Source organism: Leptosomus discolor, chromosome 7, assembly GCF_034619465.1.
Source record: "Leptosomus discolor isolate bLepDis1 chromosome 7, bLepDis1.hap2, whole genome shotgun sequence".
Classification (NCBI taxonomy): domain Eukaryota; kingdom Metazoa; phylum Chordata; class Aves; order Leptosomiformes; family Leptosomidae; genus Leptosomus; species Leptosomus discolor.
This window is the reverse complement of record NC_141397.1, coordinates 22,033,202-22,104,798: the sequence shown is the minus strand read 5'-3', so window position 1 is coordinate 22,104,798 and position 71,597 is coordinate 22,033,202. Positions and strand designations below refer to the sequence as shown.

The 71,597-nt window shown below is 40.5% G+C and overlaps 3 protein-coding genes across 3 annotated transcripts; all 3 read left to right on the top strand.

Annotated features, from left to right (window-relative positions):
• Positions 1 to 18,248: 18,248 nt before the first annotated feature.
• LOC147415089 (C-C chemokine receptor type 2-like) lies at positions 18,249 to 19,329 on the top strand. Its single transcript, XM_086468029.1, has one exon. It carries the CDS (start codon positions 18,252 to 18,254, stop codon positions 19,320 to 19,322), a length of 1,071 nt encoding a protein of 356 aa, XP_086324155.1. The 5' UTR covers positions 18,249 to 18,251; the 3' UTR covers positions 19,323 to 19,329.
• A 13,532-nt stretch (positions 19,330 to 32,861) lies between these two features.
• On the top strand, positions 32,862 to 34,792 carry LOC104347166 (C-C chemokine receptor type 5). The gene is made up of 2 exons (XM_086467985.1): positions 32,862 to 32,909; positions 33,596 to 34,792. The coding sequence occupies exon 2, from the start codon at positions 33,607 to 33,609 to the stop codon at positions 34,675 to 34,677; it is 1,071 nt and encodes a 356-aa protein (XP_086324111.1). The 5' UTR covers positions 32,862 to 32,909; positions 33,596 to 33,606; the 3' UTR covers positions 34,678 to 34,792.
• A 3,750-nt stretch (positions 34,793 to 38,542) lies between these two features.
• On the top strand, positions 38,543 to 63,320 carry TOPBP1 (DNA topoisomerase II binding protein 1). Its single transcript, XM_086467949.1, has 28 exons — positions 38,543 to 38,572; positions 38,980 to 39,067; positions 39,645 to 39,779; positions 40,380 to 40,523; positions 41,312 to 41,493; positions 41,628 to 41,821; positions 42,619 to 42,798; positions 43,573 to 43,742; positions 44,274 to 44,437; positions 44,937 to 45,184; positions 45,475 to 45,794; positions 46,598 to 46,770; positions 47,809 to 48,020; positions 49,295 to 49,584; positions 51,274 to 51,447; positions 52,477 to 52,586; positions 53,421 to 53,544; positions 53,917 to 54,066; positions 54,574 to 54,682; positions 55,240 to 55,432; positions 56,257 to 56,483; positions 57,528 to 57,691; positions 58,601 to 58,715; positions 59,239 to 59,402; positions 60,285 to 60,425; positions 61,610 to 61,699; positions 62,154 to 62,315; positions 62,708 to 63,320. Exons 2-28 carry the CDS (start codon positions 38,987 to 38,989, stop codon positions 62,849 to 62,851), a joined length of 4,560 nt encoding a protein of 1,519 aa, XP_086324075.1. The 5' UTR covers positions 38,543 to 38,572; positions 38,980 to 38,986; the 3' UTR covers positions 62,852 to 63,320.
• The last annotated feature ends 8,277 nt before the right edge of the window (positions 63,321 to 71,597 follow it).

The following is a 71,597-nucleotide window of genomic DNA, read 5'->3' as shown; positions in this document are numbered from 1 at the left end:
AAAAAAGTTTTCTTAGTTCTGCCTTTCCTTCTGAAAATATATTTGCTTTTTTTCTCTTTCTTAAAAATTTCAAATACATTTCTAACTTCAGTGCCAAAACTTTCTTGCCATTAGCTACATAGCATAGAAAAGACTTTTAATTTATGATAGTGTAATTAACATTTCTAGTTTTTTTTCCTCAACAGATAAGAAATGCCTTGCGGCTCAATTATCGTATTGTTTTACTTCTCAGAAGACTTCCAGGTATTTAGAAACAAAGCCCTCTCTTTGTGTTTTTCTGTGGGTTTTTTTTTTGTACTGTGAAGGCACTTTAATGATTGAATGAAATGAAAAGAAACATGGGCCACCATCTCAGGTCATCTATCTCCCCTCTGTGGCCAGAATTTTGGCATTTGGATAAAACTATTTCTGTTTAAAATGTTCAATGACATTTACCATCATCTTACCTGTTGATGTTTCAGATTAAAATGGAAGGGAGAAGAAACAGAAGTTATACGTATATGTTCTTTTTTAATTGATACTTTGAGAAGAAGGGAAGATGGAAATATTTTCTGGCCAGCTGTCACACACTGGCACTTCTTCAATAAGCTGCAGTGATGCAGCTTAGACAGCACAAAACTTGGCAGTCAGGAAACAAGTTTCCTGGCTACAGGGAAGAGACACAACTGACTGATCAAAGAGGGGGCCACAGTCCAGTCCAGACTGCATGGGACTTACAACAACAACAAGCTGCCTTCAAGGTTAGAAAGTATCTGTGGAGAGTCCCCTGCATTTATTTAGGCCTTTAGATTTCAGGGAATGGTCATTTCATACCTGGCAGCATTTCTGATAGCTTTTTTTTTGCCGATTGAAGTTGGGCACATGTGAAGCAGCAAGTAATTTGCCCTGATCACTTTGTCTTGCCAACAGTTGTTTAAAAAAAGACCTGAACTAAGGAAGGACTGCTTTTAGGTAAAGACAGTATTCAAGGACTCTCTGGTTTTAAAACCCAGATATGGATCATATCCACAATCTTGTTAGTCAGAAGAAATAAGGAATAACAAATAAGGTCCCTAAATTCTTATTATTCGATAATTGTTTAATTGCTGAATTGCTAATTTCAAAGAGACAAGTCGGTCAAAAGCGTTGCAATTTTTCAAAGATCATGTCCCTTTTCAGGTTGCTATGTCATTCAAAGTGATACACACCAGGTATGCCCCAGACATGTACAATTCTTTCCAACACTATAATGAAATTCTGCAAGTGTGAACCTAAAGTGTCCCAAAGAGACACTTGCATCATTAACGCAGCAATGTTTTCAGCAGTAGACTAGGATTCACTCTGGGTTACAAGACAAGGGCCAAACTCTTTGGTTTCTCTTATTTTTTTTGTCCAGCTCCCACCAAAATCTTACTCTGTGTGTGTGTGTAATAGCAGAATTGAGCCCAAATGGTATGTGAAGCCTTAACCAAAGAAGTAAAAAAGTAGGTTTTGCTGGACTTGCTGCAAAGTTTCTTCCTCCTCCTCCTTGTCTTCCACTGCTGCATTTGAAAGACCGGTATTTAAGAAGCCAGAAGGGTAGATCCAAACCCCCCATCCTCTGCTCAAGCAGAGTCGATCACTCACAGATCAAGACTGCAGATTCTTAGGACACTTAGTCCTTCAGAAGGCTCTTTCTCTGTCTAATATGGCTGCAAAAAGGAATAATACAAGTAGCTATTTTGCCTCTTTTACTGTACAAGCTACCAGAATAGACACACAAACATACCCAGCATCACCCCAAGTACTCATACACAGCAGAGCTCTCAGAAGTATTGTACCTCTTATCCACATATGAAAATTTATTTTTAATACTGTAAATCCACAGGATTTTATGCTACTCTTACATGCAATGGAAAGAATATACAGAGACACTAAGGAGTGTTCAAAAAATTTTGCACTTCTACACACTGAAACAGTTCTGGATAACAGCCCTACACTAGTAGGATACTATTAAGGAGCCAGTAATGACATATTTTCTCAGCAAACCTTCCCCCTCTGTAATGACCATGACGTTACAGTGTGGGCTACACCTGTAGTTAACTCAGGTCAGCTGCCCTGGCTGACTTGAAACTGCTAATGGCATGCCCAGCATGGCTGGGCTGTGATTCTATCCCAGCCAAACCAGGACAGCCTCAAACTGTCCCCAGGACTGATATTTGGAGAGTCCCTCAGATTCTTCAGCAGTTCAGGGACACAGATGTCAGTAGTCTGTGATAGTAGGGGCATGGGAGATTCTGTGGCTTGGGTAGGAGATTTGTGACAAAACCAAATAATGTCACCAACTGCTGGGAACTCAACACAGGGTGTCTAAAAAGAATGTGGAAAAAACTATGTCAACAACAGTTGCTGTATAGTAGCAGATAAAATTGTAAAGTGAAAGATCATCTCATCTCTCAGCAGGAGGGGGAAACCTGAAGTTATGACTTGGCACTGCTCTTGGTTCCAGGAGCTGTTTTAGTCACTCTCCTACTCGGAAATTTCAATCCACTGTAATATACTCTTGAGCTTTCAGTTTCCTTACCCCTTTTTCTTTCTTCTGGGGCACTTCTCTCCCCAGTCCTTTCTTCACAGCACACTTCTTTGCTTCTCCTTATCAACCTGCCAGGTTGCTGGTTCTCAAAAGCTGAGGCTGAGCAAAGCTGCCCCATGCAGAAGGTTGGTGAGTGAGAGAGACATTGTTGAATGTGCAATGGGTGCAAGCTGAGCAAAGGAGATTCCACATTAACATAAGGAAAAACTTTTTCACTGTGAGGGTGACAGAGCACTGGAACAGGCTGCCCAGAGAGGTTGTGGAGTCTCCTTCTCTGGAGACATTCAAAACCTGCCTGGATGTGTTCCTGTGTGATGTACTTTAGGTGGTCCTGCTTTGGCAGGGGGGCTGGACTAGATGATCTTTCAAGGTCTCTTCCAACACTTAACATTCTGTGATTCTGTGAATTCCTCTAGCCTCACTATCTCCAGCTCAAAAATACAAAAATTTCCTGAAATATATTACTACATCTTCTTAGTATTGTCTTGTGAAATATTCACTGAATATTACCTCTTGTTACTGGGCAATATAACAAGGGAGAAACTTCTGTAACCCTGTAAACAGAGACTGTGCTTTCCGAGTGTCTTCTGTAGCCCTGTTGTCCACAAACACAGTTACTGGTATTGTTATTGCCAGGCCATAGGCTTTGTACTGAGTATGCAAGGCCTCAGGACTGAGGCTTACCAGCCTGGCTTTGTCTGAACTCGACTTGCCTGAAGATTTATTTTTGCTTGGTTTAACTGCAACAGCAATTCTTTTGAGCAGGTGTCTATATTTAATTTGTCCTAGTTTTGCCTATCTTTGTTTTTATATAGGTAGTAGTAGTAAAGACTAGTTATTATTTCTAACATGACTCTAACATGATGTTGCAACATAGAGAAATTCAGTCGTAGTACGATAGCAGAGGCCTTGAGAAGTAGGGACAGAGCATGATGTGTAGAGGGACGCTTTCATGAGGGATAGACAGGCTGAAGCCCTTGACCACAGGACTCAGAGGAGCAGTGGAAGAGTAAAAGCAGTACACTTAGAAAAAGGGCTATAAACTAGGAATTGTGTCTACAACAAATTTAACTATTTTTTTTTGGTTGTTGTTAATATTATTATCAGCAGGAGTAGTAGTAGTAGTAGTATGCCTAAAAGTATTCATATCTTTTTTATTTTTTTCTCTTTTCTTTCTTTTTCTGAGATGATTAGATCTGGACTAATAATGATGGTTGGATTAGAGATGCTAAAAATTCAATTACACCAACAATAAATTCTTGAGTTTCTTTTTTTTTGCCCAGAACAGAATTGTGAGCATCACTTTTGCCCCACAGACAAGGCAAACTGGGCAGGATCAAGCACCTTGGTAGACAAGCTGGGTTATGACACTACACATCCATGAGTTGTGGCACCACTTTGGGGAAACCCAAAACAGGCATGAGAGAGTGCATGTGCCTCACCCTGAAAGACTGTGACTTCACAGGTCTGTATACAATAATCAATTTAAAGCCAGGTTCTGTCACATGGTGGAGATCCACCACTGCATTCAGTGATGCAGGTCACAATAGTCATCAGGGTTTGTATAATCTCTTCCAGGGCTTGATATCAGTGTTAAAAAGATCCAGATAAGAACTACTTATTACCTTCTTCTTTTGTTTAAGATAAAGTGATAAAGAAGAATTGGATCAGCCAAAATCAATTATATTGCTCATTTGTGGCTATACACTGTAACTACCTGTAGTACTTACACTAGAATCTTGGCTACAGAAACACACCTCACACGGCCTTCTTTCTGATATCTTGTGTGGATTTTGTTCTTCTTAATTAGAAAAACGTTATAACCCAAATACATTATCCAATGTAAACCCTAAATGCATTAATAAATTAACCCAGAAGTGAGATACAAAACTTTCTGTTGTTTACAATTTTCTGCTGTAGTGACCTCATAACTCCAATAAGCTTGCCTGACTTCAACTAAGAACCTGAAAATCTCAGAGGTCTGCTGAAACTCTGGTGGCCCTTAGATGACTTCCATGCCCAACTTCTCTCTCCCTGTCAGCAGTTCCTTTCCTTCTCTTGAGCTGGAGAAGGTAGTCAGGTGTCCTCTCTCATCCATCCCAGTACACTCCAGTGTCAGCTGGTTAGTCTGTCTCCCCTCCTAATGGGTCATCCTGTTCTTCTCCACATTGATTCTCAAGCGAGCTGATAAATTGTGTTTTCACTTGTCACAGTTCTCTGATACACTTTTTCCAGGTTGTGGCTGATGTCCAGAGCCTTTGGCCCTAATTTTTCTAGGCTTTTTACACAGGCAGAGAAAATGTTAGGCTATATCCCAGGAGAGACTCCCTGATTTCAGGGAAAAAACCACAGGCTTGTGGGGCTTAGATTTACCCGACGGTCTTTTCAATGAAATGAGTGAAGGGAGGGAAGTTGGAAGTGTCAGTGGTGAGCACTGTGTAAGTATTTAATGCTTAATGCATTTAACATATGAACAACTAGAAGATAAGAAATGGTCCCTCGTTAGAGTTATTAACAGTAACAGACAGTAAACTTCTCCACTATCCAAGGACAGGTCCTAATAATACTGAAAATAAATCGTGATTTCAAGAAGGCTTGTAAAATGGAGCATCAGAGTACAATGTTAATTCCCCAAAGAAACACACCAGCAATAGTTTGGTTTTGAGATTTCAGGTGAATCCAAGTGCACTTCAGGCAATGCAAATACATTTTTTCTGCTGATTCACTTAAAGCTTTATGTAGGACTTTATCCCACCATACTTTAGTAAAACTTAGGCAGAAATACCAGCTTTCCTTTGAATTCTCTTGCTCAGATGGCTTTTCAGTTGAAGTTATTTTTATCACTTTCTTGTGGCTTGTTCTCATCTTCACACTTACACAATCTCTTCCAAGAAGAATGGCAAACTAGTTTGCATGTGCTAAATATACTGCCACAAAACAACTATTGCAATGTGGTCTGAGAGCTTCACAAATGCAGATGGACTTGGCTTCATATCACGCTTGCTAACACTGATACTATTTTGCACAGCAGTAGAAACAGACTATCCCCAACTGTTCAACTAACACAGCAGGTGTAAAAATATATCACTTCTGGACAAAGCTGTAAGCTAGCTCTTTCATTCCCATTGTGTGACAGCAATCAGTACTGTCTTTTAAAAAGAGAGAGAGAGAGAATGAAGTAAAATTTACCACACCATAGTACAGAAGATACCACAGTGACCCTCATTTGCTGAGGATGGAGAACAGCATGCACAGCCTGTGGTATCACAGACTCTGTGGTGTGGGTAGTTGGCCGTGGACTGTGAAAAAGGAGGTTTTGCTGACTCACCTGAAGCCCAGTGGTTTTGTATATTTTCCCTACAGAAGTCACTAAGGAAATGCTGTCTCCACCCTGTAAATAAAACCTGTCAGAAGATGATTAGGGTCAGATTGAGTATCTGATACTGGTGTAGCATAGCTACCAAGCTGGCTTAAGGCTGCTGGACTCTCCAATTGGGAGTTTTCTCAGAAATAAAGCAGGCTCCATCAGACAGATGCACAGGAGTGTGAGGCCAGTCTCTGAGAAGGCTGAAGACTATCTGGAGCCAGTTGTGTTTCTGATTCAATTTTATTGAGCAGTCCCACAGAGACCTGGGAACATCAGGGAAGACTTGTATTTCAGAGATGCCAAATCCTGTGCCACAAATACTACTGGAATCTGCAAGCTTGTCACAGGGCAGGCACAAGTTCCACCAAGGGATTTAGGCCTGAATTTAAGTGTCTACTTCTAGCACATAAATTAAGCACCTTCCCTTTCCACTTAAACTTAGGATTTTCATAGATGGCCTCTGAGGTTGTGTTCCTCATGTTCCAGGGCCCAATGTGAAGACCAAGAACCAGCAGCTACAACAGATGGGAAACATGCCCCAGCATAATACCTTGCTTTGTAGAAAAACAGTTGACAAACCAGGTTCCCCAAATTAATAAACACTTGACAGTGTTATTCATAATCTTGGCACTTCAGCTTCCTCATTGCAAAATGGAGATAATTGTATTGATTCATCTCATAAATGTGGTAAGACAAATACCGCAATACCTGTGAAGCAATCAGATATTACCCTAACAGAACTAGAGACAAGATCATGAGGGAAAAGCAAAATTCTGCAGTCCAAGAAGGATCTGGGTAGTGTACATTAAATAGGGCCTGGTCCTGCACGCTACTGAGATGCAATAAAAAGAACCCCGAATAACGAGTCCCTCAGCTGGGAGGATGGCTCCTGCAAACTGAATGAAGCATCATGATGTGTGTACTCAAGAAGTTAACATGAAGAGCAGATTGCATTGATATTTCCTTGTGCAGTTTCTTCTGTGAGCAACTCAGAATATTTTAAGAATATGTTCAACTCCAAATTTATTTACATCTCAGTTGTCAAGTTTTACTTCTCCAAGGCTCTGTGAAATGCTCCAAAGCTGTGAGGAAGTACTATGACACCTGAGTAGCTGATGATGCAACTTTCATATGCCATCAATAGAAACTGTGTTTTGCTTTTATTTATCTTCCTACCTCTTCTAAAACACAGTGCCCTTTTAGAACACCTGCATGGATATGTGGACATAGAGGAGGAGGAGGATGGCCTTTGCAGCCTTACTTCTGTGACATGATGGGGAGCACATACAGTTTTCATGGGGATGAGCAGTGCACAGTCTTCACAGTGCCCCAGTAAATGTGTTCCTGCTTATAGGTGGGTCATCAGCAGAACTGGTCTTTAGATCTACAGCATAGGTCTCTTCCTCTTCAGCAAAGGATGTAGACAGCATTATCAGGCTTACTTGCTAAAAAAACCACCTCAGCCCCAAAGAACAGCAAATCAAAAATATTTGGCTTGATCTTTTTCCAAAATAAAGAATGGTTTCTTGTCCCCCAAAGCCCCAAAGATTTCTTTCAGGTTATCTGAAACAGGCTATAACTCAGTTTTATCAATGTATAGATCAGCTGTCTAGTCTGAACTCATTGACTAGGCTCTTTCTATTGCTCAAGAGAGCCCCCTCCATATGGTGATTCATTCTAGCCTAAGGTGGAGCAGCTTAAGACAGTTATCCTCTGCAAATGCCTACCTCTGTCCTTTGACTACAGGGGGAGCCCTTACACTAGCTAGCCTATTACCAGCTAAGGGTGGGAGAAATGATTCCCACAGCCTGTCACATTCAGTTTGAAGGAGTCTGGAATTAATTACCTACTAACAGACCTTGCAAAGTCCTCCTGTGTGCTCCTCCTTGTGCTCAACCGAAGTTGCCACATGACCATCCCCATAAGCTTGAGGACAGTCAGCAAAATGTCTGCTGAGGGCTACTGTGGATGAGGATGCTTGAGTCTACTGCACAGGACTCAGTAATACATTTATTGAACTCCTTTTTCAACAGAAAACATCTACTTCATCCAATTTCACCATAAAAAGGCAGGCTGAAGCACATCAGAGGAATGGGAAAGCAACTCCATCAGCATGCACATTCCCTTCTCATGCTATCCTGCTTTGCTTGAAATTCTTAAACATGCTTTGACACAGGGACTGAAGTCAGCATTTCTCCTACCATGTGGGAGGTCTAGAATATAAGATGAACTGCAGGGCCATTGCTTAATCTTTGCTATGGTCTTCATACATACAGCTGAGGCTCAGTCATTTCTACTTAGGTAATCTGCTTGGTTTTGTTGCAGAAATTTTTTGTTCTTTTTCAATTCTTCTCTTTGGTACAACCAAGCAGTACTTCCTTGCTTATAGAATTTCAGTTGATTAGAATGATTAAGTTTATTTACTCTTTTCTTTTCTTCTTGCTCTTTCTAATTTTATAGATGGAGAACCTAAGCTTAGGTACTAATTTTATAAGGCAAGCAATCTTCACCCGGCAATGTCTCTGATGCTGAGAGGCTTATTTCCCACTCCTTCCTCTGCTTCCATCTCCCAGGCAGTTCTTTGTATTAGTTAATGTTTATAAAGCTCACTAAACCCTTACAGGAAAGATGCTAAGAGTAAAATCACAGAAAGTAAGTCTGAGAAAGCTCTCCAGAGATCACCTAGTACTTTCCCAATCATTTCTCGCAGGCCGTGACTTCTAGACCAAAGAACAGTTCATTCTTTTCCCCTGGATACTAATCTCGATTGAACTTTCTGAAGTAGCTTCCAATTATTTGCATTACCATTTTGGAAAGAAGCAGTCCCTGATTTTCAAAGGTCAGAGCAATTGGAGCTCAGGCAGCCTGGAACCACTGTTTACTTGTCTTCAATCCAAGCACCCAAACTGGAGGCATGAAGAATTAAAACTTAAAACAACATGTGCAAAACCATGTCTACTTTCTCAAATTTGAGAAAGTAGGCGTGGTTTTGCACATGTTGTTTTAAGTTTTAATTGTGACTCGTAAGTCACTCATTCGCTATCACAAGGGTCCATCAAACCCATTATGCCAAGATCAAGACCGCTGCTTACCTCACAGATTATGAAACTAGCATGTAGGTCTTCCAAGGATGACTTCTGTGATCTTTCCTAGGACTAGTCTGCGTAAGACAGAAAATGAAACCAAGAATTTATCCATTCCTGAGAGACTTCAAACTTTAGTGGTTCTATGAATATATGGATGCTTTTTTCTCCCACATTTGTTTTGAAAGTACTGTCTGTATAGGCTGCTTGCTCTACAACGAGATCTTTTTCCTCTCCTGCATGGGAGGGATTCAGTCCTAAAGTGCCACATTTGCTAAGTTTCCAAAACATTTGCCAACACTTAATAGGTTGGCTCTGCTAGTTTCAGTTGTAACTACTTTTTGCTCAGGCAAACTGATAGAGCAAGCAGAAAGAAGGAGCGTGATGACTCCAGAAAGTCCCTGAAAAAGGCAGAAGGAAGCTCCCCAGTGTCACAAGACGGGGAAAGAAGAAGGCAAGGATTACTTCTGGTATCCACAGACAACCCATACAACCCAGACAACATACACCCACTTGTAGCCCCTCGGCAATGGACTCCAAAGTGAAAACTAAGTGCCTTAGGCAGGATTTTTGATCTTGCAAGCCAAGTGCTTCTTTACCAGGCATTTTAGTTCATAAAAGATTAAACTTGCAAACAAAACTGCTGAACTAGCAGCCTGTACATTGAATACAAAGAGATGATCCAAGTCGTAAAAAACATAACTTTTCGAACTCAGACAGCAACTCAGAGGGAGATAGTGTAGAAAGAAAATGTGGGTTGTGTTTCCCTATTATTCCCCCCTGTAGGGAAGGCCCTTTCTTCTTAGGCTTGAAGGTTTTCGGTGGTTTGCAGTTGATATTTACAGCAAAATCTACACAGCCCCTTCCAGATCAACAGGAAACGTTTATGTTCTTTCAGCCATCACAGAGACCCCTCTTCCTAATGCCTTACTTAGGTGCTCCTTCTGAAACAGCTCTGTGAGTTTCTTTTATACTCTCTGGAGCTCATGTGGTCAGGTTATGTACCACTGGGTGTATTGAAACTCCATGTAAATTTTCTAGGAAATTACAAAATCCAGCTGTAATTGTAGCACAGGCCAGTCTTACAGCTTTTCAGGAATACGGCAAGAAATCACCCAGCAGGCTTAGAGAAGATGGTCTACAGCTGCTGCCAAAAAATTGCAAATTTGAAAAATGTAGCCTTGCTATAACTGGCTATAAAATTGTAATAAGATTCCTCAGAGAGCAGATAAGTGGCCATATTATTCATCAGTTCTGGTTTATAATGGTCATTTACATAGGCATCAATTATCACTCCAAGAGCTGGAGGCTGTTGCAGCTGCAGTGCCAATGGCATTGGTGAAGTGAAAGTTTAAAAAAAATAAATGCATGACACCAGCCTGTAAAGTCAACTATACTTCCTGTCTTTGAAGCAAAAATGTATTTTATCCACTTTCTGTTATTTTAATCTCTTTCTTTCTATTGTTTTCAATCCTGCAATGTCACCACATCAAAAAGGCAATGAGCTGCAGGTTTCAGCTTGCCCCATATGACAGCCTCTTAGAAGTGTAAGAACATTACAAATGGCTTTGCAAAAATTACAGCAGATATTCAAGGACGGGGTCTACACCACACGGTGTAGGTGTAGATTGCATGAGCTGGCCACAAATCTGAAAGGAAGGCAGCTCTACCAGCACAGTGCTCTGCATGACCTAATTAGCTCTGAAAGATCTGGACCTTGACTTTTCTCTCTTCACAATGCTCACTTAAGGTAAGTGTGATGCTGTCTAACATGATGCTGCTTTGCATAGTATAAACGTATCCTAATTTTGCTTACAGATTCTTTTTCACTAGTGATGGTGAAGGGGAGAACCATGTAGAAATTATGTAGAAGTCAGTCAGTGACAATGAACATGAAGAATACCTTGGTGGGGTTGTTGCAACAGCCATTTTGGAGACCTGAATTTAAGTTTTAAAGCACACATTCTGTATGCCAGGTATTTCACATCATTTTCTGTTGAGCTGCAGAAGTGTATAGAGCAGCTAGAAATACTCATTGTCCTGAGAACAGGATTTTATTGAATTTAACCACCCAGTCTTAACCCTGTAAAGATGCAGTAGTTCACATACTGACTGCTCCAGTTCTAGCTTAAGCAGAACAAGTAGACGCCCATAAAGTCTTCATCCCTCAGATCTGAACTCAGCCTGGAAACTAAGCATTTTCAGAAAAGAAGAACCATACCCTTCATGTAATAAAGTTTTGCAATAGATCACACAGGAAGTGCTGTTTCCTATTTTCAGATATAGGGTTTAACTATGTGTTTGTTCACAAAGAAGAAGACATGGTCAGTCAAAACAAGCTTGATAAATCAGTGAGTAGCTTTTTTTTTCCCTTTTTTTACATGTAAATGGATATACGTATAGATATAGATTCACTCATTGGGGAAGTATATGTGCCTAATTACAGTGGCAGGAGAGCTGCCATTCAAGCAGAGACACTCTCTTTAAGAATAACTGGATCTTGTAACTAGTTACAGCTCTGGATAAGGCTAGATGTGAGAGTAGAGAATTGAACTGGACAAATGGTGTAGAAAATTATAATCTTTTTGTACTAGAAACTTACTGGGTCTTGGTTTCGAAGCTGTTCCAGGAGGTCAGTAAGCTTGAAAATGTAGTTTGCTAAGGATATAAACTGTTTAGACATTAAATCCTTCACAATCTAACCTCTTCAAATCTAAGCCACATCTTGCTCTATCAGATGCAGATAGCAGATGTTCTTCATCACTATCCTATCACATGGTTTCTTTGTATTATTCAAGTGTTTAATCTGTTAAAGTTGTTGTTTCATTATCATGTTGTGAAGGGATATATTCTTTGGGATTGTTTCCTCTTTTTAATGTGATGTCTCTGAGCCACCACATTAAAAAGCCTGTACTCCATATCCCAACTAGAGATATCAGTTTTATGGCCAGTCATGGACTGGCTTGCAATTTTTGTTAATGAGGTTTTACATGAATAAAATTTGTCAGTACTACACTGTAACTATAGTATTCTCACATGCAAGGAGAGGTGAGCTCCTCTGCTTGGATAAATCATACTTGCCACTCGGGTGTTAGCAAAAAAGCTACAATAGCCTAAGAATTTTTTTTTTTTTTTTTTTCTGTGTGTACCAAATATGCAGCTATAGCAACATTTGCTTTCACGGGAGAATTGCACTGTCATTTGCCAGGAACGGTTGACAGTGCCAGAGCAGTGGGCATGAACTTCCCTGCAAGGAGACCTTATAATAATGACATGACAGGGGCATGATCCTATGACATACGCTGGCAGTGGCCACTCCAGACTATTATCCTTCTTTTTCATACTTGAGTTCATCCCCGGAATGGTTGCAACTACAACTGTTGTTTGAATTACTTGGATTCAATGTTTTTTCTGAAGCAGCTTAAGCAGAGACACTAAAAAAAAACCCCAAAACCTAAAGAGAGATAGTAGCACAGGACTTAGCCTACACAAGAGAAAAGCTCTCTTATACATTTAGTCATGATTTGGAGGAAGACATTTAACAGCAGTCTCAAGTTTCTCTTTTTCAGAGTGCTTATTTTCAGAGTTTATGCTACTCTTTTACTGTACATTCGTTTAGGTAAGAACACCTCCTATCTCTTTTGTCTTGCAACCACATAGACTGACTCTAACTGCAGAGTTTTTCCAAGACTGTCTCTCTGGTTTTGGTGGGGAATGGAAACAATCGGACCCCGAGGGTTCACAGAGAATTAAGCCTGTTTTTTCCAGCCCAGAACATATTTTTCCTTCAAAATTCTGCAGGGATGAAAAAATCTCTCAGTTAGGAGGCAAGCAATTATGAAGAGATGTTTCTAATGCTCAGCTGTTACGAAAGAGGAAGAAGTTTCCAAAGCAAGATTTCATTTTGGCAGGGACTGTCTTTCCCCAGTTGTATCCTGGAAAGAAATCATGTGGTCACTACCACATGAAAAGATGTGTTTGAGGGAAACTTTGAGCTCAGAATCTTAGATACAGCATTTAGTTTACACCTCCACCTTTTACTTCAGCTTTCTTGGTAACTCAAGAAAAGTACGTACTTCTATGCTTGTCCCCCAAGATGTCTTTTGTTTCTGTGCACAGTCTTCTCTGTAGTTTTGCCTGTCCACAGACTCCTGGGAAGTCAAAAGCAAAGTCAAAGAGATCGAGCTGTTACCAGGAAACATTGGGTATCTCTCGCAACACCTGCTATCAGGGTATGGGGTATTATTTTCTTCATTTAAGTTTCAGGTCTACTCTCTGCTACATTGTACTTCTCTCACTTCATAAAGTGCCCTAGATGCTGCTGACACATACTTTTAAGCTGACAAGTTATTAAGCATTTTGTTTTTCTGTATGACAGACATGCCATTTGTGAAAAGGAGGAGAGCAAGGGCAGGGGGAGTAGCACTGTGTTACCCACTCATATATCTAAAAAAAGAAACTTTATCCTAGACCATAAAAAGGGAAAGGAAACTTTAGGGGTCATTTCGTTTTGAGATAAGCAGATCCATTAATGCACAGATGTTATTCTAACTTGTAGTTATCAAATGTTCTGATTTCCATGAGGAAACTTTGTCCAAATCCCCTTTAGGGCACAGCAGACTCATTGAGCTGTGACAGCTGCCATCCCTGAATAAATCAGTGGAGCAACTCAGGAGCCTCTTTGCTCAAATTACTCTAACATGGAAATGCCTGATAGTCATACCAGACACTTCTATAGCTAAAGGTGGCACAGTATAGATAACAGCTAATACTCAAGAGCTAGCAAGTCTTCTCTCAAAGCAGCCAAAATATAGCCATCTGAAAAGACATGATTCAGAGCTACATCCACATTACAAGAATCTCTGATGTGCAGCTTTGTTAAAACGTAAAGAAATTAAATTACATTTACTTTGGCTCACAATATTACATTTACTAAGAAAGTAAAACTTCCTCCCATCCAAGCTGTAACCCCATTTTCTCTGCAACAACTCCTTCCCAGGGTGCAAGTATTTGGCCTAGAGCTTGGTCACACTTCACTGCACCCAGCTTCTTGGAGACTCAGAACATAACCAATCCTCTGAGTGGAAATGACAGTAGCCTCTTATTAGTCTGCCCATACGTTTAGATGCTTTTCCATGATAAGCACACAGGATAAATCAGAATGGGAGGGTACCAAAGAGAAAGTTCTCTCATATTTCTACCTTAGGTTCGACTCAGTTGCCTGCTTTTGCAGAAATCATCCAGAATTTCTGTTAGCAAACAAAACTACCCTATGCATGCAGAAACCATGGGTGTGTGGGCAGGACAGTGGGCACTGATGGCTGCATGCAGTCCATAAAGTAAACAAGAAAGCCTTGCAAATGAAGACTTCTTGAATATTGATTTGTAATTTTCAAAGAAAAATAAGAGGGAAATAAGCCAAATAATCTGAAATTCCCAAATCAGAATCTCTCAGAAGAGCCCATTTATACTTGCAGCACAAGAGCAGAGATAAACCTGAAGATTTCTTTGCTAACACACTCATTTCTGAAGGTTCCTGCCTAGATCATTTGAGAGCCAAAACCAGGCTTCTAGTCTAGGGCTACAACTTCTGCAGAAGATGTTCCTTTCTGCATTGAAATCAAAATTGGAAAAATGGTTAAAGATAAATGAAAAAAAAATCAAATGCAAATAGTCGTTTCCAATATAATTTGTTAGCCAGATGAGTTTTCTAGAGCTTTTTGTGATTAACATTGCTTGTATGCAAAGAATTTTTTAGAAAGCATTTCAGAAAATATTTTTAATATTTTGTGCTTGTTATGAAAAGGAAGATCTAATTTCTATCCCATGCAAATGCTCTGAGATTTCTCATCAGGTCACAGACAGTAAACAAAATAACCAGAGTACAAGCTGTCTTTCTAGGCAGTGTGAATTGTACAGGGCGTGAGCTCAGTTTTGGTAGTGGAAAGGTGTACTGGGTCTGGCTGGGATGGACATTTCTTTACAGCAGCCCCTATAGTGCTGTCTTTTAGATTTATGAGCACAGCTGGGACAGGTGACCCAAACTGACCAAAAGGATATTCTGTGCCATATAACATCATGCTCAGAAATAAAACTGGGGGGGAAGTTTTTCCGATGTGGGTGTTGCTCAGAGACTGAGTGGCCATCCGTCTGCTTGGTGGGAGGTGGCAAGCGTTTTCCCTCGTATCATCTCTTGTGGTTTTTTCTGTTTCCTTTGCTTATTCAACTGTCTTTATCTCAATCCACAAGTTTTTCTTGCTTTTGCCTTTCTGATTTTGTCCCCCATCCTGCTGTGGTGGGAGTGAGTGAGAGACTACATGGGGGCTTAGCTGCTGTCTGGGGTCAACCCATCACAGGAGGTAAAACTTGGATGCCAAAGGAGACAAATATGTAAAGAAACAGTTACGTTTAGTTCTGTTACTCCCACAATTATTTTCTGTGGTTTTAAAATCTCAAACTAAGTTCCAAAATAGATTAAAAAAATTATTACTTTCATTGCATATAAATACAAACATTCAACAAGTCTCAGTGTGCCAGGGGAGCTCTAGATTGGATATTAGGAAAAATTTCTTCAGCAAAATGTTTGTCAAGAATTGGAAGAGGCTGCACAGGGAATAGGTTCAGTCACCAGCCCTAAAAGTATTTAAAAGACGTGTAGACTTGGTGCTTAAGGATACGGGTTAGTGGTGGAATTGGTAGTGTCAGGATTACAGTTGGACTTGATAATCTTTAGGGTTTTCTACCCTAGATGATTCTGTGATTCTACAATTCTATTGTTATATATATATATATATGAGTGCATATACGTGTATATATCTCTACATATACTTGTGCATATACACACACAGAAAATTGTTTTAACACCGTGTAATCAATAAAATTATTTGTAATATATATATATATATACATATATATATATATCCACTGAGAGAAAGACCCAGACTAAAACAAGGTCCTCTGAATCCTGAATGTTCTGTAATTACGTATCAGGAGATAATTGTTTCTTCAAACAACAGACTAGCCCGACACAAGCTTAAGATACTTCAGAAATTTCACATGCTACAGCTCAGAATGTCCCATCATGTAATTAAATTGAGAACTACAAAGAGCAGACTAGGGGCCTGCCTCTGTGTCACTCCAGCCACAGGCTGAGTTTCTTCAGTTACATTTAGTCTTGCAGAATTCAGGCGCAGAGAGAATGAAATCGTGGTTTTGAGAGTGTGGTCTCGGCAAAAGCATCTGCAGTCACACACGGTAGACCTTAGACCTCCCCAATGGAAAAAGTGCACGGCAGGGCTGTAAGCAGGAAAGGAGCAAACATTGCGGTGCTACATGAGTGGTCAGAGATCACAGAGCAAGTTGGGGCAGATGCACTACCTGACGTCTTCTGCGGGGGGACCAGCCTGTTGCCTTTGTCAAGACAACATCAAATTGCCTTTATCAAGGCATCAAATTGCCAGGAAAATGCAGATTTCAAAACCATCAACCTGCTGTGAACAGCCACCAATCTGCCATGAAGTGCCTGAGAAAAGCAGTCACGGTGACACAGGAAGAAAGAGCAGCCCTTTGCCAGACAGCAAGTAGCTCTATTTGAGTGGCTGCCAAACGCATCGATTTCACTTCCCCACTAAGTGACCAGGAAGCACATTTGGTCCCCCTGACACCCATCTTCACAAAATCCTCTTCCCGGCTCCTCACGGGACACACATGAATTCTTCCATTTTCTCCACGGGTCTGTGACAAAGCAGACCTCCCCGACTTTTCAGAGACCAAATCACTCAAAGCTATGCTTCTGCATCTGGCTCACAGTCCTACCAGGGACTTGGGAAAGGGGGAGGGTTTGGCAACAGGCAGGGCTGACATCAAAGGAGCCACGCTTTAGCTGCTCCCACTATAACAGAACTTGCCTGAGGGCTTTCACAGCCCTGCTGCACCACTCACCTCCCAGGCTATGAGTCCTTCTTGCAAGGGAAGCCCACTCCCTCCAACAGCCCCCAAATCAAAACTGAAGGGACAGAGTTGCCTTGCACTTCCTCAGTTACTCTGTCGCCTCACTGGAAGCGCTGACTAACAAAGGATGAAGGACGATACCGAACAACTGCTACACATGAAGAACTGTTAGTGCACGCTCATAGCAATGGACATATCTGCCTTTCGCCTTTGTGCCCCCTCCAAGACACTTAGCCAGCCTGAACTTTGGAGCTCCTGAATCACAGCTGCTAAACAGCTGCTGAAACAAGGAATCAAAACTTCTTTCATCCTCGAGCACTGGGGAGGTCCTTCAATTGACAAGAAGATGCCACAACAGATACAGGCGTTATAGGCCTCGCTGACAGCAACAGTCATCTTTTATGCCATTTGCCAAGGTGTTTCCCTATCTGTTCTTTCTCCAGGACTGCGCACCATTTTCATTCCGGACCTACCTTTGACCAGCACACTTCCATGGCCTAGGCCTGACACAGGCTCCGTAAAGGACACAGCGTTTCCCATTGTAAGCCGGACCAACACTGCCGCTTTCCTGCTCTGCATCACCCAGGACCGCAGGTCCACCAGGTGGGTATGTTAAGTACTGTGCAAAGGTCATCTCTACACCTCCAGTGACCTGGTTCCCACAGGCATTAAGGCTCCCAGCAAGCCTCAAACAACCCAAACAAGCAACAGTCACTCATGTTTCACCCACCTCACAGCACCTTTGCAGGCACTGGTTTACACCTTGCCAGTGCCTGGTCCTCCTTGGGTGAGGGCTGCAGTACAGGCTGGCACGATGGGAAGGTGGCCAGGTCCCAAGGAGAAGCACGGCTACGCTCAGCATGCCAGCTGCTGTGCTTTCCTGTTGCTGCCTCGCTGGCTCTCTCCGCCCCTTTGGAAAGCCACTGCTCAGCACAGCAGCTCCGAATTACCCACTGCTCGGATTAAATTCATCATTCCTCTGCTTCTGGTTGGGTCAGGCAGCTGACAGGCTCTTAGGAGGAGGAAAACCACACCAGACAGCATACACGTAGGACATGACACGTAGGGCATCACACGCAGCACACTTCCAACATGCAGCAACGTGACTTCACAGGCACATAGATGGGTTTCCTGAGAGCTCTGCAATTTCATTCTCTTCCACACCTTGACGTAGTAGTGCTTATGTGCTCAACAGCAAAAAGCATGCCAGATGAGGTCATCAGCGTGTTTCACTCCCTGCACCATGCTTGGAGTTTCCTCTAGTTTAACATCCTTTTCTTCCTTTTCAGATCAACGCACCATGGAAAATCATACTGTAGACTTGGCCGACTGGCCACTGACAACAGAATTTGACTACAGCGATTCAACGCCATGCCCAGGAACTGAGGAAAAGCACTTTGCAGCAAAACTTTTGCCACCACTTTATTCTTTGGTGGTGATATTTGGCCTCATAGGCAACATGCTCGTTGTTCTTATCCTGGTAAAATACAAGAGATTGAAGAGTATGACTGACATCTACCTGCTCAATTTGGCGATTTCGGATTTGCTGTTTGTATTTTCTCTCCCTTTTTGGGCTTATTATGCTGTTCATGACTGGATTTTTGGGGAGGCGCTGTGTAGAATTCTCTCAGGTGTCTACCTCCTTGGCTTCTACAGTGGCATCTTTTTCATAATCTTGTTGACCCTAGACAGGTATCTGGCCATAGTGCATGCCGTGTTTGCTTTAAAAGCTAGGACAGTTACCTATGGCATCTTCACCAGCGCTGTCACTTGGGCTGTTGCTCTTTTGGCTTCTGCCCCTGGGATAGCATTTCACAAAACTCAAAAAGAAAATTCACGTTATACTTGCAGTGCTCATTATCCAAGCGATGCCACAATAAATTGGAAGTACTTCTATACTTTAAAGATGAACATTCTGGGACTTATTGTTCCTATGTTAATTATGATTTTCAGTTACTCCCAAATTCTAAAAACATTATTGAGATGTAAGAATGAGAAAAAACAGAAGGCAGTCAGACTCATTTTCATGATCATGATTTTTTACTTCATCTTCTGGACACCATTCCATATTACTTCTTTTTTGCATACGTTTCAAAGTTCACTTTACCTCCCCAGTTGTGAAATCAATGGTCAACTAGAGAAAGCAATTCAAGTGACGGAAACAATATCAATGATCCACTGTTGTATCAATCCTGTGATCTATGCATTTGTTGGAGAAAAATTTAGGAAGTATCTTCGTAGCTTTTTCCGAAAACACGTTGCAGCACACCTCTGCAAAAAATGTCCAAATCTTTATCGTGAAAAATTAGAAAGAGTTAGTTCCACATTCACACCATCCACTGCAGAGCATGACATCTCTACTGGACTGTAAAAATACACCGAAACTTTAGTTAGTAAATGTTGCATCACTTGCTTTGCCTTAAGGACTGCCTGATATTTTTTAAGATCTTCATGTCAACCACTACTGAAAACTGTATGATCCTTAGTTCCTGTGGTTAACTGTTCCCTGGGGTTACAGCCTATTTCATTCTTCAGCTAAGAGAATCAGCGAGTTCTCCAGGAAACATTAACACCATAGCTGGATCACATCAAGATTTTAACGGGTCCCAGAATAGTATGATTCTGTTTCTTCCCCCAGATTCTATCCAAACAGCAAATGCTTGTGAGATTTACCTGGAGGAATGCAATATTGAAGAGATTAAGGACTAATATGTCATTTCACAAGAGCCATTTACTGTTATGTGAACATTGTAATACAAACACTGGGAGGAAGCTCTGAGGAGTGAGGTACCTCTTTAGTATTCAGCATTAATGGAGCACCTTTTGGAAGTGACTCTATTCTTTCTGTAACATGGTCAGGCATTTGATAGGGGGAGGCTTTTAGTTTTCTTCACCCCCCGCCCCCCCCCTTATTTTCCCTACATGAATAAAACACGTATCCATAAAAAGTGAATTTGAGGATGAATGAGAGATATATCAAAATAGTATCTCTTCTCTGATGGGAGAGTTGACTGACTTTATCTTACTGGGGCCATTTAACCAAAGGATTTAGCTGTTAGCTAATAGTGTAGTCATTTTTGAACATAATCCTTTTGACTATAGTCTAAGTTATAGTATTTTGATTTCAGTTGTTTAATTTTATGCCTTCCATATCACTTTATTTAGTTGCTAATATTTTCCAAAGTGAGCTTTTAATCTGCAACACTGTGATTTTTGTGGGTGCAATTTTGCAAGCAACTGCACACATGAAGTCTACTGACTGCACAATAAGAAAAGAATGCACCCTCAAAAAACATGGGCTTGTTTCATATCCCCCCAAGAAAAACAGCACTTAACCAATAAAAGCACATCAGCAAAGATCTGCAAGGCCAGAATGAAAATTACCTTGGTATTTGCTATGCAAGATTCTATATGAAAAAAAATACCAGGACCCTCTGAAGGACTTTGGAGACCATGAGCACAGTACTGAGTGAAGGCCTCCCTAGCTCTGGACAGGTAAATCATGTGTGTAGAGGAAGACTTTTACGTGGCAGATGCAGTAAGTGTGTCAGGCTAAGCTCCTCCGTGAGAAAAACACGCTCTTCACATACACAGTAAGCCTGATGTTTGGGATACACTTCTAGGCAGACAGTAGCCTTGGAACCGCAAAAGCAGCCAACCACAGAGGAGACATACCTGCTCTGTCTTCCCAGAAGAGTGCCCATAGCCAAGTGGTACTTCAGTTAGAACTGCATGCTAACTGAAGACTCAAAACCATCAGTCTACTGGTGTCATATGGCCATACATTTATGCCATTATTAGGAGTTTCCCTGTAAAAGCAGTGGTATTCCAGGGACACGATGTTAGCAAAGAAGAGGAAGGAGGGGCATAGTGGAAAACATCTTGCTTCAAGCTATAAGGAAGTGCAGGTAAGCACTCTTTATGCAAGTGAACTGTCCTGCTTTTTTTCCTGTTTACTTCAAAGGGCACTTCTCAGGCATGTCAGGCCTTGCTCATGGAAGTCTGGAGGGTCAGGTTCAACTAACCTCCAGGCAACACAAGGACACAAGAGGGGATTCCACACTACTTAACGTTAGACATGTGATTCAGATGCCTAAATTAACAGCAAATCTCTTCAAGGTTCCTCAGTGGTCAGTAGAGAAAGAGAGATGCCTGAGTCAGAAACAGATATATGATTTAAATGGCCTCTGAGGAAGATTACCTGTCTGACTGCAAAAGGAACCTGAAAATGTCAGCCTCTTAATTTAGGTATCATATACCTTCATCTAGGTGGTGTAAACACTCTTCCTCCTCTAGCCTTATAACATCAAGGCACTGCTTCTATTAGTTGTTAACTTTTATCCTATCAGCTATTATAATCTGACTGCTACCTTGTGCGGTTAACAGCCACAGACAGACTAAAGAAAAGACAAAAAACTATCCTCACAGTAAACTTTCTTGCTTGGAAATAATGTTTCCTTTCTTTTGTACTTTTTTACTGCAGTAAATTGAAAGTACCTTTTTAATATTAAAGCATAAATTAGTTCAGTGTGATACAAATCCTGCTGCAATTTATTTTAAATTCTTGTCTTGTTGGAATTATGTTTCTTCCTGTTTTCATGCTAATGCAGTGAAATTAATAAAATCTGTGTCTGAAAAACAATGTATACCCTGTAGCCCATGTTCTCCTCCATAAGCAAAAGGGCATCAGCACTGCTTTTAGAATAGAGGTGGCAAAAAGATGCAGCCACGGACTTAAATAATCACAATACTACACTCCAGCAAAAGAAACCAACCCAACCAAGCAGAGAACCATCTGCCCAGTCCAGAAGCTACTGTAGCTGGCACAGCTTTTATCTACCTGCAGGCTTGAGAAGAAGGCATTATGATAGCTTTGGGAAAAGTCTGGGGCCACAGATTTTAGATCAGTGAAATTTGGAGAAACAGGACTGTGTATGTTATAAATAGGGGAAGAGGAAGAATAAAGGAGGGCAATAACAGTTGTCACTCTATTGATATTAGGAAGAAGACAGGATTCTCCACAGACTTTCTGCAGCTAATTTCAGATCTCCTTGCACTGTATAGGATCAACCCTGCCAAGTAGTGTGCCTGATCTTCCAAGTTTCATGTGTAAGGAAATTTAAGCATTCAAAGTTTAATACGGAAATATGCTTCTGCTTCACGGTGTCATTCTCCCTGTTCCACTGTCCCAATTCCTTTTTTCAGCCTATGATCCCCACCTCCTCCTCTCCCCTGCACACTCTTTTCATCTGTCCCCATTGGATAAGCTAAATTCTATACCCTTTGTCTTCTGATTTTTGTTTTCTATTTTGTGCTGGCAGGAGCACAAACAAACTAAACCGGAAGATTAGCTTATTGTTATGCTATGTGCCCAGGCAGGATAATCCTTGGTCCTTCATTGTAGCTTTGCACTAAGACAAGCAAGACTCTAGATAGTTTTGTGGCAGATTTTGATCTTAATCAGTCAGATGTAGCTGCAGCATGGTGCAGCTACAGGCCAGGCAGCTCCAAATTAAGCTAGCAGGACTTCAGGCAGTCTGGTCACAGTGGGATGGAGCTACCCATGGGGAAGGTTTAACAAGATCCCCAGTCCCTATGAAAAAGAACACAGGTCATCTCAGCAGAAAAGTGAGGAAAATTTTACATATGGGAAACAAATATTCCATAACTCAGGCTCTGCAGGGAAAAGCATTGAGATGAAGATACAATGCGTATGTAAGAGCTAGAGAAGCAGGCAGATATACAGAAACTGTGCGATGAACTAGAGGTATGTTAAGAAAACGGCAAAGCACACCAGGATTATAATTACAGCAGAGAAGAATCTAACACAAGGAAGAACCACTGCGGTGCTTGGAAGGCATTTGAGCTGCCCTGGTGAGATAACGAAGAAATGAAAGCAAGTGTTTGAGAGAGTGTACAAGTAGCACCAGAACACCAAAAAAAGTCAAGACAGGACCTCTGTGAACACTACAAGTAAATTGTTGCTTTACAACAAATGTTGAACAGCTAAGTGAAAGCTGTTACAAGTTCAAGACTTTTGGCACTGAACTTCTGAAGAGATAATGCATTGACTGGGCTTTCAGGATGCTTATGAAAAGAATGCCTAAGTGCCATGGACAAGTATCTATGCACAGCCCCAAAACCAATCAAACAGTTTAGTTTATGCACAGAACAGGACAGGGTCTGACCTTCCTGTTAGGAGATGCTACTGCCACATGTTTGGAATCATGTGGGGAGGAATGTCCCACACAGCAAAAGATAATTCTGCTGACTGTCAGGGAGACTTCCTAAGGGGCAAAAGGAAATGAAGCAAAAGTGCATATATGGTATTGGTGAGTGCTGAGCAGTACTCATAACCAACCACCAGATTTGGTATCACTGCCATTGTTTTGTCTGTGGTAAGTATATAGACAAACACAGATAGAGTGAAACTTTTGGTAACCAGTGCATAGGGATGTCACAAGACATTCTTGTTAACCCAACAGTGATCTTGCATGTACATATTTTATATAAGACAAAGGTAAATGGAGTATAAAGCAAGAGGAGTAGATGAAAATGGATAAACAGGAAAAAGTAGTGGTAAAAAATGAGAGAATGACTTTATTAGCTTTAACTAATAAAATAATAGCCAGAGTAATGGGAAGAACAGAGATAAATACTTTAAGCAGAATGTTGAAAGATTTAGGTAAGAGACTTTCAGTTATGAAGCTCCAAAATAAATATCACTCCTTCCAGTGAAAATTGCAAAAGGGGTACATGCAAAGAACATAAGGCAAATTTACATTGTGCTTTGTTCCAATTACCAAAAAACAAAGAAATGAAGTGTCAGGAGAATGATGTGATGCTGATCAGGTTAAATGACACAACAGGGAGATACTGCTCATTTTGAAGTTTAATTTTGATGCTGTTTTCAACTGCTGATGACTACTGGCCTTTTCCTAGTGGCTACTGCAGTTGCTGTAGCCTTAGAAACATTACACCTTAGTATTGTAATAAAAAATAATAAGCTATCAAACAAAACAAACCCAGCAAATTCTGGTATATTTAGGCCAAACCAAAGAAGGCTGTTTGTCTAGAAATAAGGGGTGAAGGCATTGTTTTGTACCCATATTCTGGTGACACTTGCCTATTAGGGGCTGTATTTCATTCAGAAAATGGAATGGTAGGGAAAATAAATGTTGTGTAAGTTTGTATAACTGCCAAGTGGTTTTGTAATTCCTGTGACAGTGACAGCAATCTCAGAGTGTTTTAAGTCTGAAATGACTGATCCTGGGAACGTGGGGACACAGCACTGAACTAGGGGAGGGCAGCATTATCAGATACACAGGCCAATGTGCAAAACTGCACAAACCTTCAACTGATGACCAGCTTTGCAGAACCGTCTACAAGGTTGTGCCAGTAGGATGCTAAACATATAGGACTAAAAACACAACCTATCCTGATACTAGATTTTTTGAATGGAATGGAAGCCAAGTTGATGGAAGTAAAGGAGCCTTTTGGGCATAACTTGCAGGGATGCTATCATGAGGTATGGACAACTCCAGACTACATCTACCCTTTGGCACCCAAAGGTTCCTGGGTCCTGGCACATGCCTTGTCATTGTACAGACTCTATCCATCCCTTCTGTGACCTAGTTTTCACTGGGAAGAGATTTGGTGTGCCATTTTCCCAGCCTGCCTGATCAAAGGTCCAGGATTTACATGTACACTGAGGAGTATTTTGAATTCACAGTTGAGATAGATAGCCCCAAACAGCACTTCTAGACCTAGACCTTATGTAGTATAAATGTACCTGAAAACAGCAAAGTATGAGAATTAAAGGCCAAAGTAAAAATGAGATTCTGAGAGCTAAGAAATTGTGAAATGCACAGTTACGGCCCAAAACGAAAATCTACTGTACTATGATAACCCCTTATATATAAAACAGTGCAGCATATATCAGAAGCCTGGATAAAAATGGTAGAAGGAAGCAACAGTCTCTTCCTCCTTGATGCAGGAGGAAACACAGGTAGTTCAGTAACAGCAGCTTGGGGAAAGCCAAAACAAAATTATACCATGAAAATGGAATTAAAGTACTGCAAAAAATAATTACGTACATGCAAGATTTGCAAGAGAGAAACAAACAGAAAACAGAAGAATAATAGGGGGGAAACCCCCTTGACCTTACTGCCAGTAAACAACCATGTGAAGAGGTAGTGTTAATCCAGATTAGAAATGCTTGTGTCTTCCAAAGTTTGTTTTTTGTAATCCAGCTTCGTTGAATCTGTGAAATGTGTAAAATGTTTTGTTGTTTGGTTTTTTTTTTTACTAGTCTCCATGACAGAAATCTTAGGTTGTGGTACATAATTTTTTCCCCCCGTTTTCCTCAAAAGAATACACCTCACAGATGCACGATTGGGTGTGATTGTATGGTGGCAGCAAAAGATCAGTCACAAGAACCTGAGAGCCTGAAAGGAAAGGATGACAAGAAAAAAAACCCTAAGCAGCAAAGTAGTTTTAGCTGGATATCTTTATGCAGCCTCTTCAAGACAGACATTTAACTATTACTGATGACATAAAACACATATTAATAATAACCTAATTTGGACATGGATTTTGTGAATATAACAAGTAACAACATGAGATATAATTGGGGTAACCAGCAGAAAAAGAAATGCATCCAGTCTGTGTTCACATGTCTTCATTACATCTTTTCTCCAGATGAAAAGGATGATCTGCTTTGCTGTAGTTATAGACTGTGATAAGAGTGTTGTGCACTATCATATTGGATATCTCTAAGAGAGGTATCTGCCATTCTGTCCTAAGCCTTTTTTTTCCCCAGTCTTTTTCAGGTGGTGCAAGTTTGTAATAAACTGAATGGAAACTGTTAGATGCACTTTCAAATTTATGTACCCATAATTCTGCTTGATGACATTTGTATGTCACACTGGTATGTGAGCATCTGGTATGTATCCTAGTAGAAGTGGTGTGGACTTCACATAAATGATGACATCTTCTTGTGGGAGTGTCGTATCACTTAGATACTCAGTGTGATGGCCTGATTACTATGAAGATGAAACATATAATCAGTCACTGGATACAAGAGACTGACAAATGCAGTTTGATTTGACAGTGTGCATGGCCACATACTTGCTGAGTACATCAACTTGAGCCCCACAGATAAGGAATGAAACCCACAACCATTCCAGTAATGTCTTTATGGAGGGAATGAGTGTCACACCACTAAACATAACTCCTACTCATCTCTGAAAGTTAAACCATAATAGGTAAAATTCCAAGCTATATCAACCCACTGTATTATTCCTTTTATTATTGAACAATAGTTTCCATTTTTTGTAAAATTACAAGGTTCACTTGTAGGCAAAGATTCTTAAAATCTGCTGTAGATCATGCCAAGAAGCAGTGCACTTTTTCAGAGAGATGCTGGGCAAGGGATTGAGAAAAGCTGAAAAGATCTGTCTTGTAAAAATGGATATGCTACTTGCATTGTCCATACCTCAGTGTTGGCACACACACTAGACAGAGGCAATCTGAAGGCAGCAGAGAGGAGGCAGTGATGCAGCAGCAAGACAGCCAGTCCCCGTCCGGTGTGACGGAGCTTCTGACTGGATCGGAGGTTTAGTCCTGCAGAGGCCCATCAAGAGTGACTGAGGGGAGTAGGGGAGCAGAGAAGGAGATAAAATAAAGACCTTGTTCTAACAGCATTGGTGAACAACGCACCACCAGCACCCCACTGCCCAGCAAACAGCACAAGGGGCCTGAACCGGCCTGCAGCCACGTGCAAGACCTGCTCCAATCTGACTTCCCAGCAGCTCTGCTTATCTGCAGCAGATGTAGAGCTAATTGAACATACCATGTAGGTGCTGATAATAAAGTCATAGTCCAGGTGCCTGCTGCCAGAGTATGTCCCTGTATTTGGGCTGCCAAGTGTCATACCTATTCACACTCCCTCTGTGAGGAGTCTTTCATCCAGCTGTTAGACCCAGCTGGTAAGCAAACCAAAACCATTCCCCTCAGTCAGCTGCTATAACCGTGAGTGGCAGAGGCCCTCTGTTGGTGTGCAACACCCTCTGTGATCTTACAGTGCTGATCAGTAAATGAAATACCCAGCTATGCTTGCTGATCAGACTGAGCTATGAAAATGAAAAGCTATAGGCAACAAAACCAAACAGAGTAATAAAGCAAATGACTCTGTGGGAACAAGGGACTATTTCTGAAGACCAACCTACCACAGGTCTTAGTTTTAAGTTGTTTTTAGTTCAAATGTTTGAGACCAATTTTTTGAGAGCATATTTCAGAATGAAAAGCTTGGTGAGAAACGGGCAAGTCCAACAACAGGTTTGAGACTGTTTCCCCTGTTCATATAGTGTGAGATTATGAAAGATTTTAGAGTCTCTAGTAGGTTCAGTAACATGTAACAAACAGTGAACAATGAAGCAGGCTTCAGAAGAAATCCTTAAAATGTCTGTTAGTTTCAATATGGAGACTGTTTAGGAATTAGACATTTAAAAATTGATCTGATACAATATCTTGTTTGAGAATTACAAGAATTCATGAGAAAAGTGCAGTTTTTTGTTAGCAATTAGGAGCTTGATTTAGGTGTAGTAGAAACACTTTTAGAAGCAGCTCTTTCCACTGACTCTATAGGGGGTCTAATATAGTCCATCAAATAAGGTAGTGTGAACACACCCTTAGAATACCCGACAGTGGCCCTTAATTTTGGCACTGAGATTCCAGCCCTTAGAGAGCTCTTTGAAACAGATGATTAGGAAAGGAAGAGAAAAATCTATTGATCCTATGGAATAAAGACCTTGATTAGTTCATCATGCAAAGAGGGCTTGACAGGCTGAGATTTTTGCGTTTTACTGTCTCCTCCCAAATATGAGATGTAACTCAGAAGCTGGGATTCCCTTGAGTTCTGTTAAGGAACGATGGCATCCAAAGCAAGACATCTTACTTGGGCTTTTGGCAATTTAAAATCTCTTTAAGATACTAAGGACCGAGTGCAGGAAAGACATCCCTGTAGTGCCTTCACTAGGTTGATAGGATGAGATACTCCAGAACCCTCCAAAGAGCTGTCAAGGGGATGCAGGGGGTTGTACCTTATTAAGTATCTTCTCAAGGTTTCTTTCTCAGGGGTTCCCAGGCATCTGATAAGGCACCGTCTCTTTCTTGCTTTCTCTGTATGTTTCCTACCTCTTGTGTGGTTTCTTTGATGTCTAAAAACGATCTAAAAAGCTGCTCACAGTGCAGCTTCAGTTTAACTCTAAAAGTCACAGGAATAAGCCACAAGGAAATAAGTTGATAAGAAATCAGATTCTATCAGGATTTTCCGAAGCTCTATTCCAAAAAGTAACACTGTTGTTTCAAAAGAAAGTCAGGCTAGCTATATAGATTAAGTCATAGTCTTACGAGAGGTATTAAAACAAACAACATAGTCCAAAAGACCACGTTAGAGAAAACCAGAATCGATCAAATCTCCTAAAATATAAGGACTGCAACTCAGAGCAAGCCAACAGAAAGTGCAGGTAATTCTGAATGAAACTGTAAGCTTTATTCAAAAGCTCCATTTCTTGTTCAGAGACAAAAATTAAAGAAAATTAATGATTGACAAATGTAAAGGGATGAACCTCATGTGAACCATTCTTGATTCAAAGAGGTTAGCTAAATGAAAAAGAGAAAACAACTATATAAAAACCTTTTTCTACAACTACAGCTGTGGGTTGTGAAACCTTGAGTTCAGCTCCTAGGAGGATCCTCCACAATTTCAACATCTCTGCACGTCTCACAGAGTTAGAAAAGTAACATCTGATGATCCTTTTTTAGAAAAAAGAGAACTGCTCCTTGATTTTTTTTAAATGAAAACAGATTTGTTTGCTAGAAGCTTTCAAACTGATACATCCTCCTTCATGCAGGAAGAGGTGGTTTTGACCTTCTTCTCGTGACTGACAAATCGATTTAGTCCTACTCTTGATGTAATAATCCAAGCCATCACTTGCACCATAAGATATATGGTAAGTCATCTTTGCTTCTTTTGTTTTTTTAACATTTAGTAGTTGCTTAGGTAGTCTAATGCCTGAGCTGAAAAATACTTGTGGAATCTTGCCAGTGTACTCATCTTTAAAAATTATCCTGGGGACACACAGAGGATATGTTAAACAAAATACACTATTTTTAAAACACAGGGCCACTAGAACACTTGAGCAGAGGATACAGGTAAGCAAAGAACTAAACCTCTAGAGATTGATTTGAGTAAGAACTATAGTGAAGTATAGCTCCCTGATTCTTTCTCTGAAGATGATATATAATGATGGAAATCTGGATTTTAAAACTGTTACTGCAAAGGCAAAACAGCTTATTTGAGTCAAGAGTACTTATTCTTCTCACAGGATGACTACAGAAAAACTGATGTATTTTAAACACTCTGTCCCATGGAACCTGTTTACGTGCAGCATAGCTTAGCTTTTTACCTCTGTTTACTACACCTTTTTAATTGTTACCATTTTACAGCACTGTGCAAATGAACTGAAACTCACTTTAATAAAACCCTTGCCCCCCTAAAACCAGAGCTCTGAACTGAAACTCATCATGAAAGAGTGACATGAGTTTGCTCAGCTTTTCTATGGAGAGCTTTTCTCTTGAAAACTGCATGAATGCTAGTCTCAACCAGAGCAACCGAATTTTATATCAGATCGCAGATTTATAGAAATATTGCATTTATCTAAACTGTATTCAAAATAATATACACCTCTTTTGGAAATATCCTTTCTTCAGAGATCTTCCACGATTATCTTTGGGGTTTTTTCCTGATAATCAAGAAACAGAAATCCAGTCAGATATCTCTAATTAGGTAAACAACCCAGGCCAATTAACCCAGTGAAGCATTCTAGCCAGTGGCCAACACTGTTTCCTAAAAGAGTGAGATTATAGGATAAAGCACAAAACCACTTACAATTACTTCTTCTGGTTTTCAAATTAGTATCTGTAGTATCTATTGCCAGTATGTGCTGGATACCATACACGATTCAGGGTAGTAAAGTACTTCTGCAGAGAGAGGCTTCTGTAGCAAAAACTAGGCTAAAGGAATGGGGCTCAGTCAGCGGAAGGAACCATGCAGAGGAGAGACCATAATTTAAGCATGCAAAAAGGGTTGAAAGGAAGAAAATGAAGGGAAGATGTGGTTGTCATTCCAAGAAGGCAGAGGAAAAGGAGGGAAGGCATTGAGACAGCAGTTAGCAGGAAGAAGGGGCTGCCATGGAAAGAATTATGGCAATAATATCAAGGCAGCATTTTGCAACAATATTTGCATGAATCCTATCAATCACATACTCGTAAAATCCCACTCTGGGTTTATGACCCAGGTGTTTTTCATGCTACATTTATGCATGAGCATTTATGCAGGTGCAAAATGATCAAGACAGAACATGCTTGATCTGGCACTGTGTTGCAGCCAGTCCCTCATCCCATAATCCCAGTAGACAGCATGGACACATCAGAAATGGGGATATTTAGCTATACTCAGGACCAGGGACTTGCACTGTCAGTGCATACAACATAGATCTAGCAGGTCTAGCAGAAAGAAATATTAAAATTTGCACAGTGCCCAAGTCTTGCCATGTTTTGAAATAAACTAGTTAATGTTTTGGACCAAAGAGTATTTTATAAAGGTGTTTTTTTTTCTAAAAGTGTTGCTGAAAGTATTTGAGAAATAAAAATGCTTAGATACTTTAAAATCAACTTATTTACTGTTAATACACCTGAGCCACAGCCACTTCCTTTACCACAAAACCATTATCTCAGTACTGTAATAACTATGTAGTTAGTACAGCTGTGGAAAAAACCTGTTTCACAGAGATTGCCAGGGCTTCCTGAAAGCCGATCTCTGAGGAGTTTGACAACACATATTTTCTCCCCAAGAAATTGTATCTAGGCAAAGATGAGACCCAAACCATTAAATCTTGTCAATTTTCTCTTATTCTTTTTTCTCCAGAAGAAAACTTCATGCCATACTCAACATGCCAAAGTAATGTCTGAACATGGTTGTTCTCATTCTTGATATTGTTAGGAACAGAGTTGACAGCCAGACTCAGGAAGAACTTGGGGAAGGGGAGCGGGTAAAGGTTTGCAAAAGCAGCACCTCTTTTTGTTTACAAGGTGCAGATTTTGCTCCAGTAAAACTTCCTCCTTTTTGGGCAGATTCATATCTGCACTGTGCAGCATAAGAACCTCCATCAGGAGCTAGCAGGTCAGGAGAGACTCAGACCCTCATTTTTAAGGCCACAGGAAAGTGGTAAAAGACATAGCAACCAGTTCCTTCCCCAAGACCTCAGCTTACGTTTAGCTAAGTTAACTGCTTTGACTCAAATTAAGAGAAGGACATTAGCATTTTGAGCAATCTATGCTTACGGCAGAAAATAGTCCTTTCACCTGGACAGTTTTGTCTAGGGAGACACAAGGAGACATTTCAGGGATTTCATAGGCTGTAAAAAAACCTCTATGAGCTTCTACAAAGAGCAGACTAGGGGCCTGCCTCTGTGTCACTCCAGCCACAGGCTGAGTTTCTTCAGTTACATTTAGTCTTGCAGAATTCAGGCGCAGAGAGAATGAAATCGTGGTTTTGAGAGTGTGGTCTCGGCAAAAGCATCTGCAGTCACACACAGTAGACCTTAGACCTCCCCAATGGAAAAAGTGCACGGCAGGGCTGTAAGCAGGAAAGGAGCAAACATTGCGGTGCTACATGGGTGGTCAGAGATCACAGAGCAAGTTGGGGCAGATGCACTACCTGACGTCTTCTGCGGGGGGACCAGCCTGTTGCCTTTGTCAAGACAACATCAAATTGCCTTTATCAAGGCATCAAATTGCCAGGAAAATGCAGATTTCAAAACCATCAACCTGCTGTGAACAGCCACCAATCTGCCATGAAGTGCCTGAGAAAAGCAGTCACGGTGACACAGGAAGAAAGAGCAGCCCTTTGCCAGACAGCAAGTAGCTCTATTTGAGTGGCTGCCAAATGCATCGATTTCACTTCCCCACTAAGCGACCAGGAAGCACATTTGGTCCCTTTGACACCCGTCTTCACAAAATCCTCTTCCCGGCTCCTCACGGGACACACATGAATTCTTCCATTTTCTCCACGGGTCTGTGACAAAGCAGACCTCCCCGACTTTTCAGAGACCAAATCACTCAAAGCTATGCTTCTGCATCTGGCTCACAGTCCTACCAGGGACTTGGGAAAGGGGGAGGGTTTGGCAACAGGCAGGGCTGACATCAAAGGAGCCACGCTTTAGCTGCTCCCACTATAACAGAACTTGCCTGAGGGCTTTCACAGCCCTGCTGCACCACTCACCTCCCAGGCTATGAGTCCTTCTTGCAAGGGAAGCCCACTCCCTCCAACAGCCCCCAAATCAAAACTGAAGGGACAGAGTTGCCTTGCACTTCCTCAGTTACTCTGTCGCCTCACTGGAAGCGCTGACTAACAAAGGATGAAGGACGATACCGAACAACCGCTACACATGAAGAACTGTTAGTGCACGCTCATAGCAATGGACATATCTGCCTTTCGCCTTTGTGCCCCCTCCAAGACACTTAGCCAGCCTGAACTTTGGAGCTCCTGAATCACAGCTGCTAAACAGCTGCTGAAACAAGGAATCAAAACTTCTTTCATCCTCGAGCACTGGGGAGGTCCTTCAATTGACAAGAAGATGCCACAACAGATACAGGCGTTATAGGCCTCGCTGACAGCAACAGTCATCTTTTATGCCATTTGCCAAGGTGTTTCCCTATCTGTTCTTTCTCCAGGACTGCGCACCATTTTCATTCCAGACCTACCTTTGACCAGCACGCTTCCATGGCCTAGGCCTGACACAGGCTCCGTAAAGGACACAGCGTTTCCCATTGTAAGCCAGACCAACGCTGCCGCTTTCCTGCTCTGCATCACCCAGGACCGCAGGTCCACCAGGTGGGTATGTTAAGTACTGTGCAAAGGTCATCTCTACACCTCCAGTGACCTGGTTCCCACAGGCATTAAGGCTCCCAGCAAGCCTCAAACAACCCAAACAAGCAACAGTCACTCATGTTTCACCCACCTCACAGCACCTTTGCAGGCACTGGTTTACACCTTGCCAGTGCCTGGTCCTCCTTGGGTGAGGGCTGCAGTACAGGCTGGCACGATGGGAAGGTGGCCAGGTCCCAAGGAGAAGCACGGCTACGCTCAGCATGCCAGCTGCTGTGCTTTCCTGTTGCTGCCTCGCTGGCTCTCTCCGCCCCTTTGGAAAGCCACTGCTCAGCACAGCAGCTCCGAACTACCCACTGCTCGGATTAAATTCATCATTCCTCTGCTTCTGGTTGGGTCAGGCAGCTGACAGGCTCTTAGGAGGAGGAAAACCACACCAGACAGCATACACGTAGGACATGACACGTAGGGCATCACACGCAGCACACTTCCAACATGCAGCAACGTGACTTCACAGGCACATAGATGGGTTTCCTGAGAGCTCTGCAATTTCATTCTCTTCCACACCTTGACGTAGTAGTGCTTATGTGCTCAACAGCAAAAAGCATGCCAGATGAGGTCATCAGCGTGTTTCACTCCCTGCACCATGCTTGGAGTTTCCTCTAGTTTAACATCCTTTTCTTCCTTTTCAGATCAACGCACCATGGAAAACCATACCGTAGACTTGGCCAACTGGCCACTGACAACAGAATTTGACTACAGCGATTCAACGCCATGCCCAGGAACTGAGGAAAAGCACTTTGCAGCAAAACTTTTGCCACCACTTTATTCTTTGGTGGTGATATTTGGCCTCACGGGCAACATGCTCGTTGTTCTTATCCTGGTAAAATACAAGAGATTGAAGAGTATGACTGACATCTACCTGCTCAATTTGGCGATTTCGGATTTGCTGTTTATATTTTCTCTCCCTTTTTGGGCTTATTATGCTGTTCATGACTGGATTTTTGGGGAGGCGCTGTGTAGAATTCTCTCAGGTGTCTACCTCCTTGGCTTCTACAGTGGCATCTTTTTCATAATCTTGTTGACCCTAGACAGGTATCTGGCCATAGTGCATGCCGTGTTTGCTTTAAAAGCTAGGACAGTTACCTATGGCATCTTCACCAGCGCTGTCACTTGGGCTGTTGCTCTTTTGGCTTCTGCCCCTGGGATAGCATTTCACAAAACTCAAAAAGAAAATTCACGTTATACTTGCAGTGCTCATTATCCATCAGAGCAGCGAAATGCATGGAAGCAATTCCTGACCTTAAAAATGAATATCCTGGGACTTGTTATTCCTATGTTAATTATGATCTGCAGCTACACACAAATTATAAAGACATTACTGCAATGTAGGAATGAGAAGAAACATAAAGCAGTCAGGCTTATTTTTATCATCATGATTGTCTATTTTTTTTTCTGGGCACCATACAACATTTGCATTCTCTTGCGTGATTTTCAAGGTACATTTTCCATCACTACTTGTGAAGGCAGTGGTCAACTGCACAAAGCAACTCAAGTTACAGAAACAATCTCTATGGTCCACTGTTGTATCAATCCTGTAATTTATGCCTTCGCTGGAGAAAAATTTAGGAAGTATCTTCGTAGCTTTTTCCGAAAGCAGATTGCATTCCACTTCTCTAAATACTGTCCCGTTTTCTATGTTGACACAGCTGAACGGGCTAGCTCCACCTACACACAATCTACTGGAGAACAAGAAGTTTCTGCTGCACTGTAATTTGTCTCTAGTAAAGAAGTGGAATTGACTTTTGTGAAGTCAAGTCTGTGATGAAAGAATCTGTCCTGGCTATTGGCTCTAAGGCAGCTGCAAAAGATCACAGAATACATACTCACCAAAACTTGTATTTGTTCACGCATTTGAGTATTTGTACATAAGTGAAAAGGCTGTATCGAATTAGCTACCTAGATATGCTAATGCGGGATTCTGTAGGGAAAAAAAGTGTTCTCTTTTCTTGTGTAAGTAAAAGCATATTTTTGTACTATAGGGCCCAAAACCACAGAAAAGCTGAGGGCCTAATCTAGCAGACTCATAAACTGATTTTTTGGAGTGGTTAGAAACTTACACTGGTTCTTTGGAAATATCTCTTGACTGTAGCTTACACAAGATATCTCACTCAATTAATCTCAGTCTCAGTCACATCTTTTACTAGCTGGGTTCTGTATCTCTGTAAATAATGCTACATTACTGAGGTCTCTGATACAGAAGCTTTACAAGTGGTATGGGGCAATTTTATACGTTTAGAAGAGACTCTGATATTTCAAGGTATATTTTCCTTTGCGCATGGTTGAATACCAACATCTTGGATACTTCTCATAATAACTTTAACTGCTAGGGGTTGATATCTAAGTGACTTGAGTTTGATATTTCAGAAGGCTCTCTTTCAATCAACTGTTGGTTTATATGCTATTGGTACTAAAAAGCTAATATAATGACCGATCAGTGATCAGAAAATCAATGTGTTTACAATACCTTAAAAATAAAGTATTGCACATGGAGCTTTAACCAGGTCAGGTCAAATGTGGACAATGAGTCAACAGGGTTTTAGCTTTTTAGTGCAGTGATTTTGCTTGCCATTTTTTTAGCCTACATAAGAGAAAAACTTTAAAATATGAAATGAAGGCAGTTGTTATAGCTGCAAAGCCACAACAGCATTAGAGGTGTGAAAATGATTTCTGAACGTGGCTGACCCAGATGTTCGTAGAGATAAGCATACGCTATAGACATTTAAGTTATCAAAACATACAAATAAGTAAAAATATGCACTGTTCTACAGAGTCAAGGGCACAGAGCATCTTCTCTTTGTTTCAGAAGCAGGTATGATTTGGGGGCTAGGACGATGTTTTCTTCTGCCATTTAGAAGTTTTACAGAAAGCAAAGGCTTCTGTCATTAGTAAGACTGATGGTCAAATGTGACTGGGCTTCCCCTTAAAGCCCATATCCTGCAAAACACATGAACACAAAAACAAGATCAAATAAATATGGGGATACTCACGTGCTTAAGATCATACCATAATCACACTATTAACTGTTTTAGGCCAAGTTGTCCTTTCTAGCATTTTTTGTATTTCCCTTAAGACATGCTTTTGGACAACTCAGGACAGAAGAAATTGGAACATTTTGATCGCTGTCCTTATCCAGCATGGCAATTTCTGTTTCCCAACTCCTCTAGATCACCTTTTAAATAATATTTTGAAAAAGCAAATGTTTCAAGCAGCCCCAAAGAGATTTTACATTGCCGAGTGCTTGTGAAAGTAGGAAGTGAAATAGGGAAATCTTTGCTTATCAAACCACTTGTTTTAAGTTACTCAGTTTTGTCATATTAAGCACTGCTTTTGGACTACATCCATATAGGAAGCATAACAAAAGTATACTACACCTTCTAATTCACAAGATTTTCAGCTGCATACTCTTTTTTAAGACCCTGTGCATCAGGTCCTTTCTGGGCCTTGTTTATGCTTTTAAAATGGGTAACTATATCAGTATAAGCAGAAATTGGGTATTTTCAGCATAAAATGACAAATATATGCATTTATTTTTTAAGGAGACAGGAACAGTTACATGCAGTAACTTCTAGATAGGCTGGTGGTTTTTTTTCCTTCTAGAATACCTTTATGAAGATATTTTTATACTTTATTATGCTCTTGACAAGAACTTTAATTTGGCCTCTAAATCACCTTGCCTTTGAGAAGTTCCTTTCTCTGGAGTGCTCTGGTGCCAGGCAGGGTATGTGTCTTGACCAGCCCTGCAGGAGCAAAGTACAACTACCAAATGCGCATGAGCATGCTGACAAGCTTTCTGAGAGGCAGGTCCAAGAGCAGCCCGATCCTTTGCAGTGTTCTTTCCTACGACACGGATCTTTCCAAGCAACAAGCAGCTTTCGAAGGAAAGAGGCAGAACTTAAAGAGACTGGTGGCCCACTGGATCAGCAGCTTATCAAGAGTTTCTACCACTTCACTGAGAAGGGACCACACTTCAGTGAATGAGAACAAGCCAGATTTCAGCTACTGCAGTGAACTGTGATCCACATTCAAGGAGATAATAGAAAACACAGTATTTGGTAGCACTGCTGGTGCATTCAATTAAGGACTCTGCCAATAGATTGTAATGATATTTTGTATGATACAATCCATTAAAGTTTGTTAACTAAAGTGTGTTAGACTTCTTGATCATTTCCCCCCTGCCCCCCTGTTTTTTTTAGAATAGCCCAGAAGAATTAAAAAGGAAGTGAAATTCCTCTTCATAACAGGTTGCAATGATGCTGAAAGAATAGGAAGGACAAATTCAGGGTTTTACAAGTGGACAAAGAATCAGCATCATCAAATAACACAGGACCATCAAGATAACTCTAGTGTTCTTAACCACTTGCCACTAATAATCTAATAATATATATGCTATTTTTGGTTTTCATTACATTTGGTTTTGTTTATTTTTACAGAAAAAAGTACTACCTTGCACAATTCACTCTGATTCTAGAAGATTACTATCAAGTGTTTTTACAATAAATAAGCATACAAAAGAATTGTTAGTGTGTTTAGGATCCACCCTAGTGACCGAAGAGCTAACATCCAAGTTACAGCAGACTGGTGCACACACTTCAGTTCTCAGGGTTATGATGCCATCATGCGGCCACACTGCAAGGTTTCATGCCACCGAACATTCACTACCCCTGCAATACTTTTGGTGCTTTCCACTTTCGAAGTATTTATTTTCCCAAGAGCATCTTCTATTGAAATGACTACTCCCACTACGGGCAGCATCAGCATTATGCAAACAGCAGCCAGCCTTAGGAAACACTGAGAATGGAAGTCCATCGGATGAGTGGGCATGGTCACCTCTTAACGGCTTAGGGTTGTGTGACATGGGAGAAGTGAGGTTTTAGTTCCTGCACAAGTTTTGCACGAGCTCATGTTGTCCTGATTCCAGCCATCTGGAAGGAGAGCATTTGACGTTCTTGGAAATGGATAGCTTGGAAGTTATAAGAATAAAAATGCATCCCATAGCTTGGAAGTTACAAGAATAAAAATACATTCCCTGCTGCATTTCCTTCGGCAAAATAAGGATTGAAACTTGGATGGAAACGGGGTGCCGACCCTTCCAGCCTCTCCCAGGCGCTGGCAGCCGTGGCATTGCCCCTACCGCCCCCCAGCAGCAGCTGGCAGCACCAAGACCCCAGGCCTATTCCAAGGGAGTCCCCTTGATGGACTTCGGGGCTTTTTGGAGAGTAGGTGCCGGATGCCGGGGGTGCCGGGACCAGGGAAGCAGCCTTTCCTGCCCTCTCCTAAGGCAGCGACGACCCCCGGACCGGAGCGGAGGCCCCTCCCGCTCACCGCCCGCCAAGGCCCGACGAGCCCCGGCGCACCCCCCGCATCTGGGCCCCGCGCCCTCAGCCAAACCCGGGCCCCGCTCAGCAGCGCCGCCAACGGGCCGACCGCGACACGTCACGCGGGGTCGCGAAACGACGCGGAACCGCCCCTCCCGCCCATCCCCCCGGCGGCGTGCGCGCCTTCCTCGCCCTCCCATGTCTCACCCCGCCCCCGCCGTCTCGGCCCCTCCCTGCGCCTGCGCAGTGCGAGGGCCGCCGGTTTCCCGCCCGCTGTGGGGGCGCTGGGCGGTGGGTGAGGGGCTGAGGGGGGGTTTCTGTCCCGCCCTGGGGCCGGGGTCGCGGTGGGGTGCGGGGCTACGCCGGCAGTGCCGAGCGTCCGCTATGGAGCGGGTGCCGGTGGGTGCGCGGAAGCCCTGAGGCGGGCGCGCCGGGCGGCAGCAGGGCCCCGGCGTGAGGAGAAAGCCCGGTGGGGAAGCGGCCTTCTGGTGGGCCCGGCCTCCTTCGCCTTCCCCTGCCCCTTTCCGGCTGAACCCACCGCCGAGGCTGGGCGGCCTGGGGCAGGCCCGTGGGCCGGCGGGGACAGGGACAGGGACGAGAGGGGTTCCGCAGGCTCTGGAGGTGGGCGGTGCGGCCCGACACCGCGGTTCCGGGCTACGCTGAAAATGTCAGGACGCTTACTGGGTTTTGCTTCTCAGTTAAAGGATGAAAGGTAGTAAGGAGCCGTTTTTTGTGAAATTCATAAAGTCTTCTGGGAACTCGGAGTATTTTTTTAAAGCTCTTGAGGTAAGTAGGTTTGATCACCTTTCCTTGTGATCTTGGTGAATTATCTAATGAAATAATTCAGTGGTTGACGTAGATGTACCTTATAGGTATACTTCTGGAAATAAAGGTACTTCTGTAATAGAGGTGTTTAGTGTTTAATAAAGTTTGTTGAACAAGAACAGTTTGATTGAAGAAATTCTTAAACAAGAAATAATTATAACTTCAAAACCTATTGATATTGAGTGAAGTGACATGTGCTTGGAAGGTCTGGGTGGTGGTCACTCACCTAAGCACTAAGCAAGCTTAGGAAGGACACTGGATTGTTTTCCAGCTTGAGAGGTTAGTGGGAGCTGAAGGCACTGTGTGGCAGGATCAGGTCCTGAAAGTTTGTGTGATGAACGTTTTAAGTCTGAGTATTGTGAAGGCTTGGGGAAATAAGAGGGACACCCGTGAGGTATTTTAGCCCTTTTCTCTGCAAGTATATTCTTGCGTGGTAGCTTTGCTGTGAGCTGTTTCAAGTAGATGTATTTTCCACAGGATTGGCTATTTGTCATTTATTAATTAAATAAATATTGGTATATGCACTGTTTACCTGCAGTCTATAAAAGAATTTCAGTCAGAAGAACATCTCCAGATCCTTGAAGAAGAAACAGCACTCAGTATAAAAGAAAATGATAAATCGCTTTACATTTGTGATCCTTTTAGAGGCGTTGTTTTCAGTCATCTCAAAAAGGTATGCTACCCATCAGCTTAACTTGTAGCTATATTCTTTCTTTTCTGACAGCACTGATGTCCATATTTACACTCTGCGTGTTCTTTCTTTTTGAACTGAATATAGAGTGTGAAGTATTCACAATAAAATTTTTAAATCTTTGGAACTTCACTGCATCCTGTATTAAAGGAAGAAGATGACTAGTAAAGCATAAGGATTATTTTGAAGCATGTGGAAAAATAAGTAGTATGATCAGTTCCAATTTTGCTGGAGTTGCTAAGCTGTCTCTCACACATTTTTACCTCCCAAATAACATGGCTTTGTTTTACCTGCAAGGAGTTGTCTAGCAAAGACAGGCTAACTGAAATTCTCTGGCATGTTAGCTATAGCCTTTGCTGCTTTTACTGAGGCCAGAAAACCTACAAGGATTATACTGAAAATCTGATGTTGAAAGTAAAAGCAAACCTGTCTACTACCTGATGTTAGACAAGGAGGAGGATGACAGACCAGGGGCCCTGCCTTCCTCAGGATTGAAGGACAAGGAAAGCCTTCCTTATACCAGTCTACCATCTGCTAATTTTCTTTGTGTTTTTTTTTTTTTCTTCTGTTATTTTGTTGCAGCTTGGTTGCAGGATTGTTGGACCACAGGTAGTTCTGTACTGCATGCAGTCCCAGCGATGCGTCCCAAGAGCTGAGTATCCTGTGTACAATATGACCATGGCCGATGTAACAGTATCCTGTACCAGCCTCGAAAAAGATGCTAGGGTAACACATTGTGCAAAGGGATTGTTTAGCTGGTTATCGTTGACTTTTGCTTCGGGTGGCTCATTACTAAGGCAGCAGTCGTACTATATAAAAGTCTAACTGTGCCTGTGTCTAGATATACCTAGTCTTTCTATAGTTTGTAGACTATAGTTTATGAAGAGAGTTGTATGGAGGAAGAGAGTGTCTTATATTTAGTATATAAATGTGTATATAGTGGTGTATTTATGCATATACATGTGTATGTTACATAGCATATACATATATAATCATATAAGATTTCAGCTGTATTAATATGGGAGTAAATGTATGCTTTAGGGATTTTTAACTGATCAGGCAGATCACTTATGTTGCTAGTTTGTCTGTGGCTATAATGCTATAGTGCTACAGACAACATGTTCTGTTTCTGGTTACTGAAAACTACGTGGTAAAGACTTAATACTCAGTCAGCTATGGTTTAAATAGTTTATCTTAGAAGTTTACTTTTTATTTATTCCAGTATGTCTTTCTAAAATGTCAACCATCTGTAAAATCTTACTCATGCAGTATGATTGTGGTATTTTTATTAAGGATATATATTATGTTCATCTTACCATAAATGCAAATAAAGTGGAAATGGTATTTAATGTTTTTTATAGCTTCCATATATATACATTTTGTATTTTTCAGCAATTTTTTAGGAGAAACAATGGACAATTTAAATCCATGATTTTGTTTTAAGGTGAATATGAGTGTCATGTGGGTTCATTCTTTTTTCTTGATAATTTTCTGTAGTTTTTTTCCCCACCCAGGAAGAAGTTCATAAATATGTGCAGATGATGGGTGGACATGTGTACAGAGACCTCAATGTGTCAGTAACTCATCTTATAGCTGGAGAAGTTGGCAGCAAGAAATACTTAGTAGCTGCTTCTCTGAAAAAACCTATTTTGCTTCCTTCTTGGGTTAAGACACTGTGGGATAAATCTCAGCAAAGGTATAAAAAAGCAAAACAAAGCTGTTCTTGTTTTGGGGACTGGTAATTCTTACGGTGGTACAGACTACCTTCTTCTCGTTGATTTTACTTGGAAGAAAAAAATGTTTTCTTTTTTCTTTCTTTCATTCCTTTAGCATAATGAGATACACTGATGTTAACATGGAAGACTACGCTTGTCCTGTGTTCCTTGGCTGTACAATTTGTGTAACAGGCTTAAGTAGTTCAGACAGGAAGGAAGTCCAGCGCCTCACTGCTGAACACGGTGGGCAATATACGGGGCAGCTCAAGATGAATGAATGTACTCACCTCATAGTTCAAGAGCCAAAAGGTAGAACTTAGAATAAATACTGTTTTCACTTCTTGAGTTGAAGTAGCGTAAATATGCAAAAGGGTTATGTCTGCTTCAATGTTGCTCTTACCACTTCTGTTTCGGGGATTGCTGTTTTTGAGAAGAGTAACACAGGGCATCCTTACTTTGCTCTAAAGGCATGAGAAAGAGAACAAAAAAGGAAAAAACCAGAGACCCAGGTGGTACTTAAGGGAAGAAAAACGGAGAATCTTAGAGGGGATGGAAGCATAAAGGAAAGTGAAGTGTTTTGGGAGAGCTGGATAGGATTTCATTTAGATGCTGATTGAAGTTGGTTTGTGGACTAACGTTTTTTTTAGCTGTTCTATTCTTTGTGCCTTCTGAACTCCCTACTAAGATAAAATGGAAGCTCCCTTTCTGTCCTTTTGGGAAGATGGAAGGATTGCAGTTTTATTGGGAGAAGAATGGGAAGGGTTTTCTTTTTTCCCCCAGTTTCCCTCCCTTTCTCTATGGGGAAATATCCTGGGACTTTTTAAACTTTTTTTTTTTCCTGTGCTTGAAAGCTTAAAGCCTTTTTTTTCCTTTAGTGCCCTGTCATACTGTACCCATGAGCTAGCCATCAATAAGATATTTTGCTCTGACTATTTAGAGAAAAAATAAGCAGCTTATCAGAGTCAGGAATAACACAATGTGCACATTGAAATTAGTTACTGGAATTTGTCAATTTTCTCAATGTCCAGCCATCTTTCAGTGATCAGTGTTTGAAGCATTAGCCTTTTAGTAACTTGTGGTTTATATATTTTGTTTACATTTGAAAGGTCAGAAGTATGAATGTGCCAAAAAATGGAACGTGCACTGTGTGTCTGTGCAGTGGTTTTCTGACAGCATTGAGAAAGGCTTCTGTCAGGATGAGACAATATATAAAATAGAGGCTGGATCAAAACTGAGTAGTACACCCAGTACATCAACACCTACGAATCATGCCAGCAAGCCCAATAGTAAGTAAGACCTTTTAAAATATGTTAAGGTAAGGTAGGAAGCATTTGTAGTAAAGAGGAAGAACTGTTTCAAATTAATAGGGTGCAGCTTGCTTTTGCAGTGCTGGTTTGACAGTCTGGGTTCTGATTCTTTATGCTTAACACACAACAGATTATTTTTATGCACATTGAATATTCCAGCATGTGTAGACTTAAGACATAGGAATAAATGTTTAGAAAGTAAACTTGAATTAGCTGTATGATTGTCTGCTTAAGAATCAATGGTGTATAAATCCTAAAAAAGCATGACTGTTCATACATCTGTATTTTAAAACAACTGTCTGTTATGAATTTAATTTTACAGCAATCTTAGGGGGAAAACAAATGCTGCTTTTTTTTAAAAAAAAAAAAAATTTTTTTTTTCTGTTTTTTTTTCTTCATATATTTGTTTTTACTTACTCCATGCCATTAACAGAAGGAGAGTTAAAAGCGTTTTGTAAACAAGTGTGGTAGCATGAGAGACACAGCCAGCTGTAAATGTCTGTCCAAACATCTGTTACTGAGTACCACTTCAGGAAGCAACTGACAGGAGCATTGGGTTAGCACTACCAACAGAGCACTGGGAGTTTAAGTTGGGTATTTAACTGAGGTTATACTTTACCTGGTATTTTTTATTCTTCCGATTTCACATTTCCCCAAATCATATGTGGCAATTCTGTATTTTGTTTAGTGAAGCAGCGTAGAGAGATAAGCCAAAACTAATGCATCTTTTTTTAATTTTAATTTTATTTAAAGATCAAGCCCTTTCGGACCTCAGCCACATTTCCAATATCAATTTCAGTGGTGTTAATGAAACTGCATGTAGTTCTGCTATGAGCAGCAGACTGGATCCTCTTCCTGATGAGCTGGAAAACTTGGATATAAGTTCTTTTCAAGCCCCTGAAGATTTGTTAGATGGGTGTCGAGTATGTTTAACAATGTATACTTTGAAATGTTCAGTTTCAACCCTGTGGAAGCAACTAGGTTGAAGTACTGGCAATTGCTGCCTGAGTAAATTCCATGGTCAGCAGCAAAGGCCACATTTATTTTGTGTCTGCATGCTGTTGCTTGCATGTGTGTCTACGTATATGTGTGCATGTATAATTGTATTAAATACTTAGTATAAATATAAAATTATGTATTTATAGACATATATATTTAAACACTATAGTGAATGGATTCTGGAATTGGTGTGTGGGTTTGGGTAGGTCTTTTCTTGGTTGTACAACTTTATGGGTTCATTCCATTAGTAAATATTGAAGTTTTGCTATGTTAATTTGCAAAGATAAATTAATCCAATTCTAAATGCTTAACTTTTTTGTGGCTTCTCAGAAGCTGCACCGCTAGTTTCTGCGTTCTACGGCAGTCAAAACAAATTATACCAAAATATCCTACTTTGTTTTTTTCTTTTTTATTTTTTTTTAAAAGCCTTTTCTGTTGCTCTCTTCTCTTTGTAGATCTATCTGTGTGGCTTCAGTGGCAGGAAGCTGGACAAGATGAGAAGGCTTATTAATTGTGGTGGTGGTGTTCGATTTAATCAGCTTAATGAAGATGTTACCCATGTCATTTTGGGGGAAAATAATGATGAGCTGGAACACTTTTTGGACAAGACAGCTCACAGGTTATGATAACTGTATTGCTACTTCTGCCTTGTTTTCTTTCTCCTACCACCTTGTAAACAGGAAAACATGTATTGATTTCTGAAATAGTTCTTGATCTAAAAGACTTACAGCTAGCATTCATAGGTACATGGTGGTGTGCTCTTGAATATTGTAGTTCTTTGGGTAACTGTGAGTCATGTCAGTGAAGAGAAAACCAAATATCCTTATTGGTGAAAACAGGTGTTAACATGTACTTGTTAACATATTGAGGAGGAAGGATTTGGCAACCCAGCAGTGGCAGATATAATTTACATTATAGAAAATAAGTATGGAGTTCTCTCTTCTCAGACTGAAAGAATGAAAAAAAAAATCGTGAGCTTTGTAAAGTGCCCAAAGCTTGCTTGGTATTGGAGTTACAAACTTCAGGTGTGTGTATATACTAGTATTTGTGGTGCAGGAAAGAAGAATCATGGTTCTGAAACCTGCTGTAACTTGTTTGTATAACATTTTATTTTGTAGGCCTCATGTAGTAACAGCAAAATGGTTGCTGGAGTCATTTAGTAAAGGTTATCTGCATCCAGTGGAGCAATATATCCCCCTAAACTACCAGCTGTTAGAGAACCCCATTTTGGAGCAACCTGGAATAAAGTCGGTTCTTCCCAAAAATAAGTGTCTCTTGAAGAAAGAAGCTGTGAACATTATAAAGCACCAGAAAGCTGCTGAAGATGACTTCCTCTCTCAATATATAAATAATGATTCTACATTAGGTATGTTCTAGGCTCAGCACAGCATAGAACGTTTAACTGCTCGTAATTAGCATTTGAGTTTTGCAGCATTTGCTTACTAAAAAGCTAGCCACATCTAGTATGTTGATTTCTAAAACAGTATAGAAGTTAAATTTAAACAGGCCTATATAGAGCAGTTTTTTGCTAAAATCTGGCTGAAAACAGCAGAATACTCTTAATTTCTTCATGAAACTGTTTTGAATTGTCTTTGATGTTCTTGTCAAGCAATTACATATGGTTGGTTGTGGGTTGTTGTTTTTTTTTCCTTTCAGATAACATTGAAAAACTAACATCCAGAACCTTCAGCGATGTTACTCACTTAACTGTTCAAGGAGAGAATCAGTCTTCCATCTCTAATGGTTCTTTGGGAGAGTCTTCTGCCCTGGCTGAAGGAGGCTTATTTGTCAGAAAGCGATTTCTTCTTTTGGGTTTTGGTGAAGAGGATGAGTCCTGCATTGCAGATATTATAAAGGAGAATGCTGGGAAAATTCTGCCGCTGCAGAGCAGAACCATTGCAGACTATGCCGTGGTCCCTCTGTTGGGGTGCACAGTGAAGCCAACTGTTGGCGATGTTGTCACAAATACGTGGCTGGTAAGGGAGTCACACTTTCAGTTCCACGAGAAAATGGGTGTCTGTATTAGAAATATGTCTTTGTCAGAGTGCAGAATTATCGGTGGCTTAAATGCAAGTAAGATATGGAGAGATTAGCCTTGTTGTGTTTGAAATGTACTAAACTAAAGCATGCTTTAAAGCCCCTGCATCTGTAAGGTACCTTTTATCTGTTTCACTTCATTTTCTACAGGCTCGTTAAATAGGACTTCATTTTCATGACTCAAAGGATGCTTCTATGAGATTGACAGCATTCTCTCTAAATGATGAATTGTAGAAGGAACTTGTTGACTAATAATGATTTCATTTGATATCTTTACTTTTTCTTGTTTCATGCTTTTTACAGCTTTTTAACTTACGGCAGAAGAGCAAGTCAGCTTTATAGCTCAAACTCAAAAAGTACTAACCATATTTGCCAAGAGCAGGGACATGATGTAAACTAACTGCTGTTAAATATTTTTTAGTACTAGGTAACTTTCTGTGAAGTAAATCTATACAGACCCTCAGATCATGCCTTGAAATACTTTAAGGGAGCCTCCAGGGTTGGAAGAGTAGTCGCTGAAAAGTTCTGAATAATGCCTTAGTATGTCAAACCTGACAAAATTAGAATCATCTAGAAAAGAATTTGTCTGATTCAATGGGAAATAAGTTGTCTTGGATGTAATGACTGAAGCAGGATTGCTTGTTGTTGGGTCCATAAGTGCTTTTGTACAGTTACTGAAATATTGTTGGCTTTGTCGCTATTTGGTTTGATTTGCGTTTTTATCTCTTTCACCTTTTTTAAGATAACATGTGTGGAACAGCAGCTCCTTTTAGATCCCCAGTCAAATCCACTTTTCACACCAGTCCCAGTAATGGAAGGAGTTACCCCTCTGGAAGATTGTGTTCTTTCTTTTAGCCAGTTCACTGGTGCAGAGAGAGACTCCCTGGTTTATCTGGCAGGACTGCTAGGAGCCAGGTATGTCTCCTGTCAGCCTTCCTTCTTGTTCTTAGACAGACGATGTGATGAAATCCATTATGCATCTCATGTCTTCTTTTACAGGAGTGACAAATATTAGAGTTAAAGCTGATTTGGATTCTATTAATTTACAAAACCTAGTGCTGAAGCAATGAGATGTTGTTATATAGTTCTTTTATTTTCCTCTGCTTTGGAGAAACTTAGTCAGTATTCAGACAGCCTAATTTCTACTTCTACTATCTAAAAGGATACACACAATCTTACATTTTCCAATGTAACTTTTTGCTCTGCTCTAGAACAGAGCAAAAGAAGTCAGTTTTTCAGATGTCAGGCATTCCGAGTTGCTCTTCAGTTATCCAGGAGCAGACCATTGTTCTTTTTCTTCAGTACTATCTGGTTCAGCCTCATAACCAGAGATAGTGCACCATTTCTTAGGAGTTGGAAGGGTAAATTATTTCCTCCCAATTTCATCAGGATCTTTGAAAAACATTTTTAAGAAAAATATATTTAGTCATGAAGTGGCAAAATTGTGTAGCTTAAGAGTATAATTTGATCTGATTTGTAGTCTAAATTCTTCGCCGGTGAGTTCCCAGTCCTGCGATCTTCCTGGAAGTTGGGTCCTTGCGATCTTCCTCGAAGTTGGGTCCTTGATGATAAGAGAAAAACTGTAATGTAAAGAAAACTGTAAAGAAACATCCATTTAATTTGGAAATGATGTTTGTTGGCTCCAGAAGGGAATCTAGCCTGTCCCAGTAATCTTGCAGAAGAATGTTAGGCCCAGTGTATGATTTGGAAATGGAATATGTGAGGAATTCTGGAGTATGAGACTGTTACGTTTTCAATACTGATAGAAACAAAACATTACTGTTCAATGGGTTTTTTTGGCGTGTAGGTTAGGCTGTAAAGTGCAAAGTGCATGGCCTTGGATACTTCTACTGGTTCGTTTTCTGTTGCTTGAATGCTCTTTATAATAGTATAAATGTGCCATAGATTAATTTTGTTTATGAGTAAATGAATGTTTTATTAATCTAATTTTAGAGTCCAAGAATTCTTTGTGCGGAAAGCCAATGCAAAAAAGGGAATGTTTGCCAGTACCCATCTTGTGGTGAGAGAACCAGATGGTTCCAAGTATGAAGCTGCTAAGAAGTGGAATTTGCCAGCCGTCACGGTGGCTTGGCTTTTGCAGTCTGCAAGGACAGGAAAGAAAGCAGATGAAAGGAAGTTCTTGGTTGAAAATGCAGAGGCTGAAGGTTGGTTATCAGCAAGTTAAGGAATATGATTGTGTAATTGTACTGCTCATTCATGATAAAGGCAGGTATGATGAAATTTTTTTTCCTAACACCTTTCAAGTATTAGAGCTAAAGGGTATTTTTCCATCTTTTTTTTTTTTTTTTTCTGCTGTTGAGTCGTGATTGTAGAAATGATACTGTGTGTTTGCTGCAAGTGTCTTGGAGCTGGTGGAGTCTTGTGGTTATCAGTCAGTTGGGAAATAAAGCTCAATGTCTCAGCTTTGTCCTTCTTGACACATACGCTGCTATGTAGATTGTGTGGGAATTGATAGATCCAGCTTAGAACTTCATACTACTTAGTCTGCAATGACATGGTGCCCCTCTGTTCGGTCCTTCATGCCTACTTCATCTTCTGACGCTTCTGCTCCTTTTCCAGTTATTTCACACCTTTTGTTTGGCAATATTTCTTCTGTATTAAGATGCAGACTGCAGTGATTTAATACTGAATGTTAGCAGACCTGTTTTAGCAGTGCCCTTGTGAATTAATTATATGGGTCACTAAGTCAGAGGACAAAAGGTATGTTGTTGGCATAGGCACGTCTTATCTGTATGTTTTTAAGGAAAAAAAGTGGGGGGTCAGGGGAAATGAGCAGTGAAATATAAAAGCAATTCTTGTACTAATCTATTTGAGCTATAGAGGTGATGAGTCATGTTTATCCAGAAGAGTTTATGATGAATAAGCTTTAAGGGCTTATTCCTGGCTAAACCTTTGTTGTGTTAATCCAAAGGCTAAGGGACTGGAAGTGTACATAGTGACCTAAAGAGGTGTGATTCAGAGTCATGAATACAAAAGAAATTTTACTTGCATGGGAAGTAAGGAGCCAGGGAGGAGGAGTTACTTTTAATGTTGAAAGGGAAGGATTTCTTGTGTATTTAATCTTTTTCTTGTGTTTGTATTTTGGTAGTTGTTGCACGACATACCTGAGCTGTGCAGGTGTGTGGGGAAAACATCGTAAGCAGATCAGAGGTTGTTCATTCTTTTTCAGACACTTCTGGTCAATCTCAGTACCAATGTAGTTCAAACTAAGTAGTTAACTGGAAGAGACACTTAAGATACTGGATTTTAAAATGTAGTCATCGGTTTAGAGCATTTATTGGGGGGGTATGAATTATTTTTTTAGGGAAAGAAAGGTCAGATGAACTTTGAGTTCTTGCTTAAATAAAAGTGTATGTGAGATCTGTGTTCAAAAGAAAAATCAGATTGCCTGCTTATGTTTTCTTTGTTTCATTTAAAGATACAGAGAGTTCCATTACTCAGCTTAGCAAGACACCAGCAACTGTTAAATCTCCTGATTCAGAACAACCTACTTATCTCCTTGAAGCTGGAAAAAAACCAGCTGTGACTCCTCTTGATATCAACAGGTTCCAGAGTAAAGCTTTCCAAGCTGTAATCTCTCATCATATTGGGAAGACAACCCCTCTTGCACAAGGGGGACTGCCACAGAAAGAACCATCTTTACATCTTGATACACCATCAAAATTTCTTTCCAAAGACAAGTTGTTCAAGCCTTCTTTTGATGTAAAGGTGATCATCCTTGCAAAATTTTTAGTTTGTAGAGCCAGTAGGGTTAAAGATGTGCATAAACTTAAAAACAGCACAGAAACCTGTGCTTGCCCCTTTTTATGCTGTTAACGTACAGACTTTCCATTTTGAATAAAGCCAGGAAAACTGGCCCTGTTTGTTTATATATGTTTGTGGTTAATGACCTGAGGACTAAATTTATTGACTAGTGGATATTATAATGTCCTTAACAAAGCTTCTTTGTGCTTGTAGAACTCATGAGCATATGATGCAATAACTCACACAGTACACGATCTGTGTTCTTTACCCCTAAAGACTGAGAAATGTACAAGAGGGCTTATAATTGCTCTGGATATTTGGAAGCAAGTGTTTGCTTGTTTTGTGATGAAATGCTACTTTAATTACATGTTTTCATGTAATAGCTTTATAGCAATTACAAAACCATTATTGCAAATTGGAAATTGCATTCATTGGGGTTTTGGGTTTGTTGTCTCATTCTGAAGGCCACAAAAGACTAGAAAAACTACTAGTCTTAAAACAGAACAAAGAAACCCCTGACACTTAGGGGGCACCTGTGCTGGAATAGCTCTTGAATGACTCAAGTATGCTTTGGAAGGCTTCAGGTTTGTTTTTAATTTTTGAGGCCTTAACTGAAAGATGAATGCGTTGAATTCCTGAAAAGTTGTTAAGGCTTTTGGATTATTTTTTTTTGGTGGGTTGGCTGTTTTGGTGGTTTTTGCTGCTGTTCGTTTTGTTGGTTTTTTTTTTTTAACCCGTTTGCCCACAATAGAGCAAAACACTTGTTACAAAATCAGAGAATCCAGTGTACTCTGTAGTTAGTTCTGCTTTGTGAAGAGAAGGCCCCGGGGAGACCTTCTGGTGGCCTTCCAGTGCTTAAAGGGCGCCTACAGGAAAGGTGGGGAGGGACTTTTGCTCAGGGGGTGTAGTGATAGTAAGAGGGGTGATGATTTCAAAGTGAAAGAGGGGAGGTTTAGATTAGATATTAGGAAGAAATTATTTCCTGTGAGGGTGGTGTGAGACTGGCGCAAGTTGCCCAGAGAAGCTGTGGCTGCCCCCTCCCTGGCAGTGTTCAAGGCCAGGCTGGATGGGGCTTTGAGCAACCTGGTCTGGTGGAAGGTGGAACTAGGTGATCTTTAAGGTCCCTTCCAACCCAAACCATTCTATGGTTCTGTGATTCAGTTGGTGCTTTACTTTTTGAAATCTAATAGTTCACCATTCTCATAATTTTCTAAAGCAAGATATCCTAGACCAAAATTTCTTTCTTGAAAAGGACAGTGCAAAACTTGGTGTTTTAAAGGTGCAGGTAGAATCACATATTCATATGCGATTCCTGTGGAGGGAGATATTAGTAAATTAAAGTAATTGGTTGGGGTTAGGAATACCTGGGTTTGGCCACTGGCTTTTCCACTGAGGGCAGTTTTCATTGATGGCAGTGAAAAGAGAGATTAATAATTTTATCTTTGTGTTTTGCTTATGCAGACTCTAAGATTGGGATTGTCTTGTACTGCTGTTGTGCAATGGTACTGCAGTTGTACTTGCTAGCTGCTGCTGTAGTGCACAGGTCCGGGTTAGGAGTATGAAATCTTACTACAGACTGTGTTTGTGAAACTTGCACTTGAGTGAGAATTTTGTAATGTGTTTGTGAAAGTCTGTTGCTTCTTTTTTTCGTAGGATGCTCTTGCAGCTTTGGAAACTCCAGGAGGTCCTGATCAAAAAAACAGGAAACTGAGCACACCTCTCTCTGAAGTTATTGGCAGAAACTTGAAATTAGCACTGGCAAACAGTGCAAGGCATACAGTAGCTCTTACTGCCAGCCCTCAGTTGACTGCTGCACAGCCAGAAGTGGTAGGAAATTTTGGGTTTGAGTTTCTGGACTGCAGGCTTAATTAAGAAAACACCGTATCTTTTGTGATTTAAATTACAAAGGAGTTTGTGAATTGTGCTTTGTGATCTATTTGAGTATAATCCATGTGGTTATGCAGTCTTCAATGACCGGTAAAAGAAGGCAAGATAGATCCTCCTGGGAGGCAAAGAATTTTAAAACCTTTTTCTACTGTCTGTACTACTATCTTGAATATTAAGCAGCTGCTAAATAACATGGCATATAAATAGGTACCAATTTAGACTTTGTAGTATTGGGACGGGAGGATTTCATCACACTTGAGAAATTTTCAGCTCCAGATGAGCAGGATTAAATATTTTGTCTTGGACTAAAGTTAGGAGTTCTTTTTTAATGCATGTGTCTCCTTTTCCTGTGTTCCTCTGTAAGGTTCTGCTCGCTAGGAGGCAACAAGATGTGATCAGTTGCTTACTCCCTTATAAAAACACGTTCTGTTATCCTTTCTTGTCGTCATATTGGCTTTTCGGTCTAATCTACCCTAGTGAGAGAAAACAGAAAAAGATGTGGGAGGAAAGGCAGCATTTACATATTGCTTGCCATGTTAGTACACTGTTTACTGTAGAGAAGGGGCAAGAAAGCTAATGGCCTTCAGCAAGGGAAGGCTGTCACTTCTTATTTTGTAGCTCCATATTCTTGCTTTTTTTCACTCCACTACAGTGAAATACTTATGTGGTAATTCCCTAATTTAGTGTTCTGGAAGTGCTCAGTCTGCAATGGAAAGAGCAGAATATGTTCCAGGGAGACTGGCCAAGAGTGAATCTTTTGTATTTGGATTCCTTGTGTATGGAATGATAATAGAGCTGGGTTTTGACCATGGAGTTTGGGAGCAGCAAAAATAGAGAAAATGTGTTTATCTTAGTGTTGTTGTTATTGCGTATTTTTCTACTGCTACACTAAATATTGAAGTATTTTTCTTATTGATACAGAAACCTTCCAAACGACTCTCCTGTTTTTTATCCCTGCTGCTTGAACAGGAAGAAGAGCCCAAGCCTCTAGCCGATGTTGTTATATATGTTAGTAAAAAACTTGGTAATAAGCAAAGTGAACTGAACGCAGTAGCAGCTTCTCTTGGGGCAGACTACAGGTATCAACTGATACGAACAGCTTCTAAGCTTCTGCACTGACGTGACTTCTAATAAATAGAAGTCTTCTTATTCTAATATGCTTTATCTACATGATTTTAAATCTGCTCTGAATGTGTGTGTCTTCCTCCCTGACTCAAAACTAATTACTTTACAGATTGTAAGCATGGCTAAATTACTGTGCTTAGAAAAGCTTAGGAAAAATAAGTTGTCAGGAAGAGAAACTACAAACTAATGTTTGTGATTTAAGACAGAATTCTGCTCCCACTAAATCTGATTTATATATTTTGTAACTGACTTTTATAATAAGTGTAATCATTCACGGTGTAGATGAGGAAGTTGCCCTTATGTTTGGCAGTAGCTTAGAAATGCTGATTATGTTTGCATTAGATAGCAAATACTAGTTTTTATTGGTTTAAATGTTAGAATCCCGCATTTTGTTTATTTTGAGCTTTGAGGATCAGTATTTCACTTGCAGCTCAATATGTCAACAAAAGAAAAAGCTCTCATCCTAGCTCTCATATTCTTTTCAGAAACTGATTTGAAACTCCAAACAAAAAACCTAAAGGAAAACCCCTCCTCTTCCATATGTTTATCAGATTTAGTTTTGTTTACTTCAGGAATGCTTTCAGAAGACATTGAAGTTGCTCTATCCTGAAACTGAATGCTGTCTTTTTTTCATGAAGAAAGTGGGCTCATTGCTTATTTAGGCATAACGAAATAGGCAAAACAATATTTTAACATAAACAAGGGATAGGACAATTTCTGAGCTGGTTTTCTGATGCTTTTTGATAGAAATTCTATTTTCAAGTTGCATTTCGTTTTTTTTTTTCTAGATGGTGCTTTGATGAAACAGTAACACACTTCATCTACAAGGGAGGACAAAATGACAACAATAAGGAGTACAAGTCTGTTAAAGAACGGGGCATACATATTGTTTCAGAATACTGGCTTTTAGAGGTGTGGAGCTTACTTTGTTCCCTTGTTAATAGTGAAGGGAAATGGAGGCTTAAAACCAGTTATAAGGCAGCAGATTTTCTGTTCGCATTTATACTGAACCTGTACAAGAACTGATGTTTTGCATCCTGTTTTGAATTTATAAATTGGATGATCAGTTTTCACTGATGTACTTCTACCTTGTTCTCCATGAGGAGAAAAGAAATTCTCTTCCAGTGAATACTGCTGCTACATGTTTCCTAGGAGAGCCACATTTTTCTCTTGTCTAAAGTACTACTTTTGGTAGTGGTTTTATTGTACTTTTCCTTTGTTTAGATGTGAAATTTCTTTTATCTCAAACAGTTTTTCACATTATGTTAACTGATTTTATTACAGAGTGCCCAACAATGTAAACGGCTTCCTGAATCTCTCTTTCCTCACACTTACAATCCCAAAATGAGCCTGGACATCAGTGCAGTGCCAGATGTCAGGCTCTCTTCCTCCAGTAAACTTCTGTCAACTGGAAAACCAGCAGAGGAAGATGAGGTATAATGTGTGATATGAATTCATGTTCTATGAAGCATTTTGGATTCAGTTAACTTAATTGTAACATCAACCTACTAATAATAAACTGTGATGCTTATTCAGCAGTGCTCTGAATTGGCTTTAGCCAGTAATTAATAGTAGCTATTGCAGATATTCTTAAGGTTTTCTGCATTTGTAACGTTCCTCTTCTAGGGCAAAGGAGGGAAACACAGGCATTTCATGATTAGAAGTGCTTTTAAAATTTGAAATTATGTAGGTCCAGTCTTTGCCTTCTCTTGTAGGTAATGAGATCCCAGGTGTGAACTTGCCTTAGTAGACGTTTAGACTGCAGAACAGGTGTTGTCACTGATGCTGCTATTCACTGTTTTACTGTCATTGCTGTAGCAGGAAGGTTAGATTTACTCTGTCAAGATTAATAATCTTCAGAATTTATACAAGTGTTGAACATGGGTAAAAAGCAAAAAATGTTGATGTTTGAGAATTCTACTTGTCTTCATTGTTTTTTAGATTATTCCAGTGGACGAAGATGATGCTGAAGATGATGTAACTACTGACCAAATAAGGGAAACTGTCACTATAGGGGAAGAACAAACTGTAACAAGTGAATCCAAAGGAGGTAAATGTAAATCACTGTTTTCAAAATAGTTGTGGAACATCAAGCTATCAATATAAGCCTTTTGTAGTTTCAGGTGCTGAATGTTAAGATCTGGAACTTTAGGTACTCTATTTATATCCAGGTCAAGTACTATCCCTATCAGAGCTATCCCTTATTGTTGCTGGATGAGAGGAGAGGGTTTTGCTGTTTATTTTGAAGACTTTGACAGCTCGTAGGAAAATGATGATCATCTGTTGCAAATTACTTAATTGCTGTTTCTTTGTTTTTAAAACATTGAAGTTCATTTGTAATATGACAAATCACTGATTTAGACTATACCTTTTTTGTTATGTAAATAACTGTTACAGCAGAATTGTGGATGTACGTAGACCATGCAAGCAAGTTCAGAAGTGAGCCAAATGAGGATTTCTCTTTGTGTCTAGGAATAGGTGACTCAGGGCATATGTAGTTTTCCTAGATATAAGGTGGAGGGAGGAGTTGACTGGAATTTCAGTTACTTTTCATTTGGTACAATATAACAGTGTTGATCTTAAAAGTTTTTTGTTCCTTCTCTTAAGTGTTAACCCAAGCACTAGAAATGAGGGAGAACTTCCAAAGGCAGCTGCAGGAGATCATGTCTGCCACATCACTAGTGAAGCCACAAGGGCGAAGAGGATCCCTTTCAAGGAGCAGTTTTGATGGTTCTCCGACCACTCCTGACAGCACACGATCTGTGCGAAATGGCCGCAGTAGGGTCTTGGAAGCTCTAAGGTATTGATTGGTGTGTCAGGGTGTCTTACTTTGTCCTCCCTGTGCATACTTAGACATTCATTGAAACATGAATAGGTCTCCAGGGTTTTCAGGTGTATTGTCTTTCTTTGCTGAGGTACTTAAGTTGCTTCTCTTGCAATTCAGAGTCTTTTAACTGGACATGCTAGATAAAGTCAGAACATTATCTTAATCCAATGTGGGTATCTTTTGATTTTCAAAAAAATCACAGAATAGTATGATTGCTTTTTAGTTTTAAATTATGCCAACTAATTTCTTTTTTTTTCTTTTCAGATTAGTTAGTGTTCTTACAGATTTTGAAGAAAGCAGTGCTGCAGTATTTCAGTATGTAGGTCATATACAAGTAGTAGGTGTTACTGCAAAGCACCTCTGTGAATGCTTCTCCTTTTCTTTTTCTTTTCTCTCTAATCAGAGAATAGATTTTGAACTCTAACAATGCTGAGCTACAGTGAGAAAGTAATGGAAATCTTGCAAAATTATTCCTTTAGCTTGGTGTTTATTTGCAAATAGATAAGTTCAGTAAAGAGTTGAGTACGCTAATTTTGAAATAACTTATCCATAAGACAGATAATAAAAATGTCTTCTACTGATATTTTAGTTGCCTTTTTTCAGCCATGCTGACACTCACGAAGCCAGGCTGCCGGAGTTGCTTTTATACTGAAATTTTCCCCTTTGCCAGCCATGCTTTCTAATAAGGAGGTCACTTGGACACTTCAGTTCATATAATCATTAACACATTGCCTCCTAGTATGGTAGAGTTCTGTAAAACAGATAAATATTTAAGGTATCTGTGCTTTCTTCCTTAGGCAATCCCGTCAGGCACTCACAGATATAAACACAGAGCCATCCCAGAGTGAGCAGATCATCTGGGATGATCCTACTGCAAGGGAGGAGAGAGCAAGACTTGTCAGCAACCTTCAGTGGCCTAATAGTCCCTCCCAGTACACTGAGCAAGGTCAGAGTAATGCCAATAAGAACATGGAGGAATCTGCCTTCAAGGGATCTTTAACTGATGCAGAGATTGCTGGTATGGGTAAAATCAGAAATACAATATCCTTGTTCTTTGCTACAGCAAGATCTTTGGGACTTTTAAAATGCAGTAGCATTTGAATTCTACTTTAAAAAAAAAAAGAGGGGGAGCATTTTTGGCATTTCTCGAATGCCAGAAATAGAAATTTACATCTTTGTACTCGGTTATGTGTTGCTGGTTTTTTAAAGAGAAGCTTTCCTATCCATTTGCCATTTGTGGTCAAACACCAAGGCAGTGCTTGTCTAAAAATCTTCCAAAATGTGGTTTGTTTTTTTTTTTTTTTTGAAGCACAGCTGGTTTCCAGCTAACAATTCAGGTAGGTATAGTGGAACTCAAATGGGAATACCAGTAGCAAAATCTTTTTAATTGTAGTGGAAGTATTAATAGGCGAAGAATGGAGATGACCCAGGAGCCTGGAAAACAAATGTCGGAGCTGCTGACGGGCATGCTTCAGTCAGGATTCAGTGAAGATACTGTATTTATCTTCCCTGTTCTCTTTGAAGTCTTTAGTGTACTGCTAGGACTAAGGAAGCAACGTACTTACGTTTTTTCATCTGTTTTTGCTTGATCCCATTCCTGCCTCCTAAGAGACAGCAGAATCCTTTATTTCTCTCTCCCCACTGCCTCCCTCCTGTCCCCAGCTCCTTCCCTCAATCTGCTTACAGAGTTTCTGCTTGCAGCCACAGTCTTCCTAAAAACTGACCCTGTCCTAGAGGACATGGAAGAAAATTAGCTAAATGCATTCAGTTGATTTTTGGTTCAACCAAGTCAGTGCGGTTTAGCCAAAGAATTTAGACCATTTGAAGTTTTTGGGTTTGTTTTTTTTTTTCAAAGCAAGGCATCCAGGTACATGAGTCTGCAATATTGCAGTTGGTGGTTTGTAGTATAAAGAAGAGCATCTTATGAAAGACAGTGGTGAAATGTACATGTACAACAGCTGTGTTTTGTCCTTTTAGGATAGCTACTTTTTTATTTCATTTTTTTTTACTTTATCCATAATTATATTCAGACAAAGACAAGTCATGCAACAATGCTTTGCTTTCACAGCTGTTCCTGAGGCTGGGAATGGAGATTTGATTGAAGGGCTAAAGAATCCTGTATGTAAAGATCTTGAAACACCGATTAAAGATCACTTGATCCCCACTCCGCAGGCCCCCAGCATTGCTTTCCCACTGGCTAACCCTCCTGTGGCACCACAGCCCAAAGAAAAGGTTTGTCATATGAAGAAATATTTATGATGATTTGTGTTCTGGGAGATGTGGTGACACTTAAAGAAGTTTTGAACTTGATTGTAAATGTAAAATACGTGAATATCTGCATTTAAAATGTTGAAGTGGATTACTTTTGTGCAGTTCTATTTCTCTTTCCCACTTCAAGATTTCCAGAAATAATATTTTCTCAAATAAATAAAACTTCTCTGTTCAGATAAATAATGGTTTTTGTCCTGATAGTTCCTGCTGGAATGCTGAGGTGTAGGCTCAGGTGTATTAGTGGAGAGTTACTGTGTGTGTTACTCAGAACTCCTCCAGCCATGTTAGGAAAAAAGGTTAGGTCTTTGTTTCCTTGGTGGTGTCTGGAATTTATGTTTAGGTACAAATGGAAAATTATTTTTCTGCCAAAAACCTGGTTTAAAATTCTACTATTTTTATAGTGAGCTTGGAAGGGACTAGGAAAATGAGCTTAGTCTTTTGCCTGCAGTGTATCACTTGGTGCTCAAACTTTAAGCAGCTGTGTGTTCAGAGGCATAACGTGTCATCTTAGTAAATAGGCTGTGGTGGCAAGTTATAGAAAGTCTGAATGAATGAGGCATTGTGATGGATGGATGATGATTTCTTCACAGGTTCAACTTGGTGTTCAGAGTATATGAACGATTAGTTTTTATGACAGATAGGTTCAGTTGTGCCCTGAAGAAAGGGGGAACCAAGAGGATGTTAAACAGGAGCCTAATGTTGCTTTGATAAGGTCCAGGCTTTTGTCAAGTGATTGACAGGTTTGGTTTTGCTTTTCCTGGCTAAAAGAAAGCTATATATAAAAATAACCCAGAATGTTTGGCAGAGAAATAGTCAGCTGTCAAGCTAATCTTTATGTCATATTTTCAAAATCTGTTACTGTATTTCCAGACTGTTACAGAAGATGAGAAGGCTGATGAAGAACCAGAAAAACACCGTAAATTTCAGCTGTCTTCTCTTAATCCTCAAGAAAGATTTGATTACTGCCATCTGATTGAGGAATTAGGTACCAGATATTTGTGAAATGCAAAGAATAGTATGTGTCTGGTCAGCTGTGGCTTGTTGGGGAAAAGAAGGGGCTTCTGTTAGTGAGTCATCAGATTTGAGGTCTCGAATTTATAGCTTTCTGTGCTCGTGAGCAATTCTTTGAATATATTATTATTATGTGAGCAATCGGCTTTGTCATAAAACAGCAATGGTTTTGTCTTCTGGCAGTTTTCTTTTAGCTGTCTCCACAACAGCCTCATTCTTTACTGTGGGGAGTGCCCAGGATCTGCTGTCCTCTGGTGTCTCTCCTTCTTGTCTGTGTTAACAGTGGCACTTAATTTTTATCAGAGCCACTCCTTCCTGGCTACTTCTCCTTCCCTGCTAGCTTCTGCCCATGTCCCTTCAATGATCACACTTATAATGTAAATTTGAGTTAAGTATATTTTTAATCTGAATTCAGTCATTCTCACTTTGAGATGATCCTTTCTACGGTACAGCATGACCCTTAAATAATTTGAATCAAATTTATTCCTCAATTCAAGGTGGAATAGTACTTGAGAAACAGTGCTTTGATCCAAGTTGCACACACATTGTTGTGGGACATCCTCTTCGAAATGAAAAATTCTTGGCTTCAATGGCAGCTGGAAAGTGGGTGCTTCATCGTTCCTACCTGGAGGCATGTAGAGGAGCTGGATGCTTTGTTCAGGCATGTGACCTTATTATTGAGAAATGAGTGTAGTGTACTTTTGCATTTCTTTTTATTTTGCACTACTAGGAAAGAATTTAACCTCTCAAAAAGAATTAGCAGTTTAGGGTCCCCAAGCCTTGGGAGTTTTAGAGGATCCAAAGTCTGGGAAATTTTTGGCAAACTTTTCTCTGAAAACTAGTCCTTGACCAAACTCCTGGTATAGGATAAATGAAACACCTATACTTTTTATAGTTGCTTCTGAAAATTGAAACTTGAGTAGCTTTCGGTAAATTCTCACCGTTATCAGCTAAATTTACATGGCTCTTGTTACACCAGGAATTAGATCTTGATCCTTTCAATAAATTAACATATAATAGTTTAAAATAATACAACTCTATATCCATATACAAAAATATTTTTGAACACACTCTCTTCCATCTCCTCACCTCCCTGACCATTATTTCACAGTTCTCCTGGGTCTAGCATTTCTTTTAGATTCTTATCTTTATGTCTCAAAACCAACTTTCATTGTTTTGGAAGGCACTGCAGAATTGTAGATTCAATGGTGTCCAGAGCAGTGAGTTGCTTTACCCTGCTGTTGAATTCCTTTGTAGATAACTGCCAGAGGAATCTGGTTGTTTGCATGACTTGATGTCACAGAAAACATGAGTTGATTTTAAATACATACGTGCCTCTAATTTTACATAGAGCTGTTTTGGCCAGATAAAATCATTATGTAGAGGTAGAGTGAGTTGGGATTTGTTCTGGGTTTCTTCTTTGTTTTTTTTTCTTCTTGGTGTGGTTGGTTGGTTGGTTGGTTTGTTTGTTTGGTTTTTTTTAATGTTTCTGCTGGTAAAGTTGGCAAGACTGCTTTGTAATTCAAGCATATGATTGTTCTAGGAAGAAGATTACGAGTGGGGAAGTAATTCCATACTTAATGTTTTGCCTGGAATCAACGTAAACCAGAAGAAACTAGCGCTTGCAGCCATGAGGTGGAGGAAAAAAATTCATAAAGGGAGGCAAGAAACTGGTATTGTTGAGGTATGGTATTGTCAAGGTATTTAGATACTTGTGCAATGTAAGTTGTACAGTGTTGGTGGACAGACAGGCATTGTCACCAAGAAACTCAGAAGCTTAACTGGCAGGGAAAGGTAATCTGCCTTGTTATTAAGAACAAAATGGCTTAACTGGATATATTCTAGTTAAGTAATTTTGGTTTTAAAAAACTTCTAGTGCCTGGTATATTAAAAGTCGTAATCTCCTCCTGGACCATTGTTCATGTTTTGCAAAGCTGGAATGTGGCTACTTAGGTATGTAAATGTCCCTCAGCCAGGAACATGAGGTTTTTGCTTTAGACCTCTGATTGGGGAGCTAACCTGACTCAGCTTTTCTAGGAAACCACAACTGGTATTGGCAGTAACAGAAATCCTGTGCTGTGCTGTACAGGTGAATACAGCTCTCTGGACAGCATGTCTCTGGCCGTAGCAGTGAGCATACTGTTGTGCTTCAAACAGGGCACAAGTTCGCACCTTTTCTAGTGCACCTTTCGTGATTTTTACAGTGCAAGTTCCACAGTCTTTCAGTGAGATTTTTGAAAATGGGACTTGGGCTCCCCAAAGCCTTGTAACCCCTCTCTGAAATCAGGCATTGCTGTCAAGTATTCACTGAAAGGTAGAAACACTGCTGACATTTCAGTCGTGTCAGGATAAATCTTGACTTGCATGTATTTTACAATAACCTTTTTAAAATGAATGCTTGTAACAAATCCACTGTACCCCTTGCCTACTTGGAAACCACAGCGAGTGCTTGTAGGAGGCAACCAGTTGGGCCCAGGTGCTGTCACTGTAACAGAGTAGATCATGCAGTGAATGGGGTGGGCGGGAAATGTTGCCAAGTAACTGTTTTTCTTAAGATGTGTTTCTGTAAATGGGTGTCTGGTGTTCTGGAAGAAATGCTCATTGCCAAGGGTCTTTTCATCGATCAGTTTGCCCATGTTGCTATGCAGGTGAAGGGGCTTGGTGGCAAGCTGCCTGACTGGATGGGGTTGGCCCAATAGCGGTATGTTCTGTGGGGATTTTTCTGCCATTTACACTTCAAGACAAAACTAGGTGATAGCAAATCTTTATCTGATGGATGTTCCCAAAAGGGGCAAATTATAGATCCATTAAGTCTTTGTACTTTTTTAGTACCAACGTACATTAGACTAAATTGAGTCTTTTATCTAGGGAGCTTTCAGTGGCTGGAAAGTGATCCTGAATGTTGATCAAACCAAGGAAGCGGGATTCAGGCGCCTTCTTCAGTCCGGAGGAGCAAAAGTATGTAGTTTTTTGAAAAAAAATATTAAATACAAATACATTTTGATTTTTCTTTCTGTTAAACTCTGTGCTGGGCGTTTTCCATGTGAGTAAAAGGTCTGAACCAACAAAATTGCTTACACAGGATAGCTGAGACATGGTCAAAGGGTGGGAGGAAAAAGCTACGTCATCTTCATTTTGCAAGTGGTCAGGCAGAGCTGCTTGTCTGAGGTCACGCAAGTCAGTAGTGCTGGTGTGAACTGAGGGTAGAATTTCTGTGTCCTGCTCTGGTGAGAAGGATCAACCTTCCTGAAGGGTACGTGATGGTACAGATTGCAGCTGTAAATGATACTGTATTTCGCATTGGTTTGCTAGTTAATTTGATGAGTGAAGTTATAGGTCATGAACTGCATTTGTCTTGGGGAAGAAACACAAAAAATAAACTCATTTTTGTCTGTCGTGTTTTAATCTGTAGGTGTTTTCTGGTCATTCTGTGTCTCTCTTTAAAGAAGCGACTCATCTCTTTGCTGACTTCAGTAAGCTGAAGCCAGATGACATCAAGGTTAACATAGCGGAGGTGGCAGCCCAGGGAGTGAACTGCCTGAAACCGGAGTACATCGCCGACTACCTCATCCAGGTGCGCATGCCCGAGGGCACCCTCGGGGTGCTCTTCACCTACCCCACAGGCGATGGGGCAGGCCCCTCGCCTCCAGCAACCCCAGCCGCCTCAAGCTGCTGAAGGGGACTGCTGCTTTACCGGTCATGTGCCTCCTTTGCCAGGAATTGCGGCCACAAGTGCCAAGTATTTCTGTCTTTGGCCTCAAATTTTAACTGCTGTAACATGACTTGTTCTAGAGCTGGTAGTGGGATCCGTTGCAGGGTAGGGAGCTTGCAAAATATATTCAAAATGTAGGTGGGCAGTGTTCATCTTGTTATTTTCAATTTCAGAAAACTAATGAGCTGTTTCTTTCTTCACAAAAGTTTCTTGAGCTAAACTACTTTTTTTTTCTTCTTCTTCCTGTATTGAAGGATCCACCTCCCCCAATGGAGTCTTACTGCCTGCCGGAAGCTGAATCTTACCTTCAGACTAGCACAGAACTTGGAACTGCGTTATCCCAGAAAAGAAAAATACCTGGAGAAATTAGCAGAGTCAAGCGATCCAGAATACACTGAGCAAATCCCGTGCTTTGAATTTGTACATTTTTAAATTCATATTTATATTTTTTCATTCTCACCACAAAAATTAAAAGCTTTGAGTTTTACTTCTGATTTGTCCTGAGATTAAAATAACTTCACAGGAAGGATTGCTTTGGTTATGAGTAGCATCTAAAAATGTGGCAAGAAGTCATCCAAAAAATACTTTATCTCCAACACTGTCCCTCTTAAGGATTTTGTTTAGGGACACCATTGTATAGTAATAGTTAAGAAATACTTAGTGAGATGCTTATCCCATCTTTTATCTGTGTGTTGTGGGGAAAATACCAGTTGATAAGAATTCTGTTGCATTTCCCACTTGGGTTTTACATGAATTTTTCCTCTTCTGGTATTTTCTGTCAGAGCGGAAAAGGGAAACTGGACAAAAAGAACTGGCTTGTCAATTTTTGTACTACTAGAGGGTGTAATAAAATATTTCTATGAAAGAGGTGCTGTTGAGGTGCTGCCGTTTTGAATACTTATGAATCTGCTCAGCAAACAGAACTAACTGTTCTACAAGAGGTGAAGTTTGTCTGACCATGCTCCCTGTTTGAGTCTGCAGCAGGAACCAGAGGCAGAACAAAGATGTTCGTTTCCAGCAGCTGGAAATGTTTAGTCAGATAACCACAATATTTGACAAACTGTTTGACCTTTCAGTAACTCTGGGGACCAGGTCTCTCTTTGCTGAACTTACGGTGTGTTAGTCTGGGTACAAGTGTTTATGCTTATGAAATCTGCTGAGCTGTATTTAAGCAGCTGGAATTGCTGCAGCCTGTTTGAACAGAAAACCACATCAGTTGCACAGGACCAGTGGAGTTGTCTGGGGAAAAGTATGTAACATCTTTAAAGTCTATTTAATTTACCTCTTTTTGTTGTTTTGTATGGGGAAAGGGTATCTTCTGCTTTTATTTTCTAGCTGCTGAATACCCTGTTTTCTAGAAAGTCTTTTCAGCAGTATTGGCTGCAGATACGAGACAGGAGGAGCCACAAGCATCTAAGCCCTATGCAATCTGGCGAATCTTGCTCTGGGCTAGGGAGAACTAACCCCTTGCTGCTGGGGGAAGGGACAAGGGACTTGAGCTGTGGGTCTCCAGGTGAGAGAACAGGATGGCAGCTTGTCCTGGTGTGCAAGGCTGTGCTTTGTGCTTCTTCCTACTTCAGTGCAGTGGGTGTTTTGTCAGTGAGCTCTGCAGCACGCTGTCAAGATGACCTGAAGGCATTGTCAGGAAGGATTGAAAGATGCCAGTGAATACGAGGGATTTGAATCTTTTAAAAAAGTGAAATAGGTGCCCCCTATCAGTGGGGGCTTAGGCTGGGGCAAGATTGCTATGTTGAGTTGCAGCAACTACAGTCTTACCACCTGCTTTACTTTTCTTGATCTTAACAGCTTGATGCTTTTTGCTATTTGTGGATGTTGGACATCTCTGACTTGCTCCAAGTCCGCATACTGAAAATAATGCTGCTGTTAATGCCTTAAAACACGTTTTGAGTTATCTTTGTATTTCACTGGCAATTCTAGTGCTGCTTTCCACTGCAGGCATTTTAAATAGGTGTGGATATTAGTAGGTGAGACTGCAGGGTCCTGTGACTTTCTAAGATTTTTTCCCTTGTTCTTCCCAGTCCTCAAAAGAAGCTGCTGTGGAAGGGTAGTGCTGCTGTTCTCACTTTACAGATAAGAAACCACTCCCTTGACCCACTTAGCTACGCTTTAAAGAAGTCTTGGAGCCACACACTTCCTGCAGCTGCTGTGAATCCTGGGGGCAGGGCAGAAGGGGAGCAGCTAAAAGGAGACACATACCAACCCCTAGTGGAACCAGTAACGTGGGATTTGAGCATTACCTGCTCTTCAGCCATCTGCTCTGCTTGTGGCATATACATATACCATATACATATGCCACAAAGGGACCACAGTGTACACTGCCCAGGCAGACATCAGCTGGAAGGCAGGCACTGAGCGGCTCTGGTGAAGGAAGGTGAGGGAGGGAGGGAGTGCGTGCTGCGGGGAACAAGGCAGAAAGCAGCTGTTACAGCCAGCGCCAGCCCCTCTTCTGTGCCCAGCCTAGAACAAGGCCCTGCCCTCCCTGATGCTGACTGCAGGAGCGCTTGGTCACTGTGGAGAGGGGCGAACACAACAAAAGTGAGACAAACTTGGAGGTATAAATTCAGTTGGTGCTGTTAAGATAAATTTATTTTCCTCAGCTTTCGTCACAGGAAACATCACAAAAGTGCTTTACAGAGTTTGATATTGTTACTCTAACATGGGACAAAAGGACAACAGGTATGTGCACTGCACAGGTAGAAGTTGTCAGATGCAGAAGCCATGATAGGTAAACCAGGGTAAAAAAAATACTGAGAAAAAATATATATAGTTCAGGTTTTGAACTTAAATTATGACTATAAACATATAATTATATAAATATACAGGCACCATTAGGTTCCTGTGTTAACTGTGGGGTCCACACAGGGATTCTCAGATATAGATCATATTGTACTTTATTCTGCAAAACAGTTTCTGCTGTGCTCAGTGGGCTCCCAGCCAACCCTTCTAGCAGCCAGACTATCATTCTCTCACACTACACTAAGCACTCAAATGGCTTTATCTTTCTTTCTTCAGGTTAAGTCTGGGGGTGAGACATTCTGGTACATTGTTGAAAGCAAGTTCAGTTTCATATTTTTTCCACTTACAGACATGTCCTCTTACTATTCTTCAGTCATCTTTTCATTAAAAAATTAAAAATGCTTTAGGCCAGATGCCACTGGCCAGCTAAGACAGTTTTGTTTGAGCTAGCATGTTACCAGTCATGCAATCCTACTCCTTCTCATAGCTGAATGGTGTTGTAGGGTGACCAGTGCTACTGCCTTCACTTTGCTGTATTCTGGGGGCATTAGGCTCCCATGTGGCCTTTGAGGGTCTAGTTTAAATTCTTCAAGGAGACCACATTTACTTGCTAAGCAATTTTGCAACAGATGGAGCCAAGTGCTAGAGCCCTGACTGAAGAAATACAGCATGATCAAGACTCAGGAGTTCTTGCTTATAGAGCTGCTTTCTTATTTAAGTGGTGAATAATTCAGCACCTGACTAGAAATCCATGGCATGGTAATAATGTAGATGAACAAAAGAAGGAAATTCTCTAGGGTGAAGAAAGGTCAAAGGGAGAGATTTTTTCCCTGGGCTTTGAGTTACAGGAAAAAAACTAGCAGAGCCAGTTACCTACAAAACACTGCCACACCATTTTACAAAGCCAGTTTGCCTTTTACATAATTCCCAGATTAAAGACACAGTGTGCAGTCAGAGAACGTCAGTCCTGAAGGTTACTGGGTGTTAGCAAATAACACAGTTAAGGACTTGCAGTGGCAAGACAGGGCTTCAGTGAGTGTAGCAGCACAGATGAGGTTTTTAGATGGGTAGGAGAGGGTGCAAAAGTACTACACTCTCATTGCTGCATCTACTCTATCCCCCCCCCCAAACCCTCAAATTAACAAAGCCCTCAGCTCCAGTTTGCTACTTTGTAAACCCCCAGCAGCCACAAGTGTTTTTGACAAGAACAGTAGTAACTAACTGCTGTATTAGAACACCTAACATACAATTTATTTGGATGCAAAATCCAAGGTACATTCTTCTCAACCACATGTTATTAGTATGGGCAAGCAGCTGTTCTGTATGATACAGTGTTATGATATGGAGACAGTGCAGCTCCTAAGTGGCAGGCTACACATCCTGACAGGCTTGAGTCTTCCCTTAGGACACCTCCTTATACCTATGAACATAGTGTTACTGGTAAATGCAGTCAGCACTTAAGGATTTACCCTTATTTACAGATGTATGATCTTTAAAGTACAAGATGTGAATGTGAAGAGATGAAACAAACCACAAAGACTAAGCCTGCCCCCCAGCATTGCTCACTCACCTTCATCCCAAATATTGTAATCTCAATGTCCAGTTAAATACTGCAACAGATATGTTAGCCTAAGCATGGCTGAGCCCAGCTGGCTGCTGGTCAGAGACCAAGTAATACATCTGCTTCATCTCTGCCACAAAGAGCAGAGTAACCCGGGAATTTAAAACAAGATTGCTATGGGGCTTGTGCACTTGCACTTGATTCTGGCTGTTGTACCTAGACTTCAAGTAACAAATGAAGTTTTAATGAAACTGATCTCAAGTGACAGAAATAATGCCACTGAAACCAATGAAGTTAAGCTCTGGGAGATCAGATTCACCTATTTTACATGTTTCTCAATGCATTTGTTCTCTTGTATCAGACTGTTTTTATGGTTTGAATCATTTTGCTACAGTTGTACATACTCTGAAAGAGACAGAGTAAGTGATTTATGAAGCTTATGACAATATTTTAACTAACAGGTTTTTTGTAGGCAAATTATTTGAAATAAAATTAGACAGTTATAACTTGATGACTTCAATGCTACAACTGAGCTAGAAAGAAAATGCAATATAGAAGATAGGAGACAAGAAACAACAGAAAAGGTCAGGCTGAGTAAAAGTTAGTAAGAACATGCCATGCTATTCACTGCTAGGAAGAGTGAATTATAGATGTGAAACTAAAGACTTCAGTATATTGGATGGCAAAAGACAATGCCCATAGAAAGTTACTAGGTTTGCCAGCAGTGGGGAAGATGGTGATTGCCAGGGTAAGCTAACTAACTGTAAACTTGGCAATTCAGTGGCAAGTGAACGTCAACGGAAAATAAACCCAAGGCAATGAATACTGGAAAGGCTTTAAACCACTCATACATGCTCTGGTGGATTCTGAATTAGGTGTGATCTTTCAAGGGGACGATCTAGGCATCACCATGGACAGCTTGATGAAGACATCTGCTCAATGTGTAGTTGCAGTCAAGAAAGCGAGTAAGATGTTAGGCTGTATTAAAGACAGAACAATATGGAAAAATATTACAGCATGTATTTGTCTTAGAGGTCCTCAATGAATATTTGCTGTTTCATCAGCACCTTAAAAAAAGTGACATATTAGAAAAACACAGGGAGGAAAGTGGTAGGAGAATGGTAGAAGCAGCTCTTTGTAGCTGGACAGACAGGAAGACCAAGGTACTTTATTTGTTAAGAGGGGAAAAGAACAGATGACACACATCTTAAAAGTAATTCTCCCCACCATGTAACAGGATATATATACCTCAGTCATTTTAAGCCACCTACCAATCTGTTGACCTTGATATCACTTATCATCACCGTAAGTATTCAAAAAAGCCCCCTGTGTTATTCTTTAATGCTTATTATTCAGCTAGTTAAACATTTCCTCTGAAGCAACTGCAATAGTTTGTTGAAATTTAACAGTAATCATTTCTGACAGAGAATTGTCACGGCTGATGCACAGTAACAACTGTCCTAGAGGTGCTGCAATGATAAAAATACCAGAGAAGATAGCTGCTGGGCCTCATCGCTGCCCAGTACCCACCAGAGGTCTAATTTGTCTGCATGCATGCCACCATCATGTTCTCTGCTTCTGTCTGGAGGCCCACTGTAAAAGCTGAGCGATGAACCTTGAAATCACCAGCCACAGCAGACAAGGGCATATTCATAAAAATTATTCCTTCATGTTCCTTCAGCTGCCAGTTAACTAGTTAGTCAACTAACTGACAAAACAGGAGATAATAGTAAATAGGGTAATCACCTCTTCTGTGGCTGTATTCCTTCCCCTCCTACCTATCCCCCCCGCTCTGTCTTCTGATCATTTCTTTCCTTTATGTTTCACAGAAACCTCTCCATGGGCAACTATTTCCCTTTGTTTTATTCCCTTCATCTTTTTTCTCCACAGCCTGCCTCAATACCAGATTTTAAAAGTTTTGAAGTTTTAAAAATTTTTGAGATCACTCCCCTATTTCCATTGTATCTGCATGCTACTTCAACTTAAATACAGGAAAGGAGGAGGAGTAGGACAAATGTGGAAAGGGAAAGAATTCATTACATTCACTACATTCCTATTACAACACACCACTTGGTATCCTGACACAAATATATACTTTCAGGAGTGAACATTTCTAGTTCACAGAATTTGAACACACTTTAAAACAGCCACATTATAAGAGATGGCTGTCAACTGTGAGCAGGATTTTATTTCAGTCATGGGGTTTACAAAATATAGCAATATTGATTTTAGTGTATTCCACGTAAAAACAAAAAGCCTCATATTAATATACCATTTGGGTTGCACAGATAATTAAAGAGAGGAAATACGAGTTAGAGTGCTCAGCCTGAACTTGTTCCTTACCTATACATAATAAAATAAGTCTAATTACATAATACTTAAATAGAACGTATATTACATTCTGTACAAATAAGCCTTTCCCAGAAGTAGTATTAAAATACTGTAATGAATGCTAACATAAAGATCTTTTAATAAAAACATTTTTAGTTCTCTGTAGCACCTTCCATCAGCCCCAGCCCTTGACAAAGAAGAGATTTGTCCTCACAACACCCCTGTGAGGGAGGTTGTTGGGTTTTTTTTGGTACAGCTGGGGAAACTGAAGCCAAGTGGAACTAAATCACTTGAAGTTAACACAGCACATCAGTAGAAAACCAATACTAAATCCCACTCTCTTGGTTCTCTGCTCTTGCTACAGAACAGGCTTGCTTCTTTTCAGCACACACAGATGGTACTTTCCATTCCAGTATTCCAGATACACTACTTTTTCTGGTGATTCATTAATACTGTGATACATTTTTAATATTTTTATTCTGGCTAAGAACCCATTAAACTTCATTAACCTTGCTAAAGCAACATACATTCTAAGCAACTGAACATAAACCCATGATATACGTACCATTAGAAGATGCTTCAGAAAAAAAGGAAATGTCTTCATAGCAATTTGAATCGGCTTTTTGTCATCAGAAGTGAAAAAGTTTTCTTAAATATGAAAGAAGTTATTTCCCAATAAGATTGCTGCACTATCTTGGAATTCATCCTTTCTCAGTTCTCTCGAGGCAATTGGTCAGACAGCTTCGTACCAATGCAAAAAGTCTCCCTTCTCTCCTGATATGATTTCCTGATTCTTTTCTTTAAGGGGAAAAAAAATCCCAGGGTGCCTTCCCCAAGTAATGAACTTCAAACACTTTTGCTGATTTAAAGTCAGGTAGATCTGTCACCTGTGAAAGCAGTGCTTACTGCTATCCAACCACTTACACTCCACTCCCTACCTCAGGCTATGCATTTAATACCATCATTTAGAAAACAGCCTTCCTAATCCCTCTCTTCTTATACCTCCTGTGTTTTATTTGCATAATTTCCACTCTCCCCAATATATAAAAAAAGTATCTTCCTTCCCGTTCTCTTTCACTTCAAACAGAACATGGTGGAACGACACTTGGTACTTCAGAAGCCAAACTCTAGATACATGACAGTTATGACTTATCCAAATCAGTATCAGACAACTCAGTTCTGTTTTCTGCTGTTGTTTCTTCTTCCATCTGGTAGAGCTTGCAGGTTCTCACATTAGCCTCCATACAGACAAGCTGACTTTTAAAACTTTTGCTGAAGAATTTATTGGCAAATGTTTGTGAGATCTCCTCCCTCTCTATGCGTACCTAATTTACGTATCTGAAATTTAAATGTGCATGTTATTTTCTTATATCCCCAAATAAAGCCCCTATTTACCATGAAAACCAATTTGTGAAATTAAAAGCTGAAAACAGAGAGGGACAATTTGGGAATTAAATTGCAGTCAGGTAACAAAATGTGGATTATGGCTATTGATAAAGATTTTTTAAGTACTCAAGGTGGTTTTGGTAAAATTTAGTTTCTTGAGCCTCTGATACAAATTGGTCATGTAAAAGATGAGGTATTAATTTCCCTGACCACGTCAATATTGGAAAGAACAATATTACTGCCTTGTAGATAAGCACCTTTTAAGCCCTATTAATCTAAAAAAGAATCATCTGCTCCATTTTAGTTATGGTATTTGACAGAAAGCCACAAACAAGTTCAAAAGTGCTCAACCAGACTGAAACTAGAAAGACAAAAAGATAAAACTATTGCAAAAGCTCTTTTGCTGCTTTTTTTGCTCAGATAAGCAAACTCGAAGATGTGCAGCCCTAGCAAATTTATATTGTGTTTACTTGACCTGAGCAGCGCAGGTGTCTCAGCCATGTTGCGGTCAGAAAGAATTTCCAAGAGCCAGATGCAGTCAAGTACCAAAACCCCTAGTCCCTATGGCATCAGGTCTCTAACACAATTTGTACCATTAAAAATTCATCTATGCCTAAGTTTTTTAAGAGCTACTTTGGACATGACTGGTAAAGCTAGCTACAAAGACAAAACTGAAGTAGCAGGAGACAGTCGCTTTTAGTTGTCAATTCCTCTTCATTTGTGCATAAGATTAAACATGGCACAGCTAAACTGGGGTGGTGGGGGGGTGGGGTGGGCAGTGGGGCAAAACAAATTCTCTCCTACATTAGTCATCAGCTCAAGTAAATACACATTCCAGATTCCTACAGCAGGCATTTGGGAAGTCCAACTTTATTAAAGTTATCTACTTTTTGGCATTTTAACACTCCTTAAATACAGACTGTATCACCAAGAACCACAAATCCAAATTGCTCCTTTCCCAATAAGTACCGGACATTTCAATGTTCTACGAGCAAGTTGGTAACTTTATGGCTGTTTTTATTTTAATCCAGAGAAAGTAAAATGGAACCTTTAAATTGGAAATGAAAAACGAACACACCGTAAGAGCATGTTACAGGTTAGGAAGTTCC

Coding starts and splice junctions, on each gene's coding strand:
- TOPBP1 (XM_086467949.1), top strand. CDS start 38,987: ATGAAAGGTAGTAAGGAGCCGTTTTTTGTGAAATTCATAAAGTCTTCT. Junction 43,743..44,273: donor ATTTGTTAGATGGGTGTCGA/GTATGTTTAACA, acceptor TTCTCTTTGTAG/ATCTATCTGTGTGGCTTCAG. Junction 46,771..47,808: donor GCAGGACTGCTAGGAGCCAG/GTATGTCTCCTG, acceptor ATCTAATTTTAG/AGTCCAAGAATTCTTTGTGC.
- LOC104347166 (XM_086467985.1), top strand. CDS start 33,607: ATGGAAAACCATACCGTAGACTTGGCCAACTGGCCACTGACAACAGAA.
- LOC147415089 (XM_086468029.1), top strand. CDS start 18,252: ATGGAAAATCATACTGTAGACTTGGCCGACTGGCCACTGACAACAGAA.